The sequence below is a fragment of the Phragmites australis genome, chromosome 9 (genome assembly GCF_958298935.1).
Source record: "Phragmites australis chromosome 9, lpPhrAust1.1, whole genome shotgun sequence".
In the NCBI taxonomy this organism is placed as follows: Eukaryota; Viridiplantae; Streptophyta; class Magnoliopsida; order Poales; family Poaceae; genus Phragmites; species Phragmites australis.
The window spans coordinates 10,935,866-11,007,954 of NC_084929.1; the positions used below are offsets into that span (position 1 = coordinate 10,935,866).

Here is a 72,089-nt window from a genome sequence, read left to right on the forward strand (position 1 = left end):
GATCGCGATCGGCGCCACCATGAGGACTCGCTGCCGCTAGATCTCAGCGTGGACCCATTGATTTAGGAGCCTTGCTTCCCGATCCACTCATCCACGGACCCCCACCAGCCGGCTTCGGTGGCAGTCATTAGACGGCGTACCAGCCCCGGGAGCCGATGGCAAAGGAGTTGGAGGCGCATGCACGACAAGGCTGCCTGAGATGCTGCTTGCCGGAGGTTAGCTTTACGACCTTAGACCGGACTGGAGCTGGCTTTCACCCTCGTATTTAATATGCTCTCCGCACAGACCACCACCGCTACCTGTCTGCCAAATGGTAATGTGATCACATCCATGTTTATCCTTGGTACTAATAATTTGGATTAACTTGAAATGAATCTCGATTATACTGATGTGTCTTGACTTTAGTTAGTGCTGAGTCTCCACTCTCCAGCAATCCATGAGTTGATGCTGAGCTGCCTGGTCAAATTTTGCACCTTGATTCTTGGAACTACATAAGAAACAATGACGGTCCGACGCCAAGGGGCATATCTCGTGTGTCAATATGTGCTTTTTTCCTTGCAAGCCTGTATCTCTACAAATCATTCATGTATCTCTGTGGTGTATGAATCTGACATAGTATTTCTTCAAGATGGGAGAAAAAAGTAGTCTTGTGTGTTAATTACTTTCTCAGCTTTAGGTTCTAGCACCTGTGTAGAGAAAATTTGTGTACAGTGGCAGAAGCATAAGTTCATGTTTAACAGAAGCATTTTTTTTCTCCTCATCTAATCCCATACTATTCGGGCTAGCTGTGAGCTAGTGACCGAGTAGTTCGGCTCGAGGGATGTGGGTCATTTTGCCAGCTTGGTCCAATGTAGAGTGACAATTAAATAGAACACCCAACAAATAAACATGCTACATGATACAAATTCATCACGATTTTCTTTCAGTTCATCCATTTATTCCTTCTCTTTCTCGTTCTGACATGCACTTTAAGCTCACAAAGTCACAATGGTTTGCTTACAATTTATTTTGATCTGCAAATATATAATTATATGTTTTGAACTCATACTATATGTTCCTTAATAACGAAAACCTTACTTTTGACCATGTGGGTGTTTGCTAGACTGCCCGCACGCCCGCATGCTGGATGCTCACAGGCCATGGTACCCAATCGCTTCCTTCCATCCTCCACCTGCACGCTCTTTGTTTTGTCTACCACCAGGTATTGATCCTTGTTGCTTTGAGATCAAGTTCATTTATTGGTTCCAGAAAAAAAATGGAGGCGAGCTATTTGTTTGGTTGTTGTAATGCCCAAGAATATGAAATTGGACTTTGTGAGATGTGCTAAGATAAAATTATTAAGAATCATTCATCGCTGTTTGTTTGTTTGTTGTAATACCGGAACGAGAAACTTATCATATTTTTCTAATGCCTCAAATTTTGTCCATTTGGTCTTCAAATTTATCCTAAATCGTTTCCACTTATACTCATTGTTTCTCAAATCATCCTACTTTGCGTGAAATAATCCATGATTTGCTTCTCTTTTTTCTGTTACCATGCTGTTCCAAACTTAATCACGATTGATTTGATTTTTCTTTGATTTCAATTTGAAACCCATGCTGACTTGCCTTCCCATGTGAGCCTAATTTTTTTAAAATAACTACCTTAAACTGCTTGCAAATTTTCGTGACTGCTCCAAAGAATCTTCGTTATTATCCTTATTTTCTTTTCACGTTATTCTAATTTTCTATTGGGTTCACTATAATTTGCTTACATTTTTTTACAAATTTTCCTATTATCTGGTACTGAAAGGGGAACGACAGATGAACTTTATAAAAACAAATTGTCTTTCACACACGTTGAATGATTTAGAGCTTGGCGGTATGTTCGGAAAACAAAAGAAAGATATCCTGCTTGGGGATAACAGATAAGTATTGCCGGTCTCTTGAAGGATATTCCCGAGGAGCCAGGTGACTTCCTTTGTGCTTTTTTTCTCCACAAGCAATATTGTATCTTTTCATAAGCATTTTTTCCCCTCATCATGAGCAATTCTTTTATGCTGAGTCTACAAACATTGTGTAGGAATTTAGATTTTTTTTTCTTTGCTGAGTAAGTCAATTGCTTCTTGCATAATGTAAACCTGCTCTTACTGAGCAAGATAAGTTTAATGATTTAGCCAGGTTTGTTGTAAGTATGAGTTTTATTTTTGTGCAGTTACAATACTTTGATATGGTTTTGACGCAATTTTACTGCATAGGCATTTTCATAGTAGTATAGTGGCACATTTGTACTATTTCATAGGAAAATCTATACTATTACTTAGCCAATAGGATGTACAATCCCTGGAAATGGGACTATGGATCCATGCAACCAGCAGTAGCATCCATCAAGAACTATGCACTTCACTTTCTAGTTTCTGCTATTTTAATTACCACCAGTTCAATCTGAATGTGAGAAACCAGTCCTGATTTCATGGTCAGGTGCCAACATCATCTCCTATTTTTGAAAGTGAACTCCATCTTATTTGATAGCCTATTTGAAAAGACATACACTACGTGAAAAAACCTAAAAAATAATGGGTCATAATTGCCATACGCACCCGTCACCCCGAACGGGATAAAACTTAACCTATCACTTATAACCTTCATAAGCGATGGGCCATAAATATGACATGTCGCTTATTACAAATCATAAGTGACGGGTCACAGTTACGACCCATTGCGTTTTTTGGATACGAAAAAAATCAAAAAATATTTTTCACCTGCGCCAACCCAACTTAGAGATATCACCACTCGTCACGTGTCCCTTGCTATTTTCAAGCTGTTTTCATAATATACGTACCGCGGGAATCAAACTTACGACCTACCCTCACACACGTCTCCGCCTTACCACTTCACATTCGCTTGCGTTCTGAAGGCAGCAGGCTATTTTATCCTTTTAACCTTTTCGCCGAAGGTCAAAAGTGACGGGTCATAATTGTGGTCCATCACTTTTGACTTGTAATAAGTGACGGGTCATAGTTATGACTGTCACTTTTGAGCTTTGTACAATAGACACACAAATCAGTTGATCCAGAGTGTCTTCGGTTAAACGAGCATAACTTTTACATACGGACTCCGATTTTAATTTTTTTTATTCTACGGACATCTATAGAAAAATTTACATCCGTTCCCTCCGACTTTGTCGGGTTTAGCGAATTTTTTGAGGCCAAAAATGGTTTGGAAGATTAAGTTCTCGCCCCGAAAGTTTCTACATTATTTTCGAAACACGCGTTTGTGTCCATAGTCACCATCCCTTACATCAAACTTGAGCAAAAATACACAATGGTTCCTATTATAGTGTTTATGAGGTGAGAAAAAATAAGAGAAAAATAAAAACACTAAGGAACGAGCTCACCTCATGATTTAGTTGACGTGCACGAGCTCGTGTCAATGGACCTATTGTTGGAGGAATACTCGGTGTGTGATGTCCTTATCATCCTCCCCCTCTTGAATTGGAGTCATCCTCGACGCAATGTCATCTTCTTCTTCCAAGTAAGGCTTTAAATCTGAAATGTTAAATGTGGGACTAACCCCATAATCTGCAGGCAACTCAAGCTTATATGCATTATCATTGATCTTTTCTACAATTTTAAAAGGACCATCAGCTCGAGGCAGCAATTTAGACTTTCTCAAATCAGGAAACCTATCTTTGCGCAAATGTAACCACACAAGATCATCAATTTCAAAAGTAATATGTTTCCGACCTTGGCTACCATAAGTTCTATACTTCTCATTCATCTTTTCAATATTTTCCTTAGTCAATTCATGCATTTTTAGAATCAATTCAGCACGTGTCTTAGCATCAAAATTCAATTTCTCGGATGTTGGTAAAGGAAGTAAATCAATAGGGGCATGGGGGTTAAAACCATACACTACCTGAAACGGACTTACCTTGGTGGTCGAGTAAACTGATCTGTTGTAAGCGAACTCAATATGGGGTAGACACTCTTCCCACATCCTCAAATTTTTCTTCAAAACAGCCCACAACATGGTGGATAATGTGCGGTTCACAACCTCCGTTTGTCCGTCGGTTTGAGGGTGACATGTCATCGAAAACAGCAGCTTTGTCCCAAGTTTATTCCAAAGTGTCCTCCAAAAGTGGCTCAAAAATTTTGCATCATGATCCGAAATAATGGTGTTAGGCACTCCATTCAAGCGAATGATTTCCCTGAAAATTAAATCAGCTATGTTTGTTGCATCATCGCTCTTGTGACAAGGTATAAAATGTGCTATTTTTGAAAAACGATCCACAACGACAAATATACTATCCCTCCCCCTCTTGGTCCTAGGTAATCCTAAAACAAAATCCATAGAAATATCCTCCCAAGGCACACTAGGAACAGGAAGAGGCATATAAAGTCCATGTGGGTTCAAGCGAGACTTAGCTTTATTGCAAGTAGTGCAGTGTGCCACATAGCGCTCGACGTCGCGCCTCATCTTAGGCTAAAAGAAATGAGTAGCCAGTACATCCTCGGTCTTCTTCACTCCAAAATATCCCATCAAGCCACCTCCATGCGCTTCCTGCAACAACAATAGGAGAATAGAGCTAGCTGGGATGCATAGCCTGTTAGCACGGTATAGTAATCCATCATTCAGCATATATTTATTCCAAGTTCTTCCTTCTTTACAATGTTCAAAAGCATCTTTAAAGTCCAAATCAATAGCATATAATCCTTTAATTGTTTCTAAACCAAAAATCTTATGATCGAGTTGGGACAGCATGGTATAACGTCTAGATAACGCATCTGCAATGACATTGTCTTTACCTTTCTTGTGTTTAATGATATAAGGAAATGACTCTATAAATTCAACCCATTTAGCATGACATTTGTTCAGTTTGGCTTGGCTTCTAATATGTTTCAAAGCTTCATGATCAGAATGAATAATAAACTCCTTGGGCCAAAGATAATGTTGCCATGTTTCTAAAACTCGCACTAAAGTATACAACTCCTTATCATAAGTCGAATAATTCAGAGATGGCCCATTCAATTTCTCACTAAAATAAGCAACGGGTTTACCTCCTTGTAGTAGCACTCCTCCAATTCCAATGCCGCTAGCATCACATTCTAACTCAAAAGTCTTACCAAAGTCCGAAAATTGGAGTAGAGGTGCATGCGTAAGCTTCTCTTTCAGCGTATTAAAAGCTTGTTCTTGTGCTAGCCCCCATTGGAACGGAACACCCTTCTTTGTCAACTCATTGAGTGGGGCAGCAATGGTGCTGAAATCTCTCACAAAGCGCCAATAGAACCCTGCAAGGGCATGAAAGCTTCTCACCTGTGTGATAGTCACAAGGGTCGGCCAGCTCTTGATGGCTTCAATTTTAGCTTCATCCATTTCAATTCCCTGTGGAGTAACAACATAGCCAAGAAAAGTAACTCTATTTGTGCAAAAGGTGCACTTGTCAAGGTTAGCAAACAAACGTGCCTCTCTCAAAGCAGTAAAAACACCACGTAGATGATCAATGTGTTCTTCATGTGACTTGCTATAGATCAAAATATCATCAAAGTACACCACCACAAATCTTCCTATAAAAGCACGTAAAACCTCATTCATCAATCTCATGAAAGTGCTAGGTGCATTAGTTAAACCAAAAGGCATTACTAACCACTCATATAGACCGAACTTAGTTTTGAAAGCAGTTTTCCATTCATCTCCCAATTTCATTCTTATTTGGTGGTAACCACTACGCAAGTCAATCTTCGTGAAAATAATAGAACCACTCAACTCATCAAGCATGTCGTCTAGCCTAGGAATAGGGTGATGATACCTTATTGTGATATTATTAATGGCTCTACAATCAACACACATGTGCCATGTACCATCTTTCTTAGGAACCAAAAGAACAGGAACAGCACAAGGACTAAGGCTCTCTCGTACGTACCCACGGTCCAAAAGGTCTTGGATTTGTCGCTGAATTTCCTTAGTCTCCTCCGGATTGGTCCTATATGCAGCGTGGTTTGGCAAAGTCGCTCCCGGGATCAAATCTATTTGGTGCTCTATCCCTCTCAATGGTGGCAGCCCTGGGGGTATCTCAGCTGGAAAGACATCCTTATACTCCTGCAAAAGGTTAGTGACAGCAGCAGGCAAAGAGCTAAGTATATCATCAATTGAAAATAAAACCTCTTTGCATACTAAAGCATAGCACAAAGTATCATTATCTTGAATTTCAGCAAGGTCAGATTTAGTAGCAAGCATAACACCACCCTTTAACTTAATGCCTTCGGACCTAGGTGTGTTCTTCTCTTTCTTAGGTGGAAAAACAAATTGAGCTACTTGCTGATTTTCAGATTCTAAAACACGTTCTTTCTTTTCTTTTTCAGCTAAAGCTTTATCACATTGCACAATTTCAGCAGGTGTCAAAGGAAGCAAAGAGATTTTCTTTCCCTTGTGCATGAGAGAGTATTTATTACTTCTACCATGGTGTGTAGCATCGGTATCAAATTCTCAAGGACGGCCTAACAAAAGTGAACATGCTTGCATAGGCACTACATCAAAATCAGCATAATCATGATAGGAACCAATAGAAAAATGTACTCTCGCAGATTGTGTTACCTTAACCTTACCGCTGTTATTGAACCACTGAATGTAGTATGGATGAGGATGTGCACGTGTTGGCAAGGAAAGATTCTTCACAAGATCGGAGCTCAAGAGGTTGTTGCAACTCCCGCCATCAATTATGGTACGAACATGTGCATCTTTGACAATGAGGAATGTCTGGAACAGATTATGGCGTTGTAGCTGCTTCGCTTGCCCCATTTGAGAACTCAAAACTCGCTTCACAATGAAGGTGCGTGCTGCATAACTCTCCGTGGCAGCGGTACAACTAATCTCCTCCCCCTCACTATCCATGTCATGATCGGCTGCAAGATTAGCTTCAAATGCATATTCTTCCTCGACATCACTATGACTAACATATCCACCATCTGCTGTTGCGGAGTATGCTCGCTGGCTTGAGCAATCCTTCTTGACGTGGCCAATACCTTGGCAGCGATGGCACACAATGCCCATTGTACGACCCGTGGTAGCTGCACCTGAAGAAGAGCGTGGCATTAGATCTTGCGAAACAGTAGATTTACTCACCTCACGTGATGGTTGTGGTGCTCCTGCTGAACACGCCTGAGTGTTGGAGGAGGGGGCAGCAGATCGTGTAGATGTAGAAGGGAATGTTGTTGCTTGTCCTGGTGGTACTCGTGAAGTAGATGTACTCCCAAAATTGTTCCGCAATTTCTGCACCTGTTGTCGACCCTACAGTTCTTTTTCTGCCAAGATAGCAAAATGGAACAACCTATTGGTAGTATTGTAATCTTTATAATCAACAAGATCCTGAATTTCACGTCTCAACCCGGAGTAAAAACGAATCATGGTATCCTCATCATCCTCTTGTATACTACAACGAAGCATAGCAATTTGAAGCTCTTGATAGTAATCATGCACAGATTTAGAACCTTGATTTAAGCGCTGCAATTTCTTTTTCAATTCACGTGTATAATCAGGAGGAATAAATCTATTGCGCATGGCACGCTTTAGTCTAGGCCATGATTCAGGTTCTAAGCCACTAGAAACTAAACCATTCCACCAAATAATAGCATAATTCGTGAACTCACAAGTGGCTAGTCTAACTCTATGCATTTCAGGAACCATATGAGAACTATACTTTTGATCAACCGTCATTTCCCAATTCAAATAAGCATCAGCATCATATGCACCATCAAAAGGAGGCATTGAAAACTTAATCTTAGAATAAGGATCATCGCGACCATTGCGATTAACATTATTACCTCCATTACCTTGACGACGTTGTTGTTAGTCACGACGTAATTGTTCAGCACGAGGATGTTGCTCAGCACGCGCATCTTGCCCAACAAAAACCTCACCATCTTCTTGGTCACCATTATTAGTATCATCATCATCATCATGTGAATGGTCATCATCCTGTGGTGGCTGTCGCAACTCAAGGTCGTTGACTCGCGTGACGAGGTTAGCAATGCTTGTTCTAATATCTGTCAATAGTCTAGTATGATCCTGCAAGGCTTTGTTGAGTTCTTCCTTGGACACACAATCCTTAAAATCCGACGGAGAGCCATCACCTGACATGGTTAGTAGAAAACAAAGGACAACATAATATTATCCCTATCAACTACTAGGTTGTGGAAGGTGGAATCACACACACTCAAGCGTCTTACCACGCTCTTACAAATGTTCTTACCAACGCAGCAAGGAGGGACAACCGGTGATGAGTCTGGAAGCGTGGGATGATTGCAAGAGTGAACCTATTCGGATCAAAGGAGGTGGAGCTTGGAAGGCACAATATGGTAGCAAGGATTAGCAATAACTGTAATTAGAAGAGCAAAGCTAAATAAGTGTCCAAAGTATGAATCACAGTTGCTGGTCTATCACGTGTCCCTAGTCCTAGCACAACAGCTGAAACAAAGCTAAAAAGGATGATCAGAGAAATACACAGCAAATAGCACAATGATCTGGGTGTTCTCTATGTGCTCCTCTTTTTTATCTTTTAGCACTAGTAGGAATCACGAATGTTTGTTTCGTATTTTTCTGAAATTTTTTTCTGAACTAGGAGCACACAAGAAACAACCACAGAAATTTTCAGCTCAAACGGATACATGTGGCCTATAGAAAATCAAGCACGTTCTCTGAAAAGCGTGTGGAAACTTCGCGGCTCGAATACTCAATCTTCCGAGCCGAATTTGGGAAAACATTTTCGGCGGAACCCGGCAAAGCGGGGGAGCAATGGATGTAACTTTTTCTGTAGATGTCCGTGAAAATTTTTTTTGCCTGATTCCGAGTCCGTATGAGAAAGTTATGGCCGTTTTACTGAACCCCTGTCGAGTTAGGGTTTTTTTTCAAAGCACCTCTTGCAGAAATTGACCTCTTGAAGGTATTGCAAGCAATAGGATCGCAAGATGAACAAGGAGGGCAGCGGTGGCAAGGCAATTGATACAAGCCGGTTTGCGACCTATCTAGGGTTGGCGTGGCAGAAAGTAACACAAGGCGGCTCGCGGTGGCAAATCGAGTAATGTGGTGGCTCGACTTGTTGGTGAGGATGGTGGCGATGGGATAGCGGCGTGATCAAAACAGCACAGAGCGTTGACTAAAGACCAAGAACACGACTCTAAAACCAGCAACAAGACTCGACCACGGACACAAACTCAACAACGAGCAACTGAAAACAAAAATTGCAAAGGCACAAAGGGTTCTAGGGCAGCGAAAATTGACGGAATTTTTTTGGCTTTTTCTGGACTCTAGGTAATGAAAAACAGACTAATCTAAAGGGGAAAACGAAATTACCTAACGGGCAACCTGAAAATCTGATACTAGTTGATGAGTAATGTTGGCCTGATCTTCCGAAAGGTAGCGATAAGTCGGTGAGTGGAGAACTCGACGTTGATGATCCAAAGGTTTCGACCCGAACAGATTGTTTTCCTTGCAATCACTACACCACAGCTCCGTTGGTTATCAACCGTGTCGCGCGGTTGACCTCGCTAAGAAGGCTCAATCCCTGCAAGCGTACCGAGAACACAAGCAAAACGTAGAAGATGCAATCTGAAATATTGCGAATAGAATTCAAGCACTCAAAGTCGGGGTTTCACAAACACTTGCGGCGGCCTAGTCGGTCCGGAACAAGAGCGAAAATCTCACAATTGTGTGTAGATCAATATCTAAGTAAAACCCAACCCTAATTAGGGTGGCGGCTACTGTATATAAAAGACTAGGGTCAACCAAGGACCCCTGGACGCGTCCCTAATGGACTCCAACACGTTACACGGCCCAACGGCCCAAAAGATGGTGGCGCAGCACCCTGACAGATTCTAGACGTTCAATTGTTTCGACGATTCCTGTTGACTCAGAAAGAATTTGGACATGTGACCAGTCCCGTTGGAAAGCTTATCTCCTTAGCTTTCCAACCATGTGTAGAACGTCAAAAACGGAGTCCGTATGCGTCCTGGACGACGATTTTAGTGCGGGCTGGTCCTGGACTCCGAAACGGACTCGAACTTGATTGGACCTCCACCTTGGCTTGGGCGCCCTTGCTGTTCTTCTCCCGTGTTCCTAAGTAACAATACATCATAATTATTCAGTAGCATCCCATCCTTATCAAAATATAAAGGAACACTAAGGAACGAGCTCACCTCATGATTTAGTTGACGTGCACGAGCTCGTGTCAATGGACCTATTGTTGGAGGAATACTCGGTGTGTGTGTATCCGAAAGAGTGATGTCCTCATCAACCGGAGGACAACACCGGACTAATTCATGCAGAGAAGGTTTTTGACGCCAAATTTGAAGTGAGTGCCGGATTGTCCGGTGTAGGCAAAAGGTGATCACCGGACCAATATTACCAGAGAGGTGGCAAAACTTGGTTCCATTGGGGATGTACCGACCAGATGGTCCATTATGTGCTCAAGTGATCACCAGACTATATTTTCCAGATAGGGGTGAAAATGCCAAGCATGGAAGAGTTGAACTCACCGGATTTCCCAGTGATGAGCAAGGAGGCACACCGGATAGAGTTTTCCAGAGAGAGATTTTTCTCGGTGTAAAATGGAGATGTACTCACCCAATTCTCTGGTGTTCAGAGGATGAACACACCAAAACATCCGGTGTTCATATTTTGGGTCACATCTGTTCTTCTCAATTGGGATTTGATTTGGACTAACATGTGATGATATTACTTGGCTCTGGAGATATATGTTTGATGTGCAGGTGTTGGATGCAACTTGATGATTGACGGCGGGTGATCAGGCCAAGTGGGGTGCTTAGTGCCGGATGATCAAGGAGGCCGGGCGGAGTCAAGGGTGATCCTAGCTGCACACATAAAGATTAGGCAAGGCATGGAATGAAGGTTGATGAAGATGGTGTATTGAAAAAGTCGAGCGAAAGGGATACCGATGCAAGTGACAAGGCAGCCCGAGGGATCGGGAGCTGGAGAGACTTGCCGGAGGTCAAGATCGCAAGACGAAGGACACACGTCAACATCAGGATGCTTGCTTGAGGGCAAGTCAAGCAGCGACAAGTCATGCTTTAAGAAGTGTGCGAGGCGGTTTGGCCTCAAAACCGTGGAAGGATGGAGTGCACGTAGCATCATCATGAAGCTAGGGTTGGGGCAAAGCTAAGTCGTGAAGGTGTCACGGCCGTTCGATGGACGGAGCAAAATTTGGACCAAAATAACCCCGTGGTAGATGGGAGACCATTGTTAGCAAGGAGTAATTTGGGGACATTGATGCTTAAGGGTTAAGCAACCCCTCTAGGCCTATAAATAGAAGGCGTTGGCTGGTGGTAACCCTTGAGCTAGCTATTTGAGATCCAAGAGATAGGCTTTAGGGGAGAGGAGAGGAGAGGCTTAGCCTTGTAATAGGTTAAAGCTTTTGGAGAGGAAAAACTTCTTGTAATCCGCGTAAAATAGGGCTGACCTCTGAGATTAATGATGTGCAAGTTTCTCCATTCACTTGTGCTCACCTCCTTCTAGTCTCTTTGTTTTGGCTCCGCGTTTCCTTTCGAGTTTGTCTTCTGGCTTGTGATTTTTGTTTCTCCTTTTGAGCAGAAATTTTAAGCTTTTGTGACAAGGATCATGGATTGACTTTATACCGAACCTTTTGTTCATTCTTTATCCACAGAGTCACAAGGTTGCGGGTTAGTCTTGTGTTTCTCTCATTTTGCTTCTGCTTTCTTTTTCGTTGAGGAGCGTTGGGTGATCAAGTAGGAGAAGGCCATCAAGTTTCGCAAGAAATTTTATGAGGCACCTATTCACCCCCTCTAGTCATTGTGTTTGGTTCTACAATTGGTATCAGAGCCGGTTAGATCACTAGTTAACCTTAACTGGTTTTGTGATCTATATGTGATGTGGAGAGACATGGAAAATTTCCTTTCTTTAATGGACGTGATTTTTCGTAGTGGAAGGTACACATGGAGGCTTATCTTCTAAGCCAAGAGAGTGCTATATGGGAGATTATGGACTCCCGGTATGAGATTCCTGCCGCTCGCACCACTCAGGTCCAAATTGAACAATATGAGTCCAACAATAAGGCTCGCAATATATTTTTCACTAGCCTAAGTAGGAACACGTACTACCTGCGAGATCTGGACTACTCTGAGTGTCTTTCATGAGGGCACTAATCAGATTAAGGCCAGACGCCAAAGCACATACAACCAAGAATATCAAATGTTTGTACAAGGCCTCGGAGAGTCTTTGGATGCAATGTTTTCTTGCTTTGATGGCATCATCAGCAATCTTCGCTCTACCGGTGATTTGCCATATTTTGACCAAGAGCGAGCGATCAAACTTCTATATGCTCTTGATCGTAGCATGTGGGAGGTGAAGATCTTGAGCATTGGAGAGTCAGCAACTTACGACATGTTAACTTGTGATGAACTCTTGAGCAATCTCAAGTCCACTGAGATCGTCAAGGCATCTCGTCTAGGCCTAGGAAACCCCCTGTCACAGAACATGGCGTTGGTTTCGGGCACTAGTTGTGGCAATCAGGCTTGAGCTAACCTTTCTTATGCTAACACTTCATTTGGTAGTTTTTCTTTGTCTTCCTTGGTTTTATCATTGAGGAGCAGGTGGATGCCTTGGATGATGAGGATCTTGCTCTCATCATGAAAAAGTCCACCCACTTCTACAACAACAAGAGAGACAGGAGGAGGGGCGGTTCTTGTGCTTGCTTTGAGTGTGGTGATACCATCCACTTCAAAGAGGACTGCCCCAAGCTCAAGAAGAGGAAAGATCACAACCATGACTACAACAAGCACAAGAATAAGGGCAAGAATCCCTTCTTCAAGAAGAACCGCAACAAGATGGCCAAGAAGGCAGCTTCCAAGGTGTTCGTGGCGGCTCTCAATGACATCGACACTTCCTCAAGTGAGGACGAGAGCTCGTAGGAGGAGGAGGAGTCCATGAAGAATAAGAAGAAGGCCAAGGACTTTGCTGGCCTCTGCTTCATGGCGGACAACAACGACAGCAACTCCGAGTTTGATCCCTAGGTACCATTCACTTACAACCAGATTTCAGTTCAGGTTGATACCTTGAATGATGCGCTCAGTAGCCATGATAGATTGCTTAAGAAAGTGATTCGTGAGGTTAAAAAACTCAAGTGTAGTCTAGAATGTTCTTTTTATGAGCTGGAGTTGCTTATGACTAGGGCCAAGGATGAGGATGAGTGTGAGAGTTGCTTGGTATTCATGACTGAACTTGCCGAGCTTCAAAATGTGCATGATCAAGTCGCCAGTCGGCTTGAGACTGCTGAGAAGAAGCTTCTTGAGGAGGAGTCTAGACCTACTCTCTTAAGCGCTTGCAAGAATTGCCCTTTGCTCTCAAAGGATGTTGATGTGAAAGCCAAGCGCATAAAAGAGTTATAGTCTAGATTGGAGAGTGCTGAGAGTTCTAAGGATGTGCAGCCTAACTGTCCCACCTGCATTATCCTTAAAGACAAGCTCAGCTGGGTTAGAGGGCAAGTTGAGAAGCTTTTGGCCGAAAATGAGTGTCTCCTTTCTCTTGTGGAGAAGTGCTCAGAAGGCAAAGGCAAGATGGATTTGATCTTGGTCAAGACCAAGATGTGTGCCGATGAGGCGGGTTTAGCTCTTGGATTGGGTTTTGAGAGGATTGCTTATTCTGGGGTTGGGAAGACTGTTTTCACCACACCTACTACCCTAGAAGTTGAGAAGTCCAAAATCAATACTCCTCCACAACCCACCAAGAAGAAACCCACACCATAGTCTCTCAAAAAGAAATCCATTCCACCACACAAGAGAGCTTCACAGCCAAAGATGAGAGTGCATGTGAGTGAGCCTAGAGTGACCGGTAGTCATGCTTCTGAGAGTGTCTATCACTGCACATACTGCTAGAGGGAGGGTCACCTAGTTGGGTTTTGCTTTCGTTGTAGGAGGGATGAGCGGCGTAAGTGGGAGTGGAGCAACCAGGACATGTACCGCCCTTCTGTTGGTGTACATAAGCCTTTTTCTCGCTCCTACCCACAAGCTTCTAGTGCTCTTCAGTTCCCTTCTAGAGGTGTGTCCCGGCGTGGATCTTACCATGACTCATATGGTTTTGGATCACAATTAAGAGGTTTTGAGTCGCAGCACTTTGGCGGACCACGCTTTTCTCATCGTGGTTCTCACCCCGGCATGCTAGTGTTGACTTGCATACCCCTGCTTTTACCTCTACTCCTCGAGTGTCTCAGTGTTGGATTCCCAAGAAGTTTCTTACTTACCCTAGCACTGAGCACTCGAGCATGTCTTATTTGATGTAGGTGGCAGGCGGAGGCCTGGAGAACAAGTGGCAAATTGACTTTGGTTCGCGCCATATGACCAGAGATGCATCATGGTTCTCCAACCTCACCCTGACAAAGCGATATGAGTACATCACATTTGGGGATGATCGAAAAGGAAGGGTGAAAGCCAAATGTAGGGTAAGGGTGAATGAGAGTTTTACTCTCAAAGATGTGGCTCTGGTGAAGCATCTGGGATACAATCTTCTCTCTGTATCTTAGTTATCGGATGACGACTTGGAAGTGCATTTTAAACACGATACTTCTCGAGTTCTTGATTCTTCTGGCCCTTTGATTTGTAAGATTTCAAGAGTAGGGACAGTTTTTGGAGCAGATTTTTCTGAGTTTCTTTGTTGTTCTCATTGTTTGATTGCTCAACCTTCTTCTGAGTTTTGAATGTGACATAGGAGACTAGGGAATATGAGATTTGATTTGCTTACTTGTTTGAGTGCCCTAGGCTGATCCGAGGATTTTCCAAGCTCATGTTTGAGAAGAACCTTGTTTGTGCTCCTTGTCAGCATGGTAAGATGGTTGCTGCTCCTCACCCACCAGTTAAACTGGTGATGACTGAACGACCAGGGGAACTTCTTCAAATGGACACTGTTGGTCCATTCCGAGTTCGTTCGGTGGGTGGGAAGTGGTATGTACTTGTTATTGTTGATGATTTCTCTCGCTATTCTTGGGTCTTCCTTCTTGTGAGCAAGGATGAAGTGTTCTCATGCTTCAAAGCTTGGCTTCAAGATTGTTCAAGGAACACCCTGGTGCATTGAAAGCAATTCGCAGTGATAATGGCACCGACTTCAAGAACTATCTCTTTGGTGCCTTCTGCCTTGAACATGTCATTGAGCACCAATTTTCTGCCCCATGTGTTCCTCGGCGGAATGGCATGTTGAAAGGAAGAACTATACTTTGGTTGAGATGGCTAGGACGATGCTTGATGAGCATAGGACTCCTAGGAAATTTTGGGCTGAAGCCATAAGCACAACGTACTACATCTCCAACCGGATCTTCTTGCGCTCGATCTTGAATTTGCTTCTTATGAGCTGCGTTTTGGGAGGAAGCCCAAGGTTTTGCACTTGAGAGTCTTTGATTCCTGGTGCTTCATTCTAAAGCGTGGAAATCTTGACAAGTTTGAGTCATGCTCTTCGGATGGCATTTTCTTGGAGTATTCTCTTCATGGTCATTCTTACAAGGTCTTTAATCTTGACACTAACACCATTATGGAGTCCTGTGATCTGACCTTTGATGAATTAACCCCTTGTGCTAGTCCTGTCTTTGAGTGTGCAGGTGATCATCAGATGAGTGAGAGCATCTTTATAGATGGCGACCATCCAACTCTCGGTGATGACAAGGATGATCCACTACTTCCCTCGACTACACCTGCTCCAGAGCTGCTTCCTACTTCTTCCACTCCAGCAGAGGGTCCTGCAACCACTTCACCCTCTTCGGCTGCTCTCGAGCTTGCACCAGTTGTGTTTGAGGGGGAGGTTCTCTCACGGCGTGAAGCCCCTCGACACATTCAGTGACTTCACCCTCCACACATGATGATTGGAGATCTTGATGAGAGGGTAACGAGGTCTAAATCTGCTTCTCATGCTCATTTTACAGATTTTGCATTTGTTGCTTTTTTTCAACCCCATGATGTTGGATATGCTTTATCTGATTCAAATTGGGTCAATGCCATGCATGAAGAGTTGGAAACATTGAGAGAAACCAAGTTTGGGTCCTTGTAGAGCCAGCCTCAAATGTTCACACCATAGGCACCAAATGGGTTTTCAAAAATAAACAAGGGGAGGATGGGTCTGTAGTGGGAAACAAGGCTAGACTTGTGGCTCAAGGTTTCACCCAATTATAGGGGATAGATTTTGGAGAGACCTTTGCACCCGTAGCTAGGCTAGAAGTCATTAGGATTCTTCTAGCATTTGCAGCATCCCGAGGTTTCAAGTTGTAACAAATGGATATCAAAAGTGCTTTCCTTAATGGCTTCATAGAAGAAGAGGTCTATGTCAAACAACCCCTGGGCTTTGAACATCCCAAATACCCAAATAGAGTGTATAAGATTAGGAAGGCTTTGTATGGGCTTAAGCAAGCTTCTCGAGCTTGGTATGATAGACTTAAGTCCTTCTTAATAGAGCATGGGTATGAGATGGGATCCGTGGATAAAACCTTGTTCGCTCTCAGGCATGGCAATGATTTCCTACTTTTCAGATTTACGTGGATGATGTCATCTTTGGTGGTACCTCTTATGCTCTTGTAGCCAAGTTTGCAGAAACTATGAGCAGGGAATTTGAGATGTTGATGATGGGCGAGCTCAACGTCTTCCTTGGACTACAAATCAAGCAATGCAAGCAAGCTACGTTCGTTAACCAGACAAAGTACACCAAGGATTTGCTAAAGAAGTTTGATATGAGCAACGCAAAGCACTTGGCGACACCGATGGCTACCTTGGCAGTGCTTGATCCAGATGAAGATGGAGAGGAGGTGGACCAGAGAGAGCATAGGAGCATGATTGGCTCCCTCCTGTATTTGATAGCAACAAGACTGGACATCCACTTCGCCGTTTGCTTGTGTGCTCGCTTCCAAGCTTTACCAAGGACGTCTCACCGCCAAGCGGTGAAACGCATACTCAGGTACCTCAAGCACACCCTCGAGTATGGTCTTTGGTTTTTCGCCTCTTCTTCTCTCTCTCTCTCTCTCTCTCTCTCTTTGAGGTTTTTCCGATGCGGATTTTGCTAGTTGTCGAATTGACAGGAAGAGTACCACGAGTACATGTCATTCTTGTGTACCTTCTCTTGTGTGTTGGTCTTCTCACAAATAGTCTAGCGTTGCATAGTCTACTGCTGAAGCTGAATATGTAGCTGCTGCTAACTGTTGCCCACAGATTTTGTGGATGGTTGCTACTTTGAGAGATTTTGGGTTGGATTTCAAAAATGTGCCACTTCGTTGTGACAACACCAGTGCCATAAGCCTTTCCAACAACCCAGTCCAGAACTCTAGAACCAAACAGATAGATGTGAGATTCCACTTCTTAAGAGATCACAATGAGAAGAGAGATATTGAGCTAAAATACATTGATACCCAATACCAGCTAGCTAACATATTTACCAAACCTCTTGATACCACAAGATTTGACTATTTGAGAGGAAAGCTTGTAGTGTGCCATCTCTACGGCATTGAGTAAGGGGGAGTTGCTCTTGTAAATATTCAATCTTATTTTTTTTGTATTAGCATTGCATTATGTAAGATAATCATGTTAGCAAGCTTCACTTATATGTGCTTAGTACCTTCTCGTACTAGTTTTGAAATTATGCTTTAGAGAATGGATGTGTAACAATTTGTGCAAGCGTAGACTCCTTTTTGAGACATGGAATGAAATCTATTCAGGAAGCTTGATTTTCTTGAGCATGAACTTGAAATATGAATATTAATCACTTGTCACCCTTGAGTAGATGCTTTAATGTGATCAGCGCTTATATTAGGGCTAGTTCTGTGAAAAGCTTGTGCTAGGCAGTTTTGTTCTTTTCAGCGGATTGGGGGTCTTTGACTTTTGTGTATGTAAATGTTTAGCCCATGATTAACCCTTGGGAGAGTATGTGCTCTTTTGTGTCGCAAAGACACAACTTTTTTTGACTTCGTGAAAAAATTGCATATCTTGAATTATATAATGAGGAAATTAAATGAATGATCAAGTTATGAGCTGAACATGAATCCAATACGGTGGCTTAATGCTCATGTGGTTTGCCAAAGAAGTAAACCTATGGTTGCTAAGTTCACTTGAGGATAGTAAAATGATCACAATGCTAAAACTTAAGATGCTCTCTAATTATGCTCTTTAAATGTGCTAAGAATGCTTTTATTCATCTTGTTAAACTAAGGCTTGGATTAATATGTGGGTGTTTGCATAGCCCATCGGGGAGAATGTGGTTGCCTAGTTTGAACTTGACATAGCACTAGCATCTCTAATTTTTGTACTAGTCATGAAACTGTGGATGCTCTTCTGGTGACATCTTTTGGATAATCGAGCAACAATGATCAAAAACTTGCTATACTCTTAGTGTCTATGCCATGAAATCATTTTGAATCCATGTATGCTTTTGAGTTATATTGTTCACTCTTTGTAGTGCTTTGACATCTCTAGTTCTTGCAATTGCTTCGTGATCTATATGTGAAGCTTTGTAGGTTTGCATCTCATTTGCATCTTCTTGTTTTGCATCTTGTTTAGTCCTTGATGTTTTCATTGCCAAAGGAGCAGAAAAGATGCATGAATCCACAAAGACAAATCTTGCATACTAAATGATGGAGAAAATCGATAATAAAAAATGTGCATCCATCAAGGGGTAGCTAGAGCTTTTGCCTGTGTGCTTTTGGAGTTTATGGCTTGCCTTTCTTCTCTTCTCGATGAGCTTTTTGTGTGTTCTTAAATTCCTTCTTCTGTTGTTTGTAATGTTATCAATGCACTCATCAAGGGAAAGATTGAGAAATCAAGTTGAGATGTGCCTTGCTTTATGCTTTGTGATGAGTGATTGACAATGTGTGGTTTTAGTTGAGTGCTTGTTTGATTGCCAATGCATAGGTATGTACTGCAATGATAATCTTGTCTAACCAAAGTAACAAAAACAGATGCAAACCACATTTATGCAAACCACATGCATGCCACATGTATGCTAGGATCAAGTTTCATAAATACAGCGACTTCATCAGTGTATCACACATAGTGCCATTATTACAACGTTTAACTTAAACAAAATAGATATACCTCAAAGTCTTTAATTAAAGCACACAAACTAAACACAGCGAAGCTCCCATCTTCCACAGGTAATTTACCGGGGATCCACCAGCCTAGCAATCTTCATCTTCATCGATGTAGAAGTCTGGCTCTCCTTCAATGTCTCCATTGTCTGAGCAGCAATTTGATGCACATTTGGATGGAAATAGCAAGTGTGAGTACATATCGTACTCCACAAGTGTTGGAAAATATATGACATGCAAGCTTGATTAAAGGAATAGGCTATAACAGGTAAATTTGCATAAATGCCAACTATGCTATCGTAAAAAGAGTTATAAAAGCATCCTATTTAACTATATGATTCATCACTAAACTCCCAACTCCTAGGAATATCTCCACATGTTTGCCAAACTAACCAACTTGATACCGATCACAGGTAACCAAGAACCATCCTCTGACATTTACCCTTCACGGGTAACCAACCAAAACAACTAATCATGTGAGGATCCAAGTCTCTTATGATCGTGAGCATGGCTGATATATCAGATTGTACACTCTGTAGAGCTTGTCCAGCTTCCCTCATGAGTTGTGATTTCCTTGTTGCCGTGTTATGCAAACACTTAACATATACCAGTGGTGTGTCGTCCGGAGATCACTACAAGGCTGTTACAAAGCATCCTCCCAATAAGAATAAGCCTGCTAAGGTTTCACCGCCATCAAATTGGAGTCACACCATCAGAAGCCCCTCATGCGCCTTGTAGCTCCGGAAAGAATCACTCTTCCCTTCCGCTACACCACCAGTGGCTCATTCTATGCTGAGGATCTGCTAATTACTAAGCCAGGTTGCAACGATATAAGCCTCGTGAATGGATGATAATTCTTGGGTTGTCACTCCACAAACCAGCCCTTAGGACACCGAGCAAACACTACCACCCACCCACCAAAGTGTTTCACACACATGTGCCTCACGCACCATAATCAACCAACCTTCTGCTCGACATCCCTAAGTTCCATGTTTCCACACAAGTTACCATAATTCCCAACTCATAGTTGCATAGTTCATTAATCATGTTTAACTCATAACCCACCATACCCTTGTGCAAAGCTAAGCATTAATTACCCATAAACCACTACTGATAGCTAGGCGACAAGGAATATATGGAACATGGTACTGTAAGTAAATAGGATTCAAAATTAATAGCATGCATGTTTGAAATAAATAACACATTCGAAAATTGGGATCAAAATGTTACAGTTGGCGAAAGAACTTCTCAGAACGGAGCTACAGTTGACAAGTTATGATTTTCTAAAAATTAAAACAGGACTAAAAAGATTATCTACAGATGGAATTATGTTGCTAGGAATTTTCTAGAATTCTTCCAAAGCCATCTATGATTTTCATGGATTTTTCTAGCATTTATTTGAATTATAAAACTATTTAAAACTATTAATATAATTAAATATACCTATAAAACATTATTAAACATTTTATAAATTAATTTACAAATTATTATTAGTATCCAAAATGATTTTTTACTAAAAACTATTTATTGCGCAATATTGACTAATTATGATGTCATCCAACACTTGCCTCTTCCAACTTGCTGCTCAGACTCTTCGAAGGCTTGGTCCTGAAGATTCTCGAACTGCTCATCGTCTGCTCTCGGAACACACCGGAAAAGCACAAACAAAACAAACAATAGCTAACATCTGTGAAAAGGGTACACGCTGCTACGAATGCGAGAGCGCAAAAATCGCCTAAAACGGAGCTAAAACGATAAAGTTATGCTAAAAACAAGTTTTGGACTAAATCTAAAAAAATGACCTATTTTCAATTAAATAGAAAGTTAGGGGCCTTTTGTAAAAATAGAGGGACCTATTTGTAATTATGGGAAACTTTAGGGGCTAAGATGTAAAAAAGATAGGGGCTCTTGAGGTGGACGATGACGTGGCTGTCACGTCGGACCGGGGCGGTGGACCTTGCACACGGGTGTGGTGGACCGGCCAGGCAGAGGAGTCCATGGGTCCACAGTGGACCGGGCTTGTACCCGTTCGGCCAGATCCGATCTGGGCCGCTCGGTTCGGATCAGACGGCTGAGGGCGAGAGGGCTTCGGCCAGCTGATGGCGCGGCGGAAGAAGGGGATTGCGCAGCGACGGACTCGCTGGCGAGGGCGAAAACCTCATCGCCGGGTGCGGAGAATGACGGTGAGTGGCGGAAAACATACCTAGGGGTACGGGGAACCTGTTTGAAGGCTTACATTCGGCGGTGTGGCTCGGGAAGGAAGTTAGAGGCGATGGAGGAGGCAGCGGTGTACGGGTCTTCATCGACGGCGGTGTTTCGGCAGTGAAGAGGCGACAAAAAGTGGCGGGATCAACTCTCCACAAGCACATGGTCCCGGGGATGTGCTCAGATGCAGCAAAAGGCGGCGGGTTTCGGTCGGCGGTGAGCTTGGCTAAGCGGCAACAATGGCAGCAAACATGATTTTTCTTTTATGAAACCTTTTCAAACTTTTCAAAAATCAAACGACGTGCCTCAAGGTTTTGAAAATTCTTTTTTTACACCATAAAACCCTAATGCACCTATACTTAGCATGAATGCAACACAAAAAATATAATCTAGGGCAAAATTTAATTTATTTTTAGGAAATAGGTTTTCACCTGTTTTGTTGATTTAAACCCTAATCAAATTCTAGCAAAGTATTAGGGAATTAGAAAATTAAAAACACGGGTGTTACAGTGGCTTTTTAATCTCACCGGATAGTCCAGTGTATGATAGATATGAGCACTAGACTAAATTCTACGGAGAAGGTCTTCTGGCGCCAAAATTTGAATCAAGCGCCGGATGGTCCCGTGTGTGCACGGGTAAGCACCGGACTAATATTTTCAGAGAGGCTAAAATGTGTGCGTGGAGCGGAAGAACACACCGAATGCTTTGGTGGGTGGAATGTGATCACCGGAGGACAACAGCGGACTAATTCTTGTAGAGAAGGTTTTTGACGTCAAATTTGAAGTGAGCGCCGGATTGTCCGGTGTAAGAAAAAGATGATCACCAGACTAATATTTCCAGAGAGGTTGCAAAACTTGGTTCCAGTGGGGATGTACCCACCAGATGGTCCGGTGTGTGCTCAAGTGATCACCGAACTATATTTTCCAGAGAGGGGTGCAAATGCAAAGCATGGAATAGTTGAACTCACCAGATTATCCAGTGATGAGCATGGAGGCACACCAGACAAAGTTTTCTAGAGAGGTATTTTTCTCGGTGAAAAATGGAGATGTACTCACTCGATGCTCCGATGTTCAGAGGATGAACACACCAGAACATCCGATATTCACATTTTGGGTCACATTTGTTCTTCTCAATTGGGATTTGATTTGGACTAACATGTGATGATATTACTTGGCTTTGGAGATACATGTTTGATGTGCAGGTGTTGGATGCAACTTGACGGTCAATGGCGGGTAATCAGGGCAAAGTGGAGTGCTTGGTGCCGAACGATCAAGGAGGCGGGCAAAGTCAAGGGTGGTCCTAGCTGCACACATGAAGATCAAGCAAGGCATGGGATGAAGGTTGATATAGACGGTGTGTTGATAAAGTCAAGCGAAAGGGATGCTGGTACAAGTGACAAGGCGGCCCGAGGGATCGGGTGCGGGAGAGACGTGTCGGCGATCAAGATCGCAAGACGGAGGACACACGTCAACATCAGGATGCTTACTTGAGGGCAAGTCAAGCAGCGACAAGTCACGTTTTGAGAAGCGTGTGAGGCGGTTTCGTGGTTTGGCCTCAAAACCGTAGAAGAATGGAGTGCACTTGGCATTATCACGAAGCTAGTGTCGAGGTGAAGCTAAGTCGTAAAGTTGTCATGACCATTCAATTGATGGAGCGAAATTCAGACCAAAATGCCCTCATGGTAGGTGGGAGACCATTGTTAAGAAGGGGTCATTTGGAGACGATGATGCTTAAGGGTTAAGCAACCCCTCGAGGCCTATAAGTAGAAGGAGTTGGCTGGTGGTAACCCTTGAGCCAGCCATTTGAGATCCAAGAGATAGGCTTTAGGGGAGATGAGAGGATAGGCTTAGCCTTGTAATAGGTTAGAGCTTTTGGACAGGAAAAACTTCTTGTAATCCGCCTAAAATAGGGCTGACCTCTAACATTAATGAAGTGTAAATTTCTTCATTCGCTCATGCTCACCTCCTTCTGGTCTCCTTCTTTTGGCTCCGCATTTCCTTGCGAGTTTGTCTTCTGGCTTGTGATTTTGGTTTCTCCTTTTGAGCAGAAATTTTCAGCACCATGTGAGGTTGATCTTCTTGTTTCTAGGGGCATAAAATGCGCGTACAATAGTACAAATTTGGGTATTGCATTTACTTGCCTCTAAGTCATCAACTTTGAGATCTTCCTAGCCTGGTGCCATTCTTTTAGTCTTCTTTATAAAGTTTTAAGCTTTTTGTGACAAGGATCATGGATTGACTTTATATCGAACCTTGTGTTCATTCTTCCACAGAGTCACAAGGTTACAGGTTTCTCTTGTGTTTCTCTCATTTTGCTTCCGCTTTCTTTTTCATTGAGGAGCGTTGGGTGATCAAGTAGGAGAAGGCCATCAAGTTTCGCAAGAAATATTGTGAGGCGCCTATTCACCCCTCCCCCTCTAGTCGCCGTGTTCGGTCCTACAGGTGAAGATGAAGACTACGCTTAGGATCCACTACAAAGTTAATGGTTCTTCAACCTGTGAAGGTCTTTTGTAAGATGTTTTGTCAACTAAGGTATAGATATTGTAATGATTATCATCAATGAAATCAATGTGTGTTGAGATTGATTCCTGACTCATCACATAAAACAGATTGGTTTGTTTCTTAAACTAGTCTCAACAGGTGCTTGATGTGTAGTACACATCGGAGCGTTTCCAAAAGAAGGAAGAGAAGAAGCCATACGTCGAATGGTCCGATGTGAAGAAGTGTGAACACCGGAGGCCTACACCAGATTATTTCTTGTATGGGCGTTTCGAGAGTTGAAGAGTGAAGATCAAGGCATCGGATGGTCTGGTGATCAATGTTGTGTGAATCGGAGGCTTACAATGGAGCATTTAACAGAGTGTATGAAAAATCCTTAAAAGATGGTGTTGTACACACCGGAAGGTCCAACGATGGAGATTGTGAATGCCGGAGCTTTTTGCGGAGAGAAGAAGTGGCACGGTCAGGCTCAAGTCAACTCACCGGATAGTCCGATGATGAAAGTGAAGGTTACACCAGAACATTCGGTGTTCAGATTATGTTTGAGTGGGGTTCTAACGGCTAGTTTTGTCTGTTGTGCTCATCGGATAATCTGGTGTTTGTACTTCTGTTAACGCCGGATCATTCGGTGTTCACAGTTTTTGTGAGTCATTGGAGCAATGACTAGTTGGCGAGTTTGAGACTATAAATACCCACTCACTCGGTCATTTGAAAGTGTTGGAGTCCAGAGAACCTCATACACACTTGAGAAGACATCCAAGTCAGCAAAGTGCTTGAAGTGTTCATCCAAGGTAATTAAGCACAAGATTAGAGAGTCATTAGTGCTTATAAGCCTAGAGAGAAGAGTTGATAGGTGATGCGACCTAGGGAGTAGGTCAGGAGTGATTCACCCGTGTACCGAGAGGTACATTGACGCCTTGGAGTCATGGTGATCCGCCGATAACTTATTGACCCTCTAACTTGGTGTGGAGCTATAGCAAGAAGATTGTGCGGGGACGCAGAGGCTATTGTCTTTATGACTAAAGCTCCAAAGTGAAGACAGCGCAAAAGTGACCAGAAGAGAGGTTGGTGGTGAGACCTCACCTTGGTGGCTCATCGTGCTTGAGGCCTTGTGTCACATCCCAAAACGTTAATCACATAGTTAAGCATGCATAATCATCATGATATTATGTTTATATGTGTTTATTTGCAAATCGAGTTTTACACGTGTTCCAAAAGCACATTGTAGATGTTTTAGAGACACTTAGGAAAGCCCCAAATACTTTGGAGTAGAAGGAGAACAGGAAAAGATGGAGAAAGAGAAAAGGCCGCTCTCACGGTTTGATCGGGCTTACCCGCGGTCTGACCACCAGAGAACAGGAAAAGATGGAGAAAGAGAAAAGGCCGCTCTCACAGTTTGATCGAGCTTACCCGCGGCCTGACCACCAGAGCATAGAGGCTCGACTTAAGTTAATCAATCACTCTCTCTTGCTCTCTCTCTCTCTCTTGCTCTCTCTCTCTCTCTCTCTTGCTCTCTCTCTCTTGCTCTCTCTCACACACACACTCACTCCCTCACTCTCTTTCCTACTCCTCCTTAGAGAGAGAAAGAGAGCTCTACCTCGATGTCCACAATGACCGTAGATCGATAGTGGGAATCCCCCCAAGTTTTCGGAGGACTTTCCTGAGCTCCTCCCCTCTCCTCCCTCGCCGGAGGCACGTGCAACCACCTCTAGGCCGATTGGAGCACCTCAGAGCCGATTTCTCTCCTGGAGCTTCCCCGAAGCTAGACAACCGTCAAGGAAGCTTCCCCGTACCAAGGTGAAGCTCCCCAACCCTTTCCCCCTTGTTTTCCCCCAAGTTTTCCCTGCTCTCTGTAAACATAGACTAAGCTCAACCCTAGCTTTAGGTCTCACGCACGGAGATTTTTGAGTTTGGCTCAGTGAACCACCCTAGAAACACCCCCACTAGTTTCCTAGAGCACTTTGGTACCCTTTGTGATCGAAGGTTTCACCAATGTCCTCGGCGGCGAGCCAACAATGGTGTTGTTGGCAAGGTCTGGCGGCCTGACCATTGATAGGACCAGTCTAACCGCTAGTTAGGACTGGATGGTCCGAAGTGAACTCCACAAAAGGGTCAGACCATCAGTTACGTCTAGTCTGACTATTGGTCGGTGATCTAATCACCATCATGCCTTCGATTTGACCACCAAAGGCCAAAACCTTCTACACGCCGGTGATCTGACTGCCACTTCAACATCGATCTGACCGCCAGGTACTTAGAGCTATATGCACTTAGGTTGTCTTATCCGGGGTTTCAAACTTTGAAACCCTAATCTTTTGACGGTCTTTTGTAAATATTTTTGAAACACAACGCTCTATTAATATTCAAGCATGAGTCATATGCACATTTTTCCATCGTTTGATTAATTATGCAATGCAAGCTTGACTCGTTTAGAGAGCATTACGCCGACGATCCAAGCGAGTGAAGGTGCCGCCAATCTACCGGAGTTCTGTGAGTGCTGCGCTGGGAGTATTAGGCAACCGTCAGAGCAGCAAGGCAAGCATCTAAGCATATTGCATCTTTTAGTTAGAATAATGTGGAGTCTAATAATGAGTTGTCACTTACGTATATTTGCATGTTTAGCGAGTCGATGTCAGGCTTATATGGGTAGAACCTATGTGAGTGCATTACTCCTACCTTGAAATTGTGGATTATCCATATGCTTGTAGCCCTAATAACATTTTAATGTCTAACTTAAGAGTTATTCGAAAAGCTTAGCAATACTTAGGTCCTCAGTAGAAGATGAGCAATGATTTGACCATTATTCGCAAGCTTATGGCTTACTTATTTTTTACAAACATAATGATAATGATGTAGGTTGTATGAGAGGTGAGGATGAGACGAGATGTGGGCAGTGTTAGGGGTATCTTCTGGACCGAAGGAGTTCCTCGGTGTAGCCCGGATGCCATAGACCGCTTGTATCGTTTAAGCACTGTCTGTCGGTACAATTGGTTTTAGCACTTTTTGTACTAACCACATGTTGATCTAATGGTAAGATAAGTTGAATGCCTTTATAGCCGTGATCATTTGGGCTTGCATATCGACGGTATGAGCGGATAGGCTTGAAGAGACACTTATGGTTGCTCCGAGAGTTAACCTAAGTGGACTCCATACCGAGCGATACCTGATTCAAATGGTTGGGACTAATTAAGAAAGGTTGACATGAGTACCGCTTGGGTGGGCCTGTGTGGTCACTCAAGCTATATGGTACTCGAGTCGTGTGGGTAAAATTATACCCCATTGTAGGGTGTAAAAATAATTTAAATTGTCGCGCTCTCAGTCATAAGCATACTTCTGTCCATTTGCATCGGTCATAGAGTTATGAATTTGAGATGATATGGTGTGGTATATTGGTATGAGTTTGAGATGGTTTAACTTATAGTTATATTCATGAGATAGTTCTATTTACATTTATATGTAAATTGGTGGTTACAAGGTAGAAAGATATATGTGGTTAAGTATAGGTTCTAACACATAGGTGTTAGGTTGCTTACGCATAAGAATTTACTTAACCTTGTGGTCTACTCCTTGCTAATGACTCAATTGCATAATCTTTTTAGTTGAATTATTATATGTATCTATTATCTATTAAGCCTTGTGAGTACCTTCGTACTTACACTGCTCTTTCAGGTTTTATTCGTGAGGAGGAGCTCGTATTTGACTACTTCATGTCCACCGATGTAAGTAGCGAAAATGAGTAGTGCAAACTACTCGTGTGACGTGCTTTTAGGTGGAGCCTAAGGATATATAGTTTTATCGAGCTTTTGGTGTTCATGGATGTTAACCTTTCGCTACGTAATTTCTAATTTTGGTTAGTAGATTATCTATTATTTAAGTATTAGCTTTCTTTTGATGTAAATTATTGTAAATAGTTGAATGCTTAAAAACTTAGAATATAATTTAATTACTCTTCTTAAGCTTTATTATAATACTCTATGTTAGATAGACATATGTTCCGATTTTAGACACAAAACACATACCGAGATAATATTCCAGTTAATCATTGTGATCATGAATAAACAAATAATCATCTTAATAATTAATTAGAATAATATTTAGACAATTTCTCACACCTTATCTTGATGACTTGATATCTCAAGAGCTATAAACAACTTAGCTACCAAAAAAATATCCTTTATGAAGCTTCAATATAAACTAAAAGTGACTTATATACTACTGATACTACAAGATAAAAATATTTTATACTAAATTTATCCCTCTACCTTATTTACATTTCTAAATTTACGTACTTGTAATTAAACGATAGAAAAGATACATTAGATAAATCTAAAGCATATTTAGATAAAAATTAAAATAAATTCATTTGATAAAATTTTTAAAATCATTAGTTTCTAAATATCCTAATTTACCCCTCTGAGTACATTACCGTTCTTCACAATATCATTTCAGACTGATGATTAACCGATCAATATATCAACTACACTTAGAGTAGAGCACGCATTGTTGTTGTTTCACCACATTAAAGAGGCCTACAGACACCACAAGAGCAAGAGAATCATAACAGGTCATGGTCCGCCCATGAGTCATTTAGATCCAGTATCTCGCAGACCGGTGACACCGGTCCTGTCTTTGACAGAAGCAGATCAGAGAGCTCTTCAGCATGACATATCATGCTCTCCTCTCACATGAAGTCGTCTTCGAGTTCTTGCAAGGTCTTGCTGCCAGACGCAATTTGCTTGTTGGAAGTCATCTTCTCTTGTACCATCAGGCCCTTGTAGCTCCGGATTTCAACCTGCTTCTCCTTCTCAAGCCTCTCCATCTCTTCCCTACGTTTCTGAAACAAAATAAGTAAAACAAAATCCAGTCATTCTCAATGGTCAAAGTTCAGTAATTTTATCAAGTGGTATAAGCATTCCATGCAATTAATATCCATCCAGGGACCAGCCCCCAGCAACACTACGGAGCAACAGATTTATGACAACCAGTTTACTGCATGTAATGATAATTTGATACATTCTAGTATTTGTTACAATAGCATCAATTATGTAGACCTTTTGTTTAATAACATATAAATGGTACGCAGCAACATAAAGAGATGCTACTGGCATGGCATGAGAAATAGCTTACTTTGTCTCTAAGCTGCACCTTTCTTTCTGCCTTTTCAGCAGCACTCACAGCCTCTCGTTCAGCTGCAGCCAAAAATGTCAAGATTATGGATTCAATTTGCAAGGCTAACACAAACTAACACAAAAATAAAAAAGGAGAAAAGTAACAGAACTGAAGTGCACACATGTGGCAAGCCAATGAATCAAACCTAAGGCACCACTAAGATATCTCATTCGGAAAAAAAAAATCGTCAATCATGCCTTTTGTTCATAGGCCTAACAAATACCAACCAAATAAGTAAAGATTTCCATGGTTCTACCACCGATGGTAGGGATCTCCATTTTTTAAGTTCCAGTTCCTATAACATCTCATCTATAAAATTAGCCTAGACATGACATTACATCTTCATTTCCCTTGGTTGTCTGTCTCCAAGGGAACAATAAGATGCAAAATAACTACTGGCTTTGAAAAGCCCAAAAGAGAGAGATTAAGAGACAGTTATCAGGTTCTGTTTAAAGAAACTAAGGTAGCATGCTGATATAAAAAATGAGCATAATGAATTCTTGCAAAGAAATGTGTTATACCCTTCAAGTCAGGCTTCTGTTCCACCTTCGTCTTATTCAACCGGTTCACAACCTCATTGATCCGCTTTTCTACTTTAACAGTCCGAACCTGCAAAAAGAATAACATCAATTAGGGGTACAATTAGAGTGATTCATCAGTTACAAGGGCTAATGTGAAGAGGATAGGCCCTGTTTGGCAAGGCTCCAACTCCCAGCTCCACCTCAGATCCGTAGTTTATTGACTAAAATAAAATAAAAATGGTTTAAGCATCTACTTTTAATCTAAAACAGAAACAAAATATAGCTCACTCAAATACTTTTGATGTGCCTCCAGCTCAACAAATTCGTGGAGCCAGGAAATCTAGCTCCAAGAATTCTTGGAGCTAGAGCTCTGCCAAACATGACATAAGTAGCCAAGGAAACTCCAAATGTCTATAGTAGTACAGGAGGTAAGCTAGCTAATAGTATCTGGAATTGGTTAGAAAGTAGAAACCATAAGAATACAACCTTTCCAATTCATATAGTGCAAAATACCCAAAACTCAACACAGGGTCCAAAATACTGCCACCATCTAAATTAAAACGTCATACTAACAAAACTTCAGCAGCGTTTCCCCTAATTAGTTCATGTCTAAGAGGGACGAAGAACTCCACTGAACATAACAAACACGGTCCACGCACAACTCTAATAGAATCCACTAGTAACAGAAATATCCATGAAAAGAAAGTAGGTATCCAGTCAACTAGTAACATATGAATTCCGGCTATATTGTAATAATTTTTTTTTCTCAAACACGCAGGAGAGCTGTGCATCTTTGTATTAAAGAGAGAAAAAGGGAAAAAAATCTCGTACAAAGCAACCTCCTTACCCCGCCTAGAGGGTATGTGGAGGTTACGAGCTAACACCAGAAAAAAAAAATCACCTGATATACATCAAGAAACGACCCGACCAGAATACAAAGACTCACACCAGACCTTCTACACGACCTTCTATGCAATCAAAAAATAGTTCCTAAAGCTTTTGAGCTCCAGCAAGACACCATAACCACATCTCCTCTTTGAAGAAATGTTGGGCAGCCGGCAAAGAAGGGGATACACCATAAAAAACAACTCGATTTCTATGATTCCATAGGGTCCAAGCCCCCAGGATCACAGCGCTATTAAACCCTCTTCTTTGGGCCTTCCCAACTTTTTTACTTGCTGTTCTCCACCATTCAGCAAAGCTCCTCTCATTGCTTCTGGGTACCGTGCGTTCCAGACCTACAGGAGACAGCAAGTAGAACCACAATTGCCAAGCAAACACACAGGTTGTGAGTAAATGTTGCACTGTCTCCTCAGCTTGGTCACACAGCACACATTGATTGGGATGAGGGAGGCCCCTTTTAGATAATCGATCAGCAGTCCAACACTTGTTTCAAATTGCCAGCCATAAAAACACCTTGCATTTGGATGGAGCCCAAGACTTCCAAAGCTGTCACCATGGCTCAAAGGTTATAGCACCATAAAAGAAAGCCTTATAAGTGGATCTAGAAGAGAAGGATCCACACCCCTCATGTCTCCATACATGTTGGTCCTCTTCCTGAGAGTCATCTCTTCTATAGAATCCCAAATCTGCAAGTACTGAGACAAGCCTTCCAAAGAAAGACCACCTTGGATATCTCTCACCCAAGTACGATTATCAAGAGCTTGAGCAACAGTTCTGTTAAGCACACATCTCTTCGGTACACAAGCAACCACAGTTGGGGCAAGATCAGCCAACGAGCAGCTGTGCAACCATCTATCTGACCAAAAAAAGGGTGTTTGTGCCATTTCCAACTTTAGTAACTGCTATAGCAAACATAGCACGAACTTGGGAATGAATTAGAACTTCAAGACTTATCCATGGGCAGTCTGATGAGGTTTTTCTGCAACCACATCCATCTCATCTGTAATGCCCAGTCCACCATTATCAGTTGGCCGTGCAACTTTCTCCCACACCACCAAACAACAACCACCGCTAACATCCTTTCTACCCATCCATAAAAATGACCTTCTGATTTTATCAATGGCCCTAATCACCCATTTAGGCACATTCATGGCGATCAGAAGATAAACCGGGATAGCTAATAAGACAAATCGGACCATAGTAGTCCTACCGGCCAAATTCATAAGACTCGCCTTCCAACTAGGGAGGCGATCTGCTATCTTTTCAATCCAAGGCAGCAGGTCATTTTTGCGCAACATTTTATTGGATATTGGCAGACCCAAATAAGTAGTAGGAAACTCTGATGATGGGCATCGCCTTCCAACCAGGGAGGCGATCTGCTATCTTTTCAATCCAAGGGAGCTGGTCATTTTTGCGCAACTTTTTATTGGATATTGGCAGACCCAAATAGGTAGTAGGAAACTCTGATGATGGGCACTGGAGAGTAGTATCCACCAATTCCAAGGCTACCCCTTCGCATCTGATCTGTATCACACAGCTTTTTTGGAGGTTGGTTTGCAGGCCAGAAGCATTTCCAAAGCAATCTAATATTTCCTTTGTGATTCTGTAACTCTTCCTCAACCGGTCAAATAAATAAGGCCACATCATCCGCATACAGCGACACACGCTGACCCGCAGTAAGATTAGAAATAGGCTATAGCAATCCTTCCTCTCCTGCCTTGACAAATAACTTGTTAAGCACGTCCATAATTAGGATGAAAAGCATAGGGGATAGTGGATCTCCTTGACGGAGTCCCCGCTGATGAAAAGCATAGGGGATAGTGGATCTCCTTGACGGAGTCCCCGCTGATGTCTAATGGGCTCTCCTGGATCACCATTTAGCAGGATACGAGTTGAGGAAGAGGTCAGCAGATTTGAGACTAGGTTGCGCCACAACTATCCAAAACCCAAGTGTGATAGCACCTCAAGTAAGAATGACTGAATCAAACGCTTTAGATATATCCAATTTCAGAAATAAGCTCGGAACCTTTTGCATCTGCAACAATCTAATTGTTTGCTGGACCATCATATATTTGTCATGTATGCATCGTCCACGAATGAAAGCATTCTGATTAGAACAGACCAGCGAATTAAGGTGTGGGGCAAGCCGATTAGCCATGATCTTTGTTACCAGTTTGGCAAAACTATGGACCAGGCTGATTGGTCTAAAATCACCGGCATTAATAGCCTCCACCTTTTTAGGGATCAAAATCAGAAATGATGAATTTAGTAAGGTTAATAATGCAAACATAATATCAAATTTGATCACTGACCAGCATGCCTTATAAAATCTTCCTGTATACCCATCAGGACCTGGAGCACGATCAGACGGTAAGCTACATATTGTCGCCCATACTTCATCTTCACTGAAGGGGGCGTTCAGACCAGAAAGGTCATTCTCTCCCGAATGAAAATATTGAAGATTCAGTGTTAAGTTCCTGGGCATAGCAGTACAGAGGAGGCCATCATAGTAATCATACATTACTTGGTGTTTGTCTTCATGGGAAGTAACCAACTGTTCACCTCTTTTCAGTTTAGGAATGAATTTTTTGCGCTTCCTAAAGCTGGCTTGGAGGTGGAAGAAGGATGTATTTGCATCACCGTCCTTGAGATAACGCACCCTGGAGCGAAGTCGAGCGATCGTTCTTTCAAGCGAAGCAAGAGCAAGACAGTGCTTCTTCAAATGTTTGCGCAACCAATCTTCATCAGGAGATAGGACCTGTTGTCTTGGGCTATTTCCAGACGGTGCAGGACTTCTCTAGCAATTGCCAATTGTGTTTTAACATGTCTGACTTGCTTTTGGCTCCAAGATTGAAGTGCTCTAGTCAACCTTTTAAACTTTATGGAGACACACTCAAGGGGGCAATATGCATGCACCGGCAAATTCCAAGAAGCCGATACTGCATCAAGGAAACCCGGCATCCGAGTCCAGAAGCTCTCAAAGTGAAATCTTCTTTTTCCCTTAAATCCTTCCTTAAGGCTAAGAATCAACGGGCAATGATCAGAAAGTTCGGTGGCCTGGCTCTGAAGAATGCAATCTGGGTAAATGGTTTCCCAGTCAGCTGTACATAGTACCCGGTCAAGCTTAACCAAAGTAGGCGCCTCTCTTTCATTCGACCATGTATACCTCCTGCCTAAAAGGGGGATTTCCTTAAGTTCAAGATCATTTATGAAACGTCGGAATCTGCCCATCAAGGTTCTATTCACATTTGTGTTATTTTTGTCTTCAAAGCAATATATCATATTAAAGTCTCCAGCAATGGCCCATGATCCTGTACAGTAATTTCTGACTTCTCTTAATTCCTCCAAGAAACCTTCCATTTCAGCATCCTGATGAGGGCCATAAACTCATGTGAGCCACCAGGCCGGTTCATTTTCAAACTAAAAATTTACAGTCAAACTGAAAATCTACAGACACTGAATGGCGGTGAACTCCGTGGCTGTTTGCAGTGATCATACCGTCATACCAAGTCACTAGAATGCCCCCTCGAGTTTCATGGTTTCGAGATGAAATTCAACTTAGTCTCTTGGAAGCAAACAATCATCAGCCGGCAAGCATCGACCACCATACGAACCACATCTCTTCTGGCCCTATCATTTAACCCTCAGACATTCCCCACTAATATATTAGAGCTATCCATCTATAAAGGGAAGTTAAAGGTTGACCCAAGAAACTCTGAACAGCTATGCTACCATGATGGATTCTGACACTCGGACTTGATCTTCCGGTGGTGCCTCCCAACCAAAGAGAGCCGCAAGGGCGTTAATATGTTCTCGTGTCAAAGGTTTGTCAAACACCCCAGCATAGCGCTCCAAAGATGCGCCAGAAACTTTTTCATGCTCGTCCATGAATCCCAGTTGGTGACACACAGAAGATGCCGCCTGTCCCACAGGCTCCGGTGGAAGCTTAGCCACACATTTGCTATGCCGTGGGACAAAGCTTGACGGTAAGGTTTTTTTCCTTCTTTTCTGGATTGCTGGTACAGGAACAATCGTGGAGGCTAGCTTTATGATCTTCTTGATGAAATTCTAGGATGTCGTAGGAGTAGACAAATTCTGAATTAGACAAACTTTTCCTCTCCTCGAGAATACGATGGAGCAACGTCTCTGGGAGCTGATAGCCTGTAGATCTTGCCTGATCGGAATGTTGCCCGTACAAGGTGAAGGGACGACCTCTGGCAGAGTATGAGGGGAGGCCAGACCAGGGGGATCAGTTTCCTTCAACAGAACACGTGGTGAGATCAGGCATATGGGGGCTCCATCATCACGCTCCCCAAATGGAGGAATGGAGTCCACCAGGCCCAAAGAGGGAGGCCCAACATGTCCACCTGATCCAGTAATCGAAACATTATGAATTTAGTTCTTGGGCCTGTCGTTCCTCCATAATCGGAGACTAGACCTCCGGGGAAAACGAAGCCTCAATCCTCATAGATGGGCCGAGGTCCTCATGAGAGGAAAAGTGCTTGGGGTAGGCACACGGGCCGTCAAGCGTCGCACCAGCAACACCATGAACGGGTGAAGCGGGGGTCGAGGCGACGATGTCTATATTCGCCCGAGGTGAGCATGGTGAGGCAACCCCCAAGGCAGCCGCCGCGGCAGTAATGCTGCCGACCCCAATGCCCACCAAGCAAGCACGAGGTGCCTCGTCACCCGAGCTAGGAGCCGAACCGTTTGCCTCAACAGCAGTCACCAATTGGTGAGCGCCGGAGACACACGCAGTCGCCTCGTCGCCTAAACCCGAAGCCGAACCGATTGTCTCGACAGCAGCCGCCAAAAGATGCCCCCAGGAAACACGCTGGGACTCCTCTACGTCAGAACTAGGAGTCGAATCATTGGACTCAACAACGGCCATCCGGTGGTGACTGCTGGAGACACGCAGCCCAAGTCTTTCCATAGCCGGGAGCCGCTCCGAGCCACCATGAACGGTGGACAAAGAACTTGATGGACATGACCTCGACGCTGGAGAAGAATGTCATCACTGTGACCTTTGAAGCTTAGCAGAGTCATCCCTATCATCACCAGAAGGAGGTGGATCAGAATCTCCCCCATCCGGCCGGAAACCCACTGCCACCTTGAAATCAATAGGATAAAAGAGACCACACTTCACCGGTGGAGATTCTTCCACCTCCAATGGAGGCTCCACGACAACTAGGTCTCTGTTCCGAGGGATAGCCTCTGACTTGAAGCACCATGCAGAGAAACGAAACGAAGTGTAATCTTCTTGCGCCTGAGTTGATGGATGAAGCCGCTGAACCCAACCATGAGGGTTCATGAGATTCTCCGCAGTAACGATGTCCCAAGCATGAGCAAGAACCCCACTCAATTCCACTTCAACGAGAACCGGGAGTGTCGTGCCTCTCGAATGAGCTTGCCTTGACCAACGCCTGAAATGTAGGCGGAAGGATGGAGTTCTGAGTGGCTGACCATTGCCGACGACACGCACCGCTGTGGCTTCAACAGGTAGGAAGAGGAGATAATCTTCCGGACGAATATGGTGCCAGATAAGCTACTCCCCTCCTAATGCAAGTTGTCACAATGAGGTGTGAAAACTTCTATTTGGCTATAAGGACCCCTGTCGGTCCCTTCGTGTTATATAGGGCTGAAACGCTCGAGAGGATTACAGAGAGGGCGCCACTGTGTAGTCCAAGAATAGCAGGCCAGGTCGGTTTCCAATTATACATTAAAACAATATATCCTTTCTATCTAAACATAGCCCGACCTGACTTTCCTGATAATACACAACAGCTTTAAATAACTGAAAAGATTCTATCTATCAAAAACCAAGTCTATCTCTAACATTCCCCCTCGATCACAACTTGTCTAAGTTGAGATTGTATCTAAATTCTTCAAGCTGTTTCAGTGGAAGTGGCTTTGTGAATCCATCTACAACTTGATCTCTTAAAAACACAAGCCTAATATCCAATAACTTGTCTTTGACTCTTTCTCTAACAAAGTGATAATCCACCTCAATATGCTTTATACGGGCATGAAAAATAGGATTAGCTGAGAGATATGTTGCACTAATATTATCACACCATAACTTTGCCACATATGGACTTTTTACAGCTAGTTCTTTGAGAAGAGTTTGTACCCATATGATTTCGGTCGTGGCATTAACCACTAACTTGTATTCTGCTTCTGTACTTGATCTAGACACAGTTGCTTGTTTTCGAGCACTCCGTAAAATAAGATTTTTTTCTAAGAAAACAGCAAAACCTCCTGTTGATCTTCGATCATCTAAATATCCTGCCCAATCTGCATCAAAAAAGGCAGAGACAAGCACTGATGATGAATTGCTTACCTTTAAACCAATTCCCAGAGTATGCTTCAAATATCTGAGGATCCTTTTAACTGCTATACAATGCATAATGGTTGGAGCATGCAGATATTGACAAACCTTATTAACTGAGAAGGATATATCAGGTCTGATTAGAGTCAAATACTACAATGCTCCAACAATACTCTAATACCTTGTGATGTCTTCAGGTCCAAGCTTCTCTCCTCGAGCTCTAAGCTTGTCTGTCGTCGACATGGGTGTATTAACTGGTTTGCAGTTGTACATCTCCTTCTTCAATAAATCGGTTGTATACCATCTTGTGCCTTCTTGACTTTAATTCCAAAAAAATAGTGCAATTCACCCAGATCTTTTAGAGGAAATTCAGTCTTTAAGTCCTGAAGAAGGGCTGCTATAGCATTTGCACTAGAGCTGGCAACAATTATGTCATCAACATATATGATCATAAAAATGACAGTGCTTCCTCTTCTAAAGAAGAATAATGACGTGTCAGCCTTAGAAGGAGTAAAACTGAGCTGCTGCAGCTTCTCACTAAGTCTGGAGTACCACGCTCTTGGCACTTCTTTCAGCCCATACAAAGACTTATCCAACTTACACACATAATTCTTGAGTTGTTGATCTTCATACCCAGGAGGTTGTTCTGCACATCAAGTTGGCGAAGACTCCATCCATTTGCAATGGCAATAGACAAAACTATCCTGATGGATGCAGCTTTAACAACAGGACTAAAAGTGTCTTCATCATCAATCTCATATCGTTGTTTAAAACCTTTTGCTACTAAACGAGCCTTATATCTATCAATACTTCCATCAGCCTTTCTTTTAATTTTATAGACCCACTTGCAATCGATCAAATTCATTCCACTCTTGGGAGAAACAAGATACCATGTTTTGTTGTCCTTAAGTGCCATGTACTCTGCATCCATAGCATCTTTCCAATTCTTATCTTGCAGAGCCTCTTCTAAGTTACGTGGTTCACCATTAGAAGGAACCCATATCTAACACACTCATATGTATACTTGATTTGGCCATCAGTAAAAATAACAGGTTGAACAATACCTCTTTGTGATCTTGTCATTGGTTGATGTTGTGAGACTGGTGTTACAACAACAGGAGAGGGAGGTACTGAATCTGATGTTGCACTATCATATTCAGAAATCGACACAGGAGAGAAATTACTCGGCAGTTCAGGTTCAACTTCAGAAGTTGGTGTATAAGGCTTGACACATCAACTGTATACTCTGATAATAGGTGGTCGAGCTTCTGTTGCAACCAAGCCTTCTGTTGTGCCAAGCTCAAAAACAGCTGTTTCAGGAGCTTCAACTTCAGGAGTGAATTTCTGGTCTGAAGCAGGGTAGAGACTTCCCTCACACTTACCTCGCAGCAGGGTTTGCCTCGTTGCCTAGTCCTTAATCAATAAAAAATTAGGGTGAAATTCAAGATAGGCTTGGTTATCAGCAGCAAGACGATGAACAGAAACAAGATTTTTAGCAGCTTTAGGAACATGAAGGATGTTTCTTAGATGAAGATCACGATTAGGGGTATGAATACGTGAATGACCAATGTGCATAATGTCCATACCTGCTCCATTGGCGGCATGAATCTGGCCTCCACCTCCATATCTGTCGCGCACCGTCAACTTATCAAGCTCGCTGGTGATGTGGTCAGTGACGCCTGTGTCGGTGTACCACTTGTTGTTGACGCCATAGGAAGTGGTGGCTGATGCTGCTATTCTCTCATTTGGGACGAAATCAGCATCAAATCTATGCCAACAGATCTCAACCATGTGCTTCTTTCATAGCTGGCACGTAGGACGGTTGTCTTCTTCATTGCCTGGACAGCTTGAAGTGTAGCCGTGGTGGTTGTTGTTGCCGCGGCCACCATTGCCACGACCACCACCACCATTGCCATAGCCGTGGCCACGGCCTCTCTGGAAACCACGCTGAAAGCCTCCACGTCCACGCATAGCAGAATTGGCAAAAGACTACAACGATCCGCCTTGTAGCAGCTGAATCTGTTGCTCAAAACTGAGGAGTTGGGAGTAAGCCTCTCCAACAGAGATTGGTTCTGGACGCCCAACCAGGTTCGACATAATTGGATTGTACTCCATGTCGAGTCCGGAGAGGATGTAGGAGATCAGTTCTTCTTCATCTAGCGGTTTCCCAGCAGATGTCATCTCATCTACTAGTGTCTTCATCTTGCCGATGTACTCGTCCACACTCATATTGCCCTTCTGAGTTGTGGCCAAGGTTATGCACGTGTTCACTGACCTCGCACGAGTTTGCGAGAACATGCCCTCAATCGCCTGCCAAACTTCAGCCGCTGTCTTCTTGTCAGCGATGTGGATGAGAACTTCCTTGGTCAGGGAAGACAGTGGATAGCCAAGGATCTACTAATCCCATTGAATGTGCTCAGGATTGGGAATCTTGATCATCTTCTCTCCTTGTTCGACCTCAATCTCCTCTGACGGCGCCTTTGAGGTTCCATCAAGAAACCCCATCATTAGGGCGCCGCGAATAGTGGGTAGAACTTGCGCCTTCCACAGCATACAGGGATGGCAAAGGGAAAAATAGAGGAGGAGGAGCTCGCCATAGATGAGGCTGGCTCTGGTACCAAGTGAAAACTTCTATTTGGCTATAAGGACCCCTGTCAGTCCCTTCATGTTATATAGGGCTGAAACGCCCGAGAGGATTACAGAGAGGGCACCACTGTGTAGTCCAAGAATAGCAGGCCAGGTTGGTTTCCAATTATACATTAAAACAATCTATCCTTTCTATCTAAACATAGCCCAGCCTGACTTTCCTGATAATACACGGCAGCTTTACATAACTGAAAATATTCTATTTATCAAAAACCGAGTCTATCTCTAACAAGAGGTGCCAAAAAAAAGTCAATAAGCAAGGGAATGTCCAAGATGTGGTAAGTTTGTAATAAACAATAAACATTAACGCATATTAGTCATTAATCTCTCCATTTTCACTAATGCGATGCTTTGGGTCTATATGCACATGTCATAGCTTATACCAGTATATTTGAGGGAGCATGTCATACTTATACCGGTATATCTGAGGGAACGCTCGTTGATGTTCATTCTCAAATCCCTCCATCCCGTGAAGGTTCCCACCGAGACAGATGGATTTGAGAGGTGAGCATCAACGGTTGTTCCCTCAGCTATACCAATATGAGCTATGAGGTATGTATATGAATATGCAGCATTGCATTGCATTAATGAAAAAGAAGATAACATTGTATTAGTGATTAATGTGTTAAAATCTATTATTAACTATAGACTGTTGAGTCTTGGACTAATCCTTTAGTTGTTTATCTCTAGGTAGCCCTTTGTGACGACATGCTTTAAGAGCAAAGTAGCACGTTTGGCACCTTGTTCAACTAAATAATAGTTCTCATTCTTAGTCACATAAATTTGTTTTTCCTGCATATTAGTACAACAAAGAAGGAATTCATTTGACAGAAGATATGAAGACTATTCAGTTATCGTTTAGTGGGACCTTTAGTTATTAGTTGTTGATGCTATTAGAGTTATGTGTCGGGCATGGTTGTATCGTAGATGGTTGTGACATATCGTTATTAGCTTTGGTGTTGATGTATATTTTATATTTGCAATTAGGTGTCCATGGTTTGTACTTTGTCCCTCTTGTTAATTTATCATGATATGGTTCTCTCGGTTGAGGTAGTATTATGGACACAACGTTGGGTTGGAGTGTTCCACATGACATATTGCTGTGCACTTGGAAATGGGTATGGAACAATCACATACTATTTGAAAGCTCATTGCAGTTTGAAAGAGACACACGATAGTAAATGTGCTACCAAAAGTAGTTCCAGGGATTGCATAGTCATTACAAAAGAAATGGAGAAGTGCCTAGAAACAAACAATAAGGAACATCAAAGCTGATAAAAAGAATAATCTCTTCCCTATAGGCTATATATTAAACTATATGATTCGAAATCAACTCAGATAGCTTACAATAAGCACATTTTTCAGCCATATGCAGATAAAGATATTAGCTTTCAAGTAGGGAGGCCTATCAGAAGTATACCTTATAAACCTCACAGAATACTCCCTCGAGTCACAAAAAAGTGACTTTTGGACATCGACACAACATCCAAAATGCAGCTTTGACTATTTATTTTGTTGTAATACATTTATGAAACATAGTAAAACTATACTATTATGAAACTACTTTACGAGACAAATCTACTTGTATATTTTTCAAATGTTCAAATAATTTGTGATCAAAATTGAGATTGGTTGAGGGCACACAACCCAACATGTAACTTATTTGTGACTGGAGGGAGCAGTTGAAATTACCCGCACCAAATTTTATATTCAAAAAAGTATAAGATTTATGCAAAATAACATGCACATAATTCTGCTGTAAAAATAATGAACAAAAAAGAAGAAGTGATGGGCTCTCACAAATTTTGGGTTGTGAAAACCAACTTGACCCACATCCATTGAAGGGGACTTCTTCAAATTGTACCATGGAGTATAAACTACATCAATGTTATTGATTTTATTACCTACACCAAAAAGAAGAAATCATCACATGTGCCAGACTACAGCTAGTATAATATTCAGCATCCTTGAAAGCAAAGGTAAGAGTAAAACACATAATTTGTCAGATATAACACTGTTGCATAATGTAGTTTGTCCAACCTTGAATGGAGTTAGCTTTAACCAGCTGCGCACAATCTTCCAACAGACCTTCACTTATGTCATCTATCGTCTGACCTTTATTCAATCTCACATACACATGTGCAGAGGACATCTTATCAACATGAAACCTGTGTTCACAAAAACTAGTTTGAGGTACAAAGCATGAAAAGATTATTCTGAAAGCTAGCAAGCAAGTATAAACATATGTGCGGTTCAAAGCTAGTTTAGCCTCATACTTAAAAAGAAAATGTACCATATCACGATAAACATTTTTTTTCTAAAAATAAGGGCCGCAGACTGCCACGTCTCCAACATGTTCACCTAATCATACAATTGTGCTGACTAAACATCCTACAACAGCGAGAAGAACATAGTACCTTCATTAACTGTAATTATTCAAAATGAAAATATACCTACACAAAGTAAGCAAAAATTTGCTCACAACAGTCAAAATATCACTCTAGAATAGTAGCATGTGCTATGTTTCAACTCTTCCCAATTACTAACAAGCACTTCCTCCATAGAGTAATTATGCTTAGTCCCACCTATTACAGTCAAAATTACAGTCACTCTAGCTATGTATCAAGTCTTAAACCATGAAAGCATCAATACAACGACTGCGAATCTCCTCTTCTAGGTAAGGAACTGTCGGCTAACCAAAGCAGACTTGCAAACAGCAACAACCACCCCAAATACTATCGGGCTACTATGCATCAACAAAATCCCCAATTACTACTACACTCACGAACTTCACCTCCGTTCTTGTGTCAGAAAAGCATTGACACGCAGAAGGCTAATTCATTGTGCTGCGAAGTAAAAGAAAAGTGAATAGGAATTGTGGTTACCAGATGTCCTCGGGGAAGCCGTACTTGATGAGGTCCTCGTTCTCGTGCTTGTCCAACCCCATGAAGATGGTGTAGTCGCCGGCCTCAGGCCGCGCCTTGAAGTAGAACACCATCTCGATTCCCGGGGCCGGTCGCCGAACGGCCTGCCGCCCGAACGGATCGAGGAGGGCAGGGAGTCCCCCGGGGCCCGGGCGGCGGAACCGGGCCGATCTCGGGGTGGCTCAGGACTCAGGAGGCGGAGAGGAGGGATTCTGGAGAGGGGGAAGGGCATCGGGGGAATTTTTATCTAGGTTCGTGCGCGTGGAAACAAAGCAGAGTAGGGGATTCGGGCTTTTCTTATTTCCTTTTATTTTTGCTTTTTACTTCCTGTTTCCGATGTTTATACATTAGCATTTGGGAATTTGATTCCCAAACTAAAATTTTGAGAATAAATCTGTCAGAACTAATTTTTTGACAACGAACCTTTATTTTTAAAAATATTAGTTCCGAAGGTTTTAACTCTAAAAATTTAGTTTAAAAAGGTTGTTCAAATACGACGGAAAATGTTTCCAATCAAAGCCCCCTGGAGTGCGAGTTCACAATTATCTCTACATCAGCATTAGAGTATAGTAACTATTTCAAGATTGAACCAATCAACAAATAAAGCACTTGATTCAAAGTTCATTTATTAGAATCGCTGATTCAAAAAAAACCTGAGCATAAAAGGCTCGGTCCGAGAAAAGCCCGAACCCGATCTGACTTTATCCTATTCAGACCGGTCCATTGGTGTTGTGAACAGTCATGGGCAATAGTTTACGAGTGCAAAAAAAAAATAGGTCTAATGCAAGCCCATCCAAAATATTACACATAAATTCACTGGGCGGTCCAAGCTTGGTCTAACTTTACTGTCTAAGTAGGATTATTAGATGAAGCATAGCAGTCGTTTTGGGCCCGAAACAAGCTAGGATATTTTTCTGATTGAACAATTGATATAATAAGATGTTGAAAACTATGAATTCGAAGCTATAAATACCCTTCCACTCGGTCATTTGAATGTGCTGGAGTCTAAGAAGTTCATATACACTTGAGAAAATATTCAAGTCATCAAAGTGCTAAACATGATCATCCAAGACAATTAGCACACTATAAAAGAGTGATTGGTACTATTAGACCTAGAGAGAAGTGTTGCTAGGTGCTGAAATCTAGAGAGTGGATCAAGGAGTGATCCAACCTTGTAACAAGAGATACGTCAGCGTCTTGGAGACTTGGTGACTCACCGGCAGCTTGATCCTTGGTGGCTTCAGCTTGTTGATGCTCTGAATTGGTGTAGAGCGACAGCAAGAAGCGTGTATAGGGACGCGGAGGCCCTTACCTTGATGGCTAAAACTCTGAAGTGAAGACGGCATATAAGTGATCAGAAGAGAGGTTAGTGGTGATACCTTGGCTTGATGGCTTGGTTGCTCATCGTGCTTGAGATCTTGCCTTAGTGGCTTGGTAGCTCAAGAGTCGTGACCGAAATAGTCTTGGTGACCAGGAGCATATCCTTTGTGGAGCTCTAACGTGGATTAGAGGTGGCTTGTGTGCCAACGATACCATGGGATAAAAAATATTTATGCTGAGTTTGTTCTCTCTACCTTATTTACATTTCTGCATTTACATACTTACAATTTACCTTCATAGAATAGGTTGCAAATATTTTTGAACGGTAGAGTGGACACACTAGATAAACCTAAAATATATTTAGATATAAACTGATATAGGTTTATTTTGTGAAGTTTTTAGAGCCATTAGTTTTTAAGTATCCTAATTCACCCCCGTTAGGATGTCACTGTTCCTCACAATTGGTATCAGAGCTTTATGCTATTGATAGGTTTAACAGCCTAGAGTTGTAACGTCTGGAGTTGGGATAGATACCTATAGCGCTCACCTTTCAACAACATTAATTTCTACCATTAGAAAATTCTAATGACTTATTATTTGCAAGCTAAAGATTTAGATGTTTGGAGAGTTACCGAAGAAGAGATGAGACCACGTGTCACCAACAAGGAGACACAATTAGATGCATTGGCAAAGAGTATCATTTTGTCTTCTTTATATGTTGATGTATTTAATCGTGTTTATTCTCTGACTAATGCACATGATATTTGGACTAATCTTATTGAAATACATGAAGGCATAAAGGATGTGCGCAATGAGAAATATTATGTCCTAGTCACTAAGCTCAATGGCATCAAAAAACTTCCCCATGAAAATGCTAATAACATGTAATCGCGTTTGAATATTCTTGTCAATGAGATCAATAGGCTAGGTTTGACGCCAATTGAAGATGATCAAATGGTGAGAAGAATACTTCAAGCTCTTCTTCCAAAGTACAAGTTGATAGTCTCCATCATCTATGACAACAATGACATCAATAAGGTGACTTCAAGCCAAGTAATTGGTAATATTACCACCCATAAGATGATCATGAACATAAGGGTGGACGCTTTTTCCTCATCCGACACCAAGAACCTTGCTCTCACAAACAAGCAAGCTCAATGCTAACACATTAAGGCAAGGATAAGGAGATAAGAGCAAGAGTCAAACTCAAGCGAAAATGATGGTGATCAAGATGAAAAGAGTAATGAAGAGGATGATCAAAGTGCATCAAGGGATGAAGAAATTGATCCCAAGATCGTCAACCTCTTCTTAAAATTAGAGAAGAATATGAAGAGAATCAATGTCAAGATTGATCATCCAATCCCTATTGAAGACTTGGTCAACACAATTAATCATATCAAGAAGGAAAAGAAGACCAAGAATAAGAGGGAGATAATGGGAAGAGCCAAGCATTAGTAAGCATAGGAAGATAGATGAGCGAAGATGAAGAGTCAAGATCAAATGATGGCAGTCTCACCATCCACTCTTCCAAGAAAAACTCTTGCTCAAGCTAATTATTATACTAGTCATCACGCAAGCCATCTCACAAGTATCTTATGCTAAAGATATGGATAGCGACATAAGTGATGATGAATCTGATGAGGATTTCCCCTCTCGTGAAGAACTTCTTGAATGTATCTATGAGCAACAAAGGGCCTTAAAGAAATAATCAAAAGAGGTTAAGAAATTTAATGCACTTAATAACATTAATGCTACTTTTTGTTTCTAATTATGAACAATTATTGAGCAAATTTAATTTGCTAAACAAGGAGTATGAAGAGCTTAAGGCTAAATTTGAGTGCATTAAATATCAAACTAATGCCCCTTCAAAGCAATCTACCTCTCTATTTAATTTCAATTCTAATATAGATGCTTTCACTTCTTGTGATGATCTGATTGATTTATGTAGCTCACCCCTTTACAATGATATTTGTGTTGAGAAATGTAATTATAAAACAATGTAACAACTTCATTACACAAGAGAATGATCTCAAGGAAGAAGTGAAGGAGCTCAACAAGGACTTGGCGAGATTAAAAGGAAAATAATATATCCAACGTCCTCAAGATAACCATGCTATCATGGTGAATAAGCTTACAGAGGGTTCAACTGTGACATGCTTCAAATGTTATCAAGAAGGCCACAAGCCCTTCCAATGCAAGCAAGTCATGGAGACCAAGGAGAATAAGAAGGCGATGAATCTCTCCAATAAGATCTCTAACATCTACACCAAGCCTAACTATAAGATCAAGACCAAGAGCAACCACTGCAAGCTCAAGAAGAAGGATAATGACAAAGTAGTTCAACACATGATTGGGAGAAAATACCGAAGGTGGAACCAACCCATTTGGGTGTCTAAGGAAGTCATCACCAACATGAAGGGCTCCAATCAATTTAGGTTCCAAATAAGACTTTAAGCCTAAGGTGGCTATGGGAATTTGAAGATTTGGCTCACAATATGAAGTGAAGGTTCAAGCAAAGAAGTCAAGTGTACAATATTGGGCGTATTAATGAAGATCATGATTATCATATACTCAAATTCTCATCCAAAGGTAAAAGAGGAAATGATATAAGATGCAAAATCCTTTCAATTTAATGAGTACATTTGCCTTGTCTAGAATTGCATATGCATATTTCAAATGATTGCAATACCTAATATAGGTTTTCATATGGTAGATTACTTGTATTTCTCTCTATCCCATAAGAAAACTATACAGCTTATTAGTTGTTGGTCATTTACATGGTATATTTCTTCAATTGATATATTTTATGTGCCATGAGTCCAATCTATAAGATAAATCCTCATTATTATCAATAACAAGTGCATATATCTCACAAGTATTCAACACTTGTATACACACATTTAGGAGAAGTATATTCTATAAGTTGTGATTTTGAGACTAACATGTGTTTCAAGTGAAATCTTTTGTAGTCTTATGGAGTAATCAACAAGTCCCCGAAGGTATCCAATGTTTAAAAGTTTCATTTGGTATCTTTGTCAAATATTTTGTTCATTTAAGCTACCTCTATGCATAATATGGCTAAACTTCCGATCTTAATATATTGTCTAGTTGTGCATATGTTTATTTCTCAATATATATATGCACACATATAGGGAGAGTTTAGAATATATTATGTGAGTTTCATTAATTGTGATCTATGTGCTTTCATCTTAATTGATATTCACATATCTTTTAAATTGAATCTCTACAAGTGGCGTCACTTTATTAGATCATAGTTTATGAAGCTCTCTCCCATGTGCTCTAATATTTTCCTTTGAGTTCAACATGTGTTTATAATATTTTTAGGAGATTACTAAGGAAGGGGGAGAATTTTTATGACCAAAGCAAGTGCAAGATATATGAAGGTTGATAATGGGGGAGAAGCTCTTGCATAGGTTGATCAAGGGAGATAGTGGCGTGGGAGAAAGGGGGAGCCACAACAAATGCGACTAAGTGGTAAGAACATGCATCCAAGCAATATGGTAAGACTTTGTACTCTTTATAGTTGGTGTTATTTATTATGTGCCACTTACTTTGGTTGTGTTGTCATCAATCCCTAAAAAGAGGAAGATTGTAGCGAAAATAGCCCTATTAGGCCATGATTATGGTTTTGGTGATTAATGATAATATAGTCAATGAGACTAACATGTTTATCAAGAATATATATTAGTAGGTCTCATGAATGCAATACATTAAGAAGCCACCGCAGTCGGGAATTTTTTTTTGTTGAATTGGAGAAATCCCAGGAAAAATGACTACAACGAAAGGTCTAGCGCAGAGGACTTGGGAACGCCGGAGTGTTTTCTTGCCGGGTGTTTTCACACGTCAGATGATCCGGCGATGTGGAGATATGAACGCCAGAACATTTTTGAGTTTAATTCAAGGATGGACTGGATGGTATACACTGGAAGGTCCAGCGATCAGTAGTGTGCACACTGGAGTATACACCAAAGCAATTATTGCAGAGAGGGTTGCAACAGTGGGGAGACCGAAGGACTACACGCTGGAAGGTCTGGCGACTGAAGTATGCACATCGGAGCATACGCCGGAGCATTTGTTGCAGAGAAGATGCCAAAGTCTAGTTTGGTATAGTTTAACACGCCAGATGGTCCGACGATGAAGCAAAGCAATGCTGAAGTATTTTGTACTGAGGAAAGCACATGATGGCTCAGTTGAACACACCGGTGTGCGGCGATGGAGCTAGTGAATATGCCAGAACATCTAGTGTTCACATTGCTTTTGAATGGAGTTCCTACGGCTAGTTTTTTGAAGGTGAACATGTTGGATGTTCCGGTGAGTACAATCTGTGTACACCGGAACATCCGCCGTATATAGTGAATTTGAGCCATTGAGGCAACGGCTAGTCCGTAGGGTTAAGGCTATAAATTCAAATAAGGGTATTTAAATTAGGGTTTTGGATTTAAAGCTTTGACTTTGGGAGATGATTTGAATTCAAATTGGATTTGAGCTGAAAAAGAATCTAAGAAAAGATTTGAATTTGAGAGACATTCAAATTCAAATATTTACTCAAAGAACCATAAAAACAATTAAACCAAAATGCAAATGATTCAATTTATTGCAAGGATTAATCTAGAAATTAATTTGGTGCTCTTTAGAATACTTAGCCAAAATAATATATTTGAATATATATATATATACATGTATATATTTTATTCAAAGATATAATTCCTTGATTTTATATTGGTTAGAAATTTTTAGATTGTAGTGAAATTTGCTATATTCTATATGCTAAAACTCGGGATGTTACAAACCTACCCAACTTAAACGGAATCTTGTTCTCAAGATTCAGAAGGCTCTTCGAAGAGGTGGGGAAACTCCATCAGATTTTCCTCGTGTTCCCACGTAGCTTCTGCTTCCGTATGATTACTCCAATGTACTCAGCAGAACCTGATTGTTGTCCTTGTAGTTTGACGGGTTGCGACATCCAAGATCTAGATGGGCCTCTCTTCATACTGAAGATCTTACTATAGATCCATGGTTTCTAGGAGAACCTGTTCTGCTGGAACTCTCAAACATTTCTTTAACTATGACATATGGAATACATTGTGCACATTGAACATTTCTTCCAGAATTGTAACTCATATGCCACTACTCCAATCCTATTGAGTATATCGTAAGACCCCACATAGCTGGGTGCCAATTTCCCATGGACTTGGAACCTCCAGGTGCCTCTTATTAGGTACACCTTAAGGTAGATATAGTCTCCAACTTTGATGGTCAAATTCATCCTTTGATTATCAACATAACATTTCTATCTACTCTGAGCTACTCTCAGATTTTATTTGATCTTTGTTCTTATGCGTCCTTTATTATTGCAGGACCGAGGAGTGAATGCTCTCTTACTTCCGACCATAGTAGATGTGTTCTACATTCCATCCATACAATGCCTCAAAAGACGACATTTTCAGACTAGCTTGAAAGCTGTTATTGTAAGAGAACTCTACAAATGCTAGACTTTTCTCCTAGTCTTTCATGTAGGTTATCAAACAAGCCTTTAGGAGATCTTCTAGAATTTAGTTTACTCTTTCAGTCTGACCATTAGTCCGTAGGTGGTAAGTAGAACTAAAATCTAGTTTAGTTTCCAGGGCAGTGTGTAGACTTTTCCAGAACCTTGATGTGAATTGGGGTCCTTGACCAGAGATGATCCTACTAGAGACTCTGTGTAGCCTCAAAATATTGTCAATATACAAGTCTGCCAACTTGTCTCCGTTATAGGTTGTCTTAACCAGTATGAAGTGGGTTACTTTAGCTAGACGGTCCACAATAACCCATATGTAGTTGTTACCTTTCTGAGTTCTGAGTAGTCCAACTATGAAATCCATGCCAATTTCATCTCATTTTCACGTTGGGATTTGCAATGGTTGCAGTAATCCTGCATGTCTTTGGTGCTCTGCCTTGACCCTTTGATAGGTGTCACATCAAGCGACAAACCATGCTATGTCAACCTTCATTCCTGACCACCAATATTTGGTCGTCAGATCTATGAACATCTTGGTACATCCAGAATGAATAGAATAGAGAGAGTTGTGGGCTTTATCCATGAATGATTTCCTAAGATTCTCTTGATCCGGTACACATCACTGATCCTTATAACACATAGTTCCTTGTGGATCTATTCTGAGCCCTGGTGCTTTATCTAAATCGAGATTCTTCTTGATTTCTAGAATCTTTGGGCCTTCTGACTAGGCCTCATGAATTTTATTCTCTAATGTTGGATTTACCACTAGAGTGTGAACTTGTCCTTATGTTTCTATGTGCAAGTTTAGACATTGCATTTCTGCAAATATTTTTGTCCATGATTGCTGGATCTGTATATTATGGCAGTAAGTTTTCCTGCTTAGAGCATCAACCACAATGTTAGCCTTGCCCAGATGTAACGAACATGGCCCTTTTAGGGCATGTATGTGATTTTGGTTATTAATGAGAACATAGTCAATGTGACTAACATATTTGTCAAGAATATGCCTTAGTAGTCTCATGGATGCAACACATGAAGAAGCTACCGAAGTGGGATAAAGATTAGATTGAAGTGGACAAGTCCTAGGAAAATTGTACATGTCGGATGGTCCGTCATAGAGGCGTTGGTACATGCCGAAGCATTCTTCCTGGCTACTTTATACAGGTTGGATGGTCCAGCGATGAAGAGTTGGCTACGCTGAAGCATTTTCCAGAATTTGGTTTCAAGTGATGAAAAGTTGGATGTACACGTTGGATGGTCTAGCGATCAAAGGCTTCTACATGCCAAACAAATACATAAGAGAAGTGGCTCGGTTGGCTCAAGTCTACATACTAGATAGTCTAGTGATAGAGTTAAAGGTAACACTGAAACATCTAGTGTTCTTAATGAGTTTGAGTAGAGTTCCAACAGTTAGTTTCTGCTGTTGTACAAGTCAGATGTTCTGGTGTTTGTACTACTGTTAACGCCAAAACATCCGATGTTAACAGTCTTTTTGACCATTGCAGCAATGACTAGTTCGCGAGTTTGAGACTATAAATACCCCCACTTGGTTATTTGAGGGGTTGGAGTCCAGAGAAGCTTACATACACTTGAGAAGATATCCAAGCCACCAAAGTGCTTAAAGTTATCATCTAAGGCAATTAGCACAAGATTAAGGAGTGATTATAACTATTAGGCCTAGAGAGAGTTGCTGCTAGGTATTGCTTCCTAGAAAGGGGATTAAGGAGTGATTGTACCAAGTGGTACGCCGGCGCCTTAGAGTCTTGGTGACTCACCGGCACCATGAGCCTTGGTGGCTCAAACTTGTCAACCCACCGACTTGGTGTGGAGCGGCGACAAGAAGCTTGTATAGGGACACAAAGACTTTTGTCTTAGTGGCTCAAACTCTGAAATTAAGATAGTGGCAAGTGACCAGAAGAGATGCTTGTGGTGAGCCTTTCCTTTGTGGCTTCGTGGATCTACCTACTTTAGACTGTGAGGAACGGTGACGTCCTAAAAGGGGGAGGGAGGGGTGAATTAGGACACTTAAAAACTAATGAATTCAAAAACTTCATAAGATAAACCTATCTCAATTTCTATCTAAATGTGCTCTACGTTTATCTAGTGTGTTTACTCTACCACTCAAGAGGATTGCAACCTACTCCAGCAAGGTAAATTGCAAGTATGTAAATACGAAAACATAAATAAGGTAGAGAGACAAAATCGGCACAAGGAATTTTTATTCTGTGGCATCAGTGGCACACAAGCCATCCCTAGTCCACATTGGAGCTCCGCAAAAGATATGCTTTCGGTCATCAAGTCTCTTCCGATCACGGCTCTTGAGATACCAAGTCACCAAGACAAGATCTCAAGCACGATGAGCCACCAAGCCACCAAGGCGAGGTCTCACCACTAACCTCTCTTCCGGTCACTTGTACACTGTCTTCACTTTGGAGCTTTGGTCATCCACGTCCCCACACAATCTTCTTGCCACCGCTTCACACCAAGTCGAAGGGTCAATAATTACCTACATTCTAATGGTGTGCTTAATCATCTTGGATGAACACTTTAAGCACTTTGATGGCTTGGATGTCTTCTCAAGTATGTATAAGCTTCCTCTAGACTCCAGCACCTTCAAATGGCTGAGTGGGTGGGGGTATATATAGCCTCAAATCCACCAACTAGCCGTTGCTCCAATGGCTCAACTTTACTATGAACACCGAATGATTCGGTGACAACACTAGTACAAGCACTAGACCATTCGATCTGTACAATAGTGGATACTAGCCGTTGGAACCTCACTCAAATACATTCTGTACACCAGATTATCCATTGTATTCTTCACTTCCATCACCAGACTATTCGGTGAGTAAACTTGAGCCTGACTGAGCCAATCCTTCACTCTTGGAAAATACTCTGGTGTTGTCATTCATTAATTGTCGGACCTTTCGGTGTGTACAACACCATCTTTTGGGAATTCTTACACACTCTGTTAAATGCTCTGGTATACTTACTCTTCTCACACTAGATCATCCGGTATACTTAACTTCAGTTTCCTTTGAAGTCTGTTAAATACTCCAGTGTGCTTCTGGTCCCATCACCGGACCATCCGGTGAGTATAACACACCCGGTAGGAATACTTTGGTCTAACACTGGACTATTCAGTGAGGCTAACAGCCTCTGGATAAAATACTTCGGTGAATACACACTTCTCTGCACCAGACCATCCGGTTAGAATAATTTCTCTAGGACTTTTCCAATTCAATCAAACTTTGTCCCGACTTCGGTAGCTTCTTCATGTATTGCATCCATGAGACCTACTAATTATATATTCTTAATAAATATGTTAGTCTCAATGACTATGTTGTCATTAATCACCAAAATCATAATCATGGCCTAACAGGGCTATTTTCGCTATAGAGACCTAAGTGGCTCAAGGGTCATGACCAGGAGTTAACCGGGAGCAATAGACTAGGTGGCTGCTCCAACATAGACTAGGGATAGCATTTATGTCATCGATACCGCAGGTAAAAATCTTTTATGCCTAATTTGCTCTCTACCTTCTTTACGCTTTTGTCGCATTTACATACTTGCAACTTACCTTTTTGTGTTTACCTTTCTAGAGTAGTTTGCTAGGATTGGTTATTGGTTACAAACCCTTTTGAGCGGTAGAGTAGACAAACTAGATAAACCTAAAGCACATTGAGATAGAAATTGATATAGGTTTATCTTGTGAAGTTTTTTTGAGCTAATAAGTTTTTAGATGTTCTAATTCACCCCCTCCCCCCCATTCACTTTGGTGATACTAGATATTTAGATTGTAATCCTTTATCAATTCCTTCCATCTTCGTTGCCTCAGATTTCAAATATGATAGTGAATATATACTTAAAGCTCTTGTGATATGTATATATTTTATATTTATTTCCAATAAGATAGTGTCTTCATATCTTAAGTGTATGCACAATTGCTGCTAATTCAAGATCATGGGTTAGATAATTCTTCTCATGTTGTTTCAATTGCTTAGATGCATAAGCCATAACCTTGCCATATTGCATCAGTACACAAACTAAACCTTGACAGGATGCATCACAATAGACTACGAAATCCTTTAGGATTTCTGGCAACTTTAGCACTAGGGCGGTAGTCAATCTCTTCTTAAGTTCTTGGAAATTCTTTTCACAGGCTTCATTCCACTCAAACTTAGTATCTTTCTGGAGAAGCTTGGTCATTGGCCTTGCTAATTTTGAAAATGATTCAATAAACTTGCGGTAATATCCCGCCAATCCAAGGAAACTTCTATTTTTTTTAAGATATTGGTTGGTTGAATCTAGTCAACTACTGCCTCAAACTTTAAAGGGTCTACAAATACTCCTTCTGTTGTTAGGACTTGACTGAGAAATGCCACTTCTTGAAGATAAAACCCACTCCTGCTGAATTTGGTGTAGAGTTGATGTGCTCTTAGCCTTTCCATAACCACTCTCAAATGATGACACGCTCTTCGGCACTCTTTCAATAGATAAGAATACCATTAATGAACACTATCACAAATTTGTCAAGTTCTCCCATGAACACCTTATTCATCAGATTCATGAAGTATGTCGGGGCATTTGTCAACCAAATGATATGACTGTAAACTCATACAATACATACTGCATCACAAAGGTGGTCTTTTGGATGTCACTTTCTATAATTTTTAGCTTGTAATAACCTGACCTCAAGTCTATCTTAGAGAAGTATTTGACACCTTTCAGCTGATCAAGCAGATCATCGATCCTGGGTAGCATGTACTTATCTTCTATGGTTACTTCATTCAACGAATGGTAATTAGTACATATTATTTGGCTCCCATATTTCTTCGACATGAACAGAACTAGCGATCCACATGGTGAAGAACTAGGTCTGATAAAACCATTTTCTTTCAATTCTCTAATATGTTCCTTCAATTCTTCCAGTTCATTGACTACCATTCTATATGGTCTGTTGGCAATCGGGGTCGTTCTAGGTAAAAGATCAATAATAAACTCTATGTCACAGTCTGGTGGCATTCCAGGTAATTTCTCCGGGAATACATCTGGGTATTCACATATTACTGGCACATCCTCTATTGACTGGGTAGATAGGTTGCCTACCATAAGGTTAGCTTTGGGTCCTTTAGGTTCAAACTCTACTTTGAGCCGTTTATGATTGACCAGGGTAACCATCCTACTAGCACAAGCTATATTGCCTTCGTACTCGGTTAACTAATCAATACCAAGGATGACATCTATTCCATCTAAATTCAGAACCACTAGGTTTGCTACGAACTCTACCCTACTTAAATGGATTTTAACCTTGGGGCATCCTAGATGACACCAGATATTTCCCACAGGGGATTGTATAAGCTTAGGATTCTTAAGAACCACAATTGCCAATTTATGAAGTGCAGCAAACTTTGAGGAGACATATGAATGAGAAGCTCCAGAATCAAATAATATTGTTGCAGAGTTGAATTGACTAGGAACCCATCGAGTATAACTTCTGGCACTTCCTGAGGTTCCTCCACGTGGATGTGGTTCACACGGCCACACTCGAAGGTTTGTGAAGTCCTTCGTGGCTATCCTGCAGACTGGCTCCCTCCTCTTCCTGCTCCTGCTGCTAAGGCTCTAGGGGCTGCATGCAGATTAGATTGAGTCGGAGCACCTATTAGCATTGGGGAAGTTCCTCATGAAGTGATCCGTTTGATTGTAGATGAAGCATGCTCTCTACATATTTGCTGGCGTTAGGGCGCTGCGCTGTTGGGACTATCCTGCGTTGGGATTGTGACACGCTAGTGCTGCTATGTGGGATGTTGATCCTAAACTTTGATATTGCATAGTTTGCTACCACTGGTATTTGGCTTGCCGTCACAAGAAAGATTTGTTCCCTTGGGACCTACCGTCCTGCTGTCTCTGGTCACGGAACTTCCTCTTTCTCTCCACTTCTATGGGTGCACGAGCTTCTTCAAAGAGGATGTCACACCCTGATTTTCAGATTTCTCAAATTTCTAAATTTTTTCAAGATTAGTTTATAGATTAAATATTTAGAATATGAACAGCTCTATTTTCTATATTCAAATTCAAATTTGAATTAGGATTATTATTTGTTTGAATGCATTCATGCTGAAAATAGGCATTTAGGTTTTAGTTTGAGTTGTTGATTTTCTCTGGATTTTGTTTGAGCTCATTTGGATTTTAATTGAATTAATTTGAGTTAAATTTTATTTTGAAAATATCAAAATGTTTTCATGAGTTCAAAATATTTTATGTGGCTTCTAAATGTTTTCAAAAGCTTACAGGAATTAGTTTAGAACTTATAGAATGTATGTGATATTTTTATTTGGGTTTTATTTGCTATCTTCCTTTTCTGCAAATTCCAAAACAAAATAACAAGCCTAAGCCGTAATATAAAGCTAGCCCATCTCCCCCTTCCGCTTGGGCCTTGCCCAATTCACCTCTCTCTCTCTCTTTGTTTTTCCAAGCCTGGCCCAAACCAACCCTCCTCTCCTCCATCCACCTTTCCTCTCCACCTGGGCCTGTCCGCCTCGGCCTGTTCCCACCCCCGTTTGCCAAACTGGGCGGCACAAAGTAAAGTGAGGATCCAATTTTGAAAAACCTCGGCCCGGTGCCTCACTTCTCAACCCGCTGGTGCCCTCGCGTTGAGTCACCTTCGCCGTTCCATCGGCACGTGGACCCACGCCCTTCATCATCTCCCTCCTGGACTCTCCGGCCGAATCCGAGTTAGAGCCGTTGCTGCTCGGTCTCCAACTTCCGTACGCCTCCCTAGCAGCCTATATATGGCAACCCTCGCACCCTCATCTTGATTCCGCCGTAACCTGTCGCCTTTCGTCCCCTAACTCGCTGAGTCACCGCAAAACCTAGCGCCACCGTCACCATAGCCACCGCCTCGGCCGAGCTTGTTGCCACATCACTCTAGCACCGCTTTGCGCCGTTTGAGCCGCCCAAGAGGTCCACCGCCACTCACCGAAGCTCTTTCCACCATCGATTTGGTTCCCTTGCTGCCAGAGCTACCTCGCCGACGAGATCACGTGCGCTGCCACCTCCTTCTTCGTTGTCGATTAGCTTCCCGTGTCACACCGCCTATGGTAAGTCCCAAAACGGAGTCACCATCATCCCCTCTATGTTTTTTTTCGCTCGTCGTCTCGCCCCGAGGACAGCGACGAGGTTTGCACCTTCCTCCTGTGAGACCACCGCCGTACCCGAGCTCCCTCCGCCTCTCTCCAGCCGCTCAGCCTCTGTCATCTCTTCTCGGTTGTTCGATCCAAATCCAAGCGTCCAGATTAGAACACAACCAACCTCTTCAGCATCCAATCACAAGCCACCACGTGTCACCTCCATAATCCCAGTCAATAGCTTTGCCTCATCAGCAAGCCACCTCAGCCGCCACATCACCTCTATGCTGACGTGTCAGCCCAATCAGCGCATACGTAGTAATTCAAGGTTTTTCAATACAAAAATAAATCTGATAATTCCAGGAATTAGGTAATTTTGCACTTTAGCTCCTGCACTTTCTGTTTTTACCAAAAATCCCTAACTTTTTATAGTTTAGACCCTAAACTTTTTCATATTTACAAAAAAATCCCTCTATTTTTACAAAAAAGGCCCCTACCTTTTCTGTTTTATTCAAAATAGGTCCTTTTCTTTTTCAGTTTTTGTTTTAGCCATAACTTCTTCATTTCAACTCCGATTTGAGTGATTCTTATGCTCAAAATTTTCTAAAAACACGATCTATCCAATCATGCCAGTTTTAGGTGTCAATTCTTATATCTTTTTAGTAGTTTTCCCATAGTAACATCCAAATCTCTATAACCTTATCCTTCCTCGTAAGAACTTCAGTCAAATTATGTTCTCCTGATCCATCCCAATCAAAGATCCCGATATCGTTCTATTCCTTCATGTGCTCACACTTGTTATTTTCCCTATACCATGCGACATGTGTGGTGCTACTCAGTGAGTGAAGGTGTTGAAGACTATCAAGACGAAGTTATGACGTTCTAGGCACGTGTGTCCCGGTCGATTGGCTGCGGTGTTGTTGGACAATAATGCTTCTGTTCCACTGTAGATATTGTCATAGAAGACAATATATGTCAATTGCTATAAGAGTTAACATTTATTTGATAAAAGTATTGATTTTGTTACTTCATTTGTGACGTCCTTATGTGTGTTGAATATCCTGAGCACACATAAGTCGCATCTGGTTTTGTCCGTTAAAACCGGGTGTGACAAAGGATCATCTTATTCATTAGGGTGTTGAAATCAGGATAGATGACAGGTACCAACTGGACATACAAGCTGTGTTGCAGTCCCTTCTTGAAGCGATCCCGCTTTCTCTTATCAGTTGACACATCTTCATATGCATAGCGGGAAAGCCTGATGAACTTGTTGATATATTGGTTCACTGTCATTGGGACTTGCTTCAGGCTACGAAACTCGTCAGCCTTCATCTCCATGGTTCCTTCTAGCATATGGTATTTCTTGAACTCCACGCGGAACTTCTCCTAGATGATGGCTACAACATCCATTGATGCTTCACTTCAATTTTCCTAGCATTTTGTCGTTGTCCCTATGAACTGGTGAGCTACTAGGTTCACCCTATCTTGACCTTCACAGTTGATGACATTGAGCTTCTTGGTGATGGCCCAAAGCCAGTCATCAGCCTCTAGTGGGTCTTTGATGTTATCAAACGTGGGAGGTTTGATACTAATGAACTCAGCCATCTTGTTATGGGGTCCAAAACCATAACCTCAATTATTGATTGCTCCTTGTGCTATGGCCTCCATTAGATGGGTCGATTGGCCATTATTGCCACTAGTCATTAGCTGGTAGTGGGGCCAATTGAGTCCTATGACTACTTCGGCAACTTTGTTGTACCTCTTCCTGATCGGACTCTTGGTCTTCTGCCAAGTCTTCCTCAGCCTCATTGTCCTTCACATACTCATCTTGTTCATATACTTCCTGGCCGAGTTGGTTGTTGGAGCCTCTTCCTCAATCTCGGCCTATAACTGCTATGCCTCCTCCTCTGCCTCGGCCTGCAGCTGCTCTATGTCGGCCTCTCTGGCCCTGCTGGCCTCTTCCTCTTGCTCCTCCCGTGACTTCCTTTCCGGAACTCTAGTGGGCCACATTGGCGAGGATCATATGGCGTTGCTACTGAATGCGAGACTATTGCCTGACTAGCTCCATCTGTCCTCTGAGGATAACAGAGAAAGCAAGAGTTGAGGTATGAAGCTTCAAGATAGGGGGAAGCAAGATAGAAGAAAGGGCATCCTTGCTCATCACACAATCAAAGAGACAACAAGAAGTAGCACCACACACAAGCACAAGCATACATAGATAAATAAACAGACCTAGGACTATCTTCACTAGATCACTAATGCAAAAGTTCTCAGATCTACTACATGACAAAAACATGGTCGTAGAGCATCAGACTACAAGGTAACCTATAACAAAAGGTATTGAAGGCCTACTCCTTCTACTAACTTATCATGATACGTTGTCCTCAAGCGTCAGCTGTGGAACCATCAGCAATGTTATCAATACTTGATTCAACAGATGATAGGGTTCCTGCTGGTGTTAGGGTAGAAGTGGGGTTGATGGATCAGTTGTTGTTGTCGTTGTGGTCGCTAACGAGCTAGCGCTTGCTAGGGTCCTCCTCCTTGGAATCATCAGCTGACAACACCATGTCTCCGTCCTTTGGCAGCTAGAAATAGTGAGAGACCGATCTTGCCTTATGCTATGGCTGATGCGGTATGCACTATTGGAAATGGAACACTTGATAGGACAATGTATCGGGTCTGTCTCTATGATGACCTGAAGGTGCTTTTCCGAGCAGTCCATCTAACATGGGAGCCATCTAGGGCATTCTTCATATTAAGATCCCTGCAATGTGCCCTTACTACCCTTTGCTATCCTTGGCAGTTCCTCATAGCAGTGTCCTCAGCAGCTACTGCTTGAACTCTGTCTGGTCCCGCATCACACCAAGAGCTCTCTCCCATGTCTCTGATTCCTCCGTCCTTTGGTGACTGACTATCCACTGCCCGAAGTACGCCTCGTGCAAGTGCTCCAAGGAGTGGACGTACTATGCCATGACAACTATGGTGGCATTGTCCTCCTCCTCCCATCCTGGACTGCTCATAGTGTTCATGCGGTCACACCAAGCTGCACACTAGCCATCTACAGGTGGGAAGTGGCTCATGAGAGTGTGTGGAACCTCACAGGGGAGTCTTTCGCACAAGTACTGAAGAGCCTCATAGGCCACTAGCTGGTACATGTTAGAGTATCGTACTCCGGTGATGTCGACACTCCACGGCTGCCAGCTTGGGTGGCTTTTTTTGTTGAAGATCTGAAGAAGCACCTCACACTTCTGAGAGCCATCTTCTTTGTACTCGCATCCTGTGTACTCTGGATGCTGAGTGTACCCCATATGTCACAAGGATTCCCAAAATAATTGGGGAAAGCTCGTCACTCACAGACAAGACACCATAGTCCAGACTTCTTCCATCTGTCAGGGGTAAAGGGGCAACTTAGAACCAGCATAACAGAGTTTTAAAAAAGCAACAAGATAGAAGGTAAGTACGATAGAAGTTTTCACAACATAGTTTTTGGAAATTAAGCAAACAACGAACATGTCTATCCTAAGGTCACATTCTACAGTCGAGCCTGGCTCTGATACCACTCCTGTAAGACCTCATTCCTAGAATCTACTATGCCTCCTATATCAGTCATAGCTGATACACATAGAATAACAGTTGTGGCATCACAATCCTAGAATGTACGTAAATGTATTAAAGATACAGAGTACAAAAGGTCTCCAAACCATACGTTATATTACAAATCTGGCCTACCGGCCATCAAAGCACAGCGGAACAACTACCCAAAAGTTACAGGCAGTTAGGGTGTGATGTGACTACTAAACTATTCCTCATCCACGCCTTCATCTACAACGAAGTATGTATATACTTCCTCATCTGAATGATAACAAGAATAAGTACGGGAGGTACTCATTAAGTCTTATACTACTTCAAGATGTTGATAGATGCATAAAGGATAATTCAAGGATAATGCTTTACGTGTTTAGTTTTTAAGTGTAAAGCAATTTATGCATGTATCCAATTATATTATCTATTGTAACTTTGAAAAAAGTGTAAACAAGGTAACAAGGTATATCCGAGGGTTTTCGGTCCTGAGAGGGGCTACACCTCACTCCGCAGTCCATGTCATTATATCTGGCACACAGCTCCTAGCAGATTGAATCAATAATCTTATCACACGGACATCTAGTCCACACACTCACTCGTCAAAGATACGCACGCGCTCCCTGATGTCCGTGGACATGGTTATTTGTGTTGGAACCATCTAAATAATATTCTAATTAATCATCAAGAGGATCATTATTCATAATCACAACCTCGATGATTAACCAGAATATCATCCCGGTAGTCCCGATACATGTTTGTGCCCAAGATCGGAACACATACCTTTACAACATATAGCATCACAACACAGCTTAAGAAAGAGCAAGTAATTAACATTATATTACAAGTTCTTAAGCACTACCAAGTTATTACAATTTATAGCAAAATCGAGTTAGGGGGAGACTAAAACATGCTCAACTCCTAACCAACAAAAGTAACTATGCAGTGAAAGCTAAAGCTATAAACGACAAAAGGAGGATGGATCTATATGCCCTTGCGCTCCATCACAAAAGCACGCCAACTGAGTAGGATGCACTACTCATGCCCGCCACCACCCTCGGCATGCATGAAGTAGCCAAACACTGCTTCCTCCTCACCTGCAAAGCCTGTAGAGCAGCTGAGTATGAAGGTCCTCGTAAGACTTAATCCATATAGAGCACATATAAATAGCTCAACTCCAAGGATTATGCATTGAGCTGTTAGCAAGAAAAAGATCTCAAGGTTAAGTACATTAATATGCTTAAGCAACCTAGACATATGTGTGAGCACCTAAACTTAACTAACAACAAAACCATTATACCCTGCAATGACTAACTACACATAAATATAATTGGAACCATCATGAACATGTATGTAACACGAACCATCTTCCCCATTACTAACATATCCAACCACAAACCACAACTACTGACTCTACGATGGTGCGCATGGATAGAAGACATACTCATGACCAAGAGCGCGGTAGTTCAAACTATTTTTACACCCTACAGGGGGATACTCCTTTACCCACACGATACAAGGATCATTCGGCTTGCATGACCACATAGGTCCAAACAAGAGGGTACTCGTGACAACCTTTCCCAATAAGCTCCAACCATTTAATACATGCATCGCTCGACACGGAGGTATCCAGAACTACTCCTGGAGCAAACTAGATACCTCTGCCAGCCCGCTCGCTTACACCATCAATGTTCAGGTCCAAATAATCACAACTATAAAGGAATTCGGCTTACCTTACCATTAGATCAGCTTGTGGTGAGTACGTAAGTGCTAAAGCCAAGGGCGACCAACGGTCGGTGCATAACCAATGCAAGGCGGTCTACGGTATCTGGGCTCCCTCCCTGAACTACCCCAAGAACCTCCTCCAGTGTAGATGATACCCCTAACACCATCCACATCTTGTCTCATTCTCACATATCAACCATCTCAACAACATAATCAATAGTGTGAAACATTAAGTAAGCCCTAAGCTCGCAAATAACGGCATCACCGTCGTTCGACTTCTACCGAGGACTTATACATTGCTAAGCATGTCGAGCAACTCTTAGGCTAGACATCAACAATATTATTGATGTGACAAGGATGAGGATAATCAACAGTTCAAGGTAGAGAATATGCAAGACAATATAGGTTCTACCCATTTTTGCCCGACATCGACTCGCTACTCATGCAAACATATATAAGCATAATTTATCAAATTTTGACTTCATTCAATTCAACACAAGGGTTCAATATGCTTAGATGCTTGCCTTGTTGCTCTGTCGGCTGCCTGATGCCACCCACACAGAATTCACAGAAGTGGGGTGCCTCGGTGTTGCCCTCACTTGCCTGAACTATCGGATCGACGCTCTCTAAAAGAAACACGGGTGCAATGCATAAATAAATGGACAATGCAAAAAGGATGCATAAAATGCATGCTCAAGTAATAGTAGAGCGCCGAGACTCGAAAACATTCACAAAAGACCACTAAGGGACTGGGCTTCAAAGAGTGAAACCCTGGATAAGCCAACTTAAAGTGCACCAAGCCTTCAATGGCTGGCGATCAGACCAACCCTTGGGTGGCGGTCAGACTGGCAGCCAACATAGAGTTTTGGGGGCTGATGATCGAACCGACATTGATTTGGCAGTCAAACCACCCACCAACATCAGACCGGCCCTAGCGGTGGTTTGACCCCTTTATAGAGCCCTAATTTCGGACCTTCTGGTCCCAACTGGCAGTCAGACCGACCCTAGTGGTGGTCAGACAGCCATGCCTTGCCGGCAGCACCCTTGTGGGGTTGTCACCGAGAGCTCTGACGAGACTCTCGACTATGGAGGGTACCTAAATGCTCTATGGGACTAGTGGAGTGTTTCTAAAGTGACTTGGACTACCTTCACCGAGCTAAACTCAAAATTCCCCATGGATTGGACCTAGGCTAGGTTGCGTTTTGGGCCTAAATGACACGGGGGGTTAAATCGAGCTCAGAAACAACGGAAAAATGATAGGGGAAGCCTCACCTTAGTGCATTGAAGCTTTCTAGCAGATGGGTTTGCTTCGGGAAGGCTTTGATTTGCGGATCGGCTCTCATTGTGGTGGTGGAGCTTGAGGTGAACGGCGGGTCTCTGGCAAGGGAGAAGAGGGGGAGATGCTTGGGGAAGTCCTTCAGGGGCTCATGAGAGTCCCCTCCTCCAATCTCCAGCCCTCGAATGCAATCACAAAGGAATCCCTCTTCCTTCTAGTGCTGGGTGCAGAGAGTGAGAGGGTGAGAGAGGCAATTGATCACCTTAAGTCGAGCCATTAAGTGCTGGCGCTCAGACCGCGTAGGGTGCCAGTTAGACCGCAGCAAGCACCGTGACAAGCCCAAGCTGACACCTGGCGGTCAGACCGCGAGTGATCCCGGTCAGACCGCGAGAGGGATTTTTTGCTAAATCTTTTCTAAATATTCCCACTTTCCCTTCCCATTCTTCTCCAAAGGATCTAGGACTTTTCTAAGGAGCTCTTAACCATCTCTAGGGTGTTTGAAACACCTGGAAACTAAACTTATTGGACAATTACGTAACAAAATAGGTGATAACACATGCGATAATGGCTAAGCGGTTCTTAATTATGGCTTATCATTTTTGGGACGTGATATTATTAGAATATATTGACACTCTATAGAGATTGTACACTGTACCCATGTGATATGCTCAACCTCTAAGCGGAGGAGCGAATCATAACAAGACACTTCATTCACCTTTCCTTGCTAAACTATACAATGAGGTACCCCAGGTGCTTCAGGTCTCGTACTGGGTGCCAGGGTAGCATCAGGACCTTCGTAAAGAGTCTGGTTTAATAACACCACTGCGATGCACTTTACATACGCTTGGAGTCCTCATTGCTCACCGGGCCCTCCTAGTAAAAGTCCAGCTTGGTCGGGAGATAGAAAAATCAAGTTCTTCCCATATAGGACGCGTGGTTACACTAGGGTGGCTTAGCATTATGGCCCATGACTCGGTGCTTATGCAGCCAGGGTGGGTATCTTCAGTTGGCAATGCGTACAACAGAGATAACTCAAGCCCCCAAGAGCATCCTCGACCTATGGACTACTCTACTTGCCTCCGCCAAAACAGTTTTCACCTATTTTACACATCACCCGCCAAATCCCGCATGACATCAAGGATTTCAGAACACCAAGATTCATGGCATATGAGTTTGAATTGATTAAACAGTGAAGTGACATCTCTGAACAGATGTATTCCACTAGCGACATCTCTAAAGAGAATGTATTCCATCCTAAGCATGCTAGATATCACGATGTCATCCAACGCTAATATAGATAACGTCAAGTAAATCCTAGGGTGATATGTATTCTGGATAAGACATTTAAGGCATGGCAATTGCTTGATAGGATGTAACTACTGCAAGTAGTTAAAATAGCACAATACATAACACGTGCAATAATAAGTCAAGTTTTAAGTTGATCGATTAGATTATTGTAAAAGATAGCCTCAAAATGATCAAGGAGATAGGACTTGCCTTCTCCGAAGTCTTCTTCTAAACCTTGGTCAAAGCTAGGATCCTTTGGGTTCCCCACAAAATCCTCCGATTTTGCAAACGCGATTACAATCAACAACGGCTTATACTAGACAAAAATCAAATAACACCAAATGAAATACCAAATGAGCCCTAATGGATATCACAATATGGCAGAAAGATATATCTCTAATTTAGATGAATTTAGACAAAAGAATTATCAGAATCAGAGTCAGAACGTAAAAGTTATGACTCCCGGAAGATTTGATCTAGAATTAAATCGAGAAAAAGAAAAATAGTACTATTCATAGGTGAGGCCCACAGGTGGGACCGACTGAACAGTGATGTGGGACCCACTAAATAGTGCCCTATGGGCCCACCGGCTTGGCTAGGCTGGACTGGGCTTGGGCCTAGGTGCATACTAGGTAGGCTGGCCCATGGTGGAGAGCGGGCTGGGCTAGATCGAGTGCTGGGTTGGCCTAGGTTGCTAGCGTGCTGCACTAGCCTGGCTTACCCGCAAGCGTGTAGCAGTGCGCGTGGCACGCTGGGCTGCTCGAATATTGGCGTTAAGGAGAGAGGCGCACGGTGGGGGCTTCACGACAGCGCTACACCATAGCTTCTCTAGAATGTCTCTGTCGTTGATAGAGAGGAGAGGGGAAAAGGGGATTAGGCTAGCTAAGTATGGATACAGCTTCAATGTGGCAGGGGGAGTCCGACCAAGGGGTTTAAAGGCCGAGGGCCTAGTCGTGGCCTGGCCAGTGGCTTGCAATCGAGGTGCGGCAGCTCTTGTTCACTGGGAGAGGTGCACCGGCATCTGGCCGAAGGAAAAGTGAGGTGTGCAAAAGAAGGAGGAGGGCGAGGGGAAGCTCAACAGTGGTCACGGGGGAGGAGGAGTGGGGGCAAGACGGCCGACTGGGTGAAGCACTAGGCTGTAGTGTCTATGGAGTCGATGCTCAATTGTGTGTCCTCGTGCTCCTCTTAGCTCCCCGTGTCACCCACGGCACCTTCGTGCTCTTGGTGGTGAGATCCAGGCCGGTGATTAGTGGACTGAACATCGGTGTGGTGTGAGATGGCAGTGGCAATGGTGGATTTGTGGGAAAAGGGAAAAAATAGCCGGTCGTTTCACCTTTTATAGAGTGAGTGGGAGGAACATAGAGGCAGTAACATGCTGGCGTAGCACATGAACCCTATTGAACAGCGTAGTGGTAGCCATGCGTGTGCGGCAGATGCTAAAGTTGCGCGTGTGCCAGGCCTTGGCTTGCATGCTCTAAGAGCAGAGAGAGGGCTAGAGAGGGAGAGAGAGGGGATGTGAAAGTCGCAGAGCATTGAAGGTGGGAAAAGCAGTGGCACGACTAGCATCATTGAGCCGGCATGCATTAGAGGAGGGAGATGACACAGACGGTGTGAGTCCCGTGCGACAGCGAGAGGGAGAGAGCGAGGTGAAGTGTCGGGCTGGTGCTGCTTGCATGCGTGCAATGTGGTGCTGATCTATCGCGCGCAATGGGTTGGCAGTTCAGCTAGCCATGCAGGTTGGGTCGGGCAGTGAATGTCGTGGCCCACGTGTGCGTGCAGAGGGTGGTGGTGCACACAGGGCCGGTTGGGCCGTCCGACTGAGTTGCACAGTGAGGAAAAAGAGAGTGGGCGACCCAAGAAGAATTAAACAGATTTGGAATTGATTTGGGTAAATTCAAATGGAAGTATTTGAATTTTGTTTTGACTTAGATTTGGGTTTGGCATAAATTCAAATAAGAGTATTTGAATTAGGGTTTTGGATTTGAAGCTCTAACTTTGGGATAGTATTTGAATTCAAAAGATTTTATTTAAATTGGATTTGAGCTGAAAAAGAATCTAAGAAAAGATTTGAATTTGAGAGACATTCAAATCCAAATCTCCATTCAAAGAACTATAAGAACAATTAAACCAAAATTAAAATGATTCAATTTATTACAAGGATTAATTTAGAAATTAATTTGGTGCTCTTTGGAATACTTAGTCGAATAATATATTTGAATAAATATACAAATATATATTTTATTCAAACATATAATTCCTTGAGTTTATATTGGTTAGAAATTTTTTAAATTGTAGTGAAATTTGCTATATTCTATATTCTAAAACTCAAGATGTTACAAACACACCATCTCCTGTAAAGTCTTCAAAATATTTCCCTACTGAGCAACATAGTGTTTATAGCAAGTGTGAGTAAATGTCGTACTCCGTAAGTTGTGGTAAAAATACAAATAGGGCTTCAACACCAAAAGGCCAACATGGGCAGATTTGCATAAAGGCATAATTTATTTAAAAATAGCTATTAAAAGCGAGTAATTAAATTAAATGAACAAAAATAAATAAACAACCTCAAGATTCCCACCATCTTGATTTATCCAAAACAACCCAATCACCTCAACCACGATTCCCATCACCATAGTTGACAAAACCAAAGCTACCAAGTTGATTCTAATCATGTGAGTGCTCCTCACCGCTCTTGACCATAAGTACAATTGATTAATAAGTTTTACACTATGAAGAGGTTGTTTACTTTTACCCACAAGTCATGTCTTCCCATTTTTACCGAGTATTTGTTGGCCGATAAAAAAAACTCTTGCATACTTCTGAGGTGTGCGCTAGGAATTCACTTCAAGGTCTTTAGAAAGCCCCTCCCAACATGTGTCTATCCACTGAGGTTTCGTCGTCGTGTGAATTGTCATCTCCAGAAGCCCCTCTTGCAACATAAGGATCCAGGGAAGTACACTCTTCTGTTCCCCATGCCACCACTTGGTCTAAACTATGTTGGGAGTAATGCTAATTAATTGGAAAGGCTAATTATATAACTCAGCTTGTGGCCGTGTTGTAAACTTGGAATGGTCTCTCCACTAAATTGTCCTTAAGATGATCTGAGCAAGACTACCACCAACTCGTTCTGTGCAATCCGCATTGGTCCCAACCATCCTCCTGCTCAAAAAATATGTTTCTTATTGCTAACAAAATCACTTCACCAAGTTTTACCATCATTGCATAAGACCATTGTCAGTTATAGTTAAATTGTTATTATTACCAATCCCAAAGCAAGCTAAGGAAAATCTACCCATCCGTACGAAAACTGATGGTGACTAGGAAAATTAGGAGAACTAAGGTATAGCCTATATTGGGACTCTCGGAAATATTATTAGCATACATATTTGTAAAAAAAAAATTGAAATCATAGGTACAATATGCTTCAAGGACAACTTTCGTTCTTCGTGCTCAGTGGGGTTTTCAAACTCTTGATCCATGAATCCTCCGAGCTCCTCCGGGAATCAACGTCTAATCGTGAAAATAGTCGAACACACACCAAGAAACAATAAGAACCAAATAAAACTCAAATTAGCTTATTTAAGTAGAATTACGAGTTTCAGCTAATTTAGCGAAAGAATCGATCGGATCGGAGTTAGAATAAAGATGGGCTTTCGAAGGATTAAATCAGGAGAAGGGAAAAGTTTAGGTTGTTCTAAGGGCAAATGAATTTTCTATAGTTTTCTGGAAGTTTTTAAAGAAAATCATTTTTGGGGATTTTCTAGGAATTTTTCCAGAGTTTATTAGACCCATTGGAAATTTATTAGGATTGATTAAGTGTTACTACGATTTATTAGGAATTAATTGGACTTATTAGGAATTATTATGGATTATTAGGAGTTAAGATGAACTATTAGAAATATTATGGGTTAATATAAATTATTAGGAATTATTATGGGCCACTATGAATTAATTATGAATTATTAGAAATTAATGGAAATTAATAAGATTTGCTATGAATTATTTTACTAAGAGAAAACTATATTTAAGGCATTAAGTATTTATTTAACATTTTTCATACTTAACCGACTTTATTCTATTACTGGAAACCTATTTAAAAATTTTAGGATTTAACAGATTTCTTTTACTACTGTAAAAGGTATTTATTGCATCATTATGATGTCATTAGTGGATAAATAAAAAGGCAAAAGGAATACTGATGGTACATGTCGACTGGGCTGCCATACATGCCACAAGAGAGACACAGCGCTGATGTAGATTGATGTGGCATGCATAGATGGTAGGCTTACTAGGATTATGTCTTTTTAAATCTATCGGGTAGCTAAGATCTTACTAGGGTGAAGGAGTATCTTCCTTCAAATCGTGATCGCATACTTGATATTTGACGACCGAGAGCTTCCATGCTCGATCTCCGGTTGGAAAGAACAATGGCGACGGCCTCTTGCGCGGTGGTGCTTGGTCGAAGAGTTGCTAGAATTTTGCTACGTCACGTGGTCTTTTCCAGCGAGTGGTGGAATACACCCTTGGGTCAATAGGGAACTCACTTGATGCAGAACAAGGCATCATAGTGGCTCTAGGCGGCGCAGCGATGGCGCGATGCGAAGGAGGAGTTCAGCAAGGTATGTGCAGCGCAGTAGGGTTTCTGGCGGTAGCAATTGGGCGGAAAAGTTATGGACGGTGGTCGTGTGCTTTGTGATGAGGTGTGAGGTTCCTTTTATAGGCTGAGGGGTGAGAGAGAGGCCTCAGCTGGACAAGCTAGGGTTCACAGTGGTGCCCTTGAAATTGCTTTGGTTTCCATGATTTAAGCTCAGATTTTGCGTGCAATTGATCAAGGGAGTTATTGAGGATCCATTTTTATGTTTCCAGATGATTTCTTTCCTTGAATGCAAGCAAGATGGAAACGGACGCGGGGGAGAAGATGGACCCAACCAGTGAGGCCCAGTGCATAGTGAAGGAGAGAGAGAGGAAGGGTGAGTGCGGGATAGTGGGCAGCTGGGTTGGTCTGGGATTGCATCTGTGGCCCAAGTGCAAAGGATAGTAAGGCACATGTGGGCTTTGGTCCATAGATGGGCTCCGGTTGAGTTGGCCTGCGGAGAATGGAATTGGGCCATGTGGAGAAAAAGGGATGGGCTTTGGTGGCGGTATGGGAGGGAAAAGGAAGGTGGGCTGGGGATTTGGCTTCGACCCAGTGACGGGAGAAAGATGGTGGACGGCCCAAGGGGGAAGGGAGGAGGTGGGCTTGGCCTAGGGAGATTGTTTCCTAGGTTTTTCTTTTATCAATTTCCTTTATTGATTCCTATTTATTTAATTATTATTTTATGTTATTAATTAATTTATGATTTATGATTTACCATTTCCTCTCTTATATTTTCAAATTATCATTTCCATTAATTTATTATTTCATTCGATTTTTCTTTAGTACTTATTATTTTCTCTTAATACTTTTCTTTTTCCCTCTCAGTTTCTGATTTAATATTTCTCAACTATCTTAGACTTTTGTTTAATTAGTTATGAAATCCAAAGAAAACTGAGAGAAATACTACAACACCCAACAAAAAAAAGAAAACAACAAGCACTGAGGGGTGAAATCAGGGGAAAATTAAATCTACGGTTATTTTTAATTAGACTTATTTTATTTAGTTTCTCTGCACAATTGTATTTCGGGAAAAAAATTAATTTTGGGCTGTTAAAGTTTCACTTCCAAAGCATGCGGAGCATGAAGACTCGTCCAACATATTCATAATTTTCATTATTATTATTATTCAGTTGTGAGAATTATTTTAAAATTTGGTGGATCCAATATAATTATTTTCACTTTAGCAGTTATAATTATAAGCATTTTATTAATATAGAACTTCAATTGTCTCTGGACATATCGTAAATCTTGTATCATTACTACAGAACTAGTCATAAGTGTCACATCATCAACGTCGGTTGAATAGTAACTACGACTAAAAATATATCAGTGCTGGTTCTTAATCTCCCGCGGGCAGACAATGATTGAGCCGCTAAGAACCGACACTGATACATCAGTGTTTGTTCCAGCCATGAACGAACACTGATAGTCCTTTTTATTTTTGATTCTATCTACCAACCGACACTGATGTTTGCTACAGTATAAAATACTACCTTCTCCCCCAAGCCCGATAGGAAGTGACTTAAAGAATTGCATATGCCTATGCCTAGTCTTCCCAAGGCTCTTTTAGACCAGAAAGGGAGAAAGACCAGCTAACTTTTGCATTGTGAACCAAGGAGCACCCAGGCTGCACCAGAGGCAAGGGTGTGGTACCTTGGAAAGAAAGATTCCCACAAGATGCCAAAAGTTACATGAGTAAGAAAAGAACTAAAGATGAATTGGTAAAGGTGTTGGATTTAGTATGACAAGAACTTGTACAAGAGCTACAGATGACAGACGCCAAAATAATATAAGCACTTCAGCAAGGAAACATGCAGTTGTAAGCCAAAAATAATGGTTTGAGCCATGGTGATCATCAGAGCAGTTGCGCGTTCGTGGGGTTTCGAGAAGAAGAATTAGCATGTTACCCTGTGGACACATCACAGAAAACAAAATGTGCAAGCTTGTTGTGCCCACTTTGAAAATTACCACCACGGTGGCTACGGGGCAAGTTGACCAATGCATGGAGGGGGTTCTCTTCAATGATCTTTTGATACCACAGGGATACGCTAAGGTCCACATAGACTTCGTACGAAGGTCGTACCATAAGATTGACATGGATTACCCTAGAGAGATGGGTTCCAAGAGACTCGGATCAAATGTAGGTGGTTTTGTTCTATGGCACAAGCGCTATATAGTATTTGAAGAAGAGACAAACGAGTCGTCTGATGCGGAGTTGGATCCACCACGGAAGTCGCCACCACTACCACCAAGAGAGACAACTCCCTCATCCCCTCGGAAGTCGACATCACGTGTACAATCTAAGAATTTGAGTTCATATCAGAAATTGACTTCATCCCATAAGCAAAGGGCACCTAAGAAGGTGGCATCACTTGAGAAGTTGCCTTATGAATAAACTGCAGAGCAAACTAGAGCGATAGTGGATGCTAGTATTAAGAAATTCTTGCAAAAGCCAGAGTCTAAGAAGAAAATACCAATCTGTGCATAAACATATAGGTTTTTCTTGAGGATAGCAAAACCTATTGAGCCTAAGTGTAAAATAGACTATGAGCGCATCAGTAACAAGAAATACTTGAAGGAGTAAACGATCGAATGGATACTATAAGAACAAAATTTAGAAAGATTTTTTAAAGATCCAAAATGACAAGAGAGTAACTTCTAGACGAGTTCTTGGCACCAAAAGCAATCGAGAGATGAAATTTTAAGCTGGACGAACTGTTGGTCACGCCAAACATTTGAAAAAACCTAACATTTTAAATTTGGAAATTCCATTCGTGGTACATGGAGTTGATGCTGGGTAAACAAATGTTCAAGGGCAGATACAAGTATCGAGATTTCCTCCATGGGGATGGCACTGTTTTTATAATATTCGAGTAAATGTATTAAGTGTACCAGCAAGATGCCTTCGACGTGTCTATCATGAGTTGCTAGACTCTGTAAGTATCATATACTAATAATTCAAGGTATACATTTTTTTACTATTAGATTAAATATCTTAACTTATTTATTGTGTAGAATGGATGTATATAAATGCACGGCAGACGACATCCACCATGTAGGATTCATTGACCCACGTAAAGTAAACTCAACAACGATCCAAAGCATACAAAATGAAACCGAGGACTATACATTGAAGTGTATTTTGGAGCTACAATCAAAGAAATACATACTTTACCCTACCACTTTAGGTGTATGTTTCCCTCCATGAATATTATACTTTTTTAAGCAATCGAACATTAGAAATCAGGACCAACTAACCTATGGCGATCTATGTGCAGTTTTCGCTGGATCCTCCTAATCATCCAACTAGACATTAGTAAGATCGTTGTCTTGGACTCACAAAATAATCCAAAAGAAACCTATCAACCCGTCATTGA

The 72,089-nt window shown here is 42.0% G+C and overlaps 1 protein-coding gene and 1 non-coding gene across 2 annotated transcripts; both read right to left on the reverse strand.

The window, feature by feature from the left end:
• Positions 1–28,074: 28,074 nt before the first annotated feature.
• On the reverse strand, positions 28,075–42,520 carry LOC133928632 (uncharacterized). The gene is made up of 6 exons (XM_062375050.1): positions 42,206–42,520; positions 41,361–41,488; positions 41,121–41,224; positions 29,444–29,531; positions 28,881–28,942; positions 28,075–28,587 (listed from the first exon to the last, which is right to left on the reverse strand). The coding sequence occupies exons 1-6, from the start codon at positions 42,316–42,318 to the stop codon at positions 28,435–28,437; spliced, it is 648 nt and encodes a 215-aa protein (XP_062231034.1). The 5' UTR covers positions 42,319–42,520; the 3' UTR covers positions 28,075–28,434.
• LOC133929967 (small nucleolar RNA Z247) lies at positions 38,699–38,837 on the reverse strand. The gene has a single exon (XR_009911687.1). It is a non-coding gene; the product is annotated as a small nucleolar RNA Z247 (small nucleolar RNA).
• Positions 42,521–72,089: the final 29,569 nt, after the last annotated feature.

Bases quoted from the DNA above. Each gene is read 5' to 3' on its own strand.
- LOC133928632 (XM_062375050.1), bottom strand. From the start codon at position 42,318: ATGGTGTTCTACTTCAAGGCGCGGCCTGAGGCCGGCGACTACACCATC. The intron at 41,489-42,205 runs GTAACCACAATT...TTGTGAACACAG, and splicing joins GGCTTCCCCGAGGACATCTG to GTTTCATGTTGATAAGATGT. The intron at 41,225-41,360 runs GTTGGACAAACT...TTTTTGGTGTAG, and splicing joins TAAAGCTAACTCCATTCAAG to GTAATAAAATCAATAACATT.